General features: G+C 40.0%; 5 protein-coding genes across 9 annotated transcripts; 3 read left to right on the top strand and 2 right to left on the bottom strand.

Moving 5' to 3' along the window:
- Positions 1–998: 998 nt before the first annotated feature.
- On the bottom strand, positions 999–3,836 carry eif3g (eukaryotic translation initiation factor 3, subunit G; the record flags this gene model as incomplete). The annotated part of the gene is made up of 9 exons (XM_084370514.1): positions 3,751–3,836; positions 3,613–3,659; positions 2,815–2,903; positions 2,371–2,430; positions 2,163–2,267; positions 1,813–2,008; positions 1,607–1,717; positions 1,357–1,493; positions 999–1,109 (listed from the first exon to the last, which is right to left on the bottom strand). Exons 1-9 carry the CDS (start codon positions 3,771–3,773, stop codon positions 999–1,001), a joined length of 879 nt encoding a protein of 292 aa, XP_084226640.1. The 5' UTR covers positions 3,774–3,836.
- On the bottom strand, positions 3,782–13,331 carry LOC311268510 (uncharacterized protein; the record flags this gene model as incomplete). The annotated part of the gene is made up of 14 exons (XM_084372189.1): positions 13,132–13,331; positions 12,638–12,808; positions 12,261–12,362; positions 12,120–12,170; positions 11,764–11,934; positions 11,473–11,549; positions 10,711–10,818; positions 10,477–10,600; positions 9,545–9,623; positions 9,224–9,353; positions 8,972–9,129; positions 8,526–8,884; positions 5,105–6,057; positions 3,782–3,857 (listed from the first exon to the last, which is right to left on the bottom strand). The coding sequence occupies exons 1-14, from the start codon at positions 13,144–13,146 to the stop codon at positions 3,782–3,784; spliced, it is 2,574 nt and encodes an 857-aa protein (XP_084228315.1). The 5' UTR covers positions 13,147–13,331.
- A 3,860-nt stretch (positions 13,332–17,191) lies between these two features.
- On the top strand, positions 17,192–23,334 carry angptl6 (angiopoietin-like 6). Its single transcript, XM_084371221.1, has 7 exons — positions 17,192–17,501; positions 19,138–19,625; positions 19,714–19,851; positions 19,951–20,158; positions 21,524–21,717; positions 22,559–22,829; positions 22,911–23,334. Exons 2-7 carry the CDS (start codon positions 19,164–19,166, stop codon positions 23,093–23,095), a joined length of 1,458 nt encoding a protein of 485 aa, XP_084227347.1. The 5' UTR covers positions 17,192–17,501; positions 19,138–19,163; the 3' UTR covers positions 23,096–23,334.
- Positions 23,335–23,571: 237 nt separating this feature from the next.
- Positions 23,572–34,301, top strand: LOC311268780 (vascular cell adhesion protein 1). 2 transcript variants are annotated; one of them, XM_084372630.1, is made up of 14 exons: positions 23,572–23,757; positions 25,265–25,546; positions 26,228–26,548; positions 26,789–27,016; positions 27,732–28,022; positions 28,642–28,923; positions 29,779–30,099; positions 30,919–31,212; positions 31,300–31,557; positions 32,033–32,359; positions 32,463–32,699; positions 32,846–33,073; positions 33,184–33,453; positions 33,604–34,301. In XM_084372630.1, the coding sequence occupies exons 1-14, from the start codon at positions 23,706–23,708 to the stop codon at positions 33,780–33,782; spliced, it is 3,570 nt and encodes a 1,189-aa protein (XP_084228756.1). In that variant the 5' UTR covers positions 23,572–23,705; the 3' UTR covers positions 33,783–34,301. The 2 variants fall into 2 exon arrangements, with proteins under 2 accessions (XP_084228756.1, XP_084228757.1); XM_084372631.1 differs by lacking the exon at positions 23,572–23,757 and adding an exon at positions 24,880–24,940.
- A 216-nt stretch (positions 34,302–34,517) lies between these two features.
- On the top strand, positions 34,518–54,308 carry trip10a (thyroid hormone receptor interactor 10a). Of its 4 annotated transcripts, none has more exons than XM_084372632.1 (15): positions 34,518–34,868; positions 40,623–40,738; positions 41,260–41,316; positions 42,296–42,443; positions 43,556–43,618; positions 44,048–44,152; positions 44,274–44,402; positions 45,379–45,525; positions 45,642–45,830; positions 48,916–49,080; positions 50,722–50,831; positions 51,070–51,202; positions 51,439–51,527; positions 51,614–51,747; positions 52,803–54,308. In XM_084372632.1, the coding sequence occupies exons 1-15, from the start codon at positions 34,845–34,847 to the stop codon at positions 52,952–52,954; spliced, it is 1,761 nt and encodes a 586-aa protein (XP_084228758.1). In that variant the 5' UTR covers positions 34,518–34,844; the 3' UTR covers positions 52,955–54,308. The 4 variants fall into 4 exon arrangements, with proteins under 4 accessions (XP_084228758.1, XP_084228759.1, XP_084228760.1 ...); XM_084372633.1 differs by lacking the exon at positions 48,916–49,080 and adding an exon at positions 49,363–49,386; XM_084372634.1 differs by lacking the exon at positions 48,916–49,080 and adding an exon at positions 49,366–49,386.
- Positions 54,309–71,266: the final 16,958 nt, after the last annotated feature.

The raw sequence follows: 71,266 nt of genomic DNA on the forward strand, positions 1-71,266 counted from the left end.
ATTTTTATTTCACACTTTTGACTTTTCATTTCATTTTTATTTCACACTTTTGACTTTTCACCTCATTTAAAAATTTTTTATTTCACTTTGGATAATGCCAAGAAAATTACTAAATCAGACAAATCACATGAAACACAATATAAGATAATTAATAAACTGCAAGTGACTCCTGAAATACGTAGTACATCAATTCTTCCTGCCTTATGAACGATTATATAATGTACTGCAAGCAACCCTAGAGGATTTTGTTAAAGAGGGGTCCCCCCTTAGTATTTATTTTAGCTGAGAGGCCAGCAATAATAAGTATTGGAGTAAATAAAGATTAAGCATAAGCATTCACTGATATTATGAACTCCCCAACAATTTTTCTTTTCATTTATTTATTCAGTTTTTTGTTTGTTTTGTTTTTGATTGTGTGTATGGTCTTGTATTGTTATCATTTTGTGACAACAGAAAGCTGTGGTCATGTTGCTCTCCCGATATGTGTTTTGCCGTCTCAAAATAAAAATTAAAAAGAAAGTTTAAAAAAAAAAAAAAAAAGTAAAAACTCACCCACTGTACCGTTTTAGGTTTAATACATGGAAACAACACAGGTGACAGAGTGGTTCTTCAATGGAGTGAACAAATTTCATGGCATGTGCAACTGTATATGAAGCACTCTGCTTTTGATGCATACTAAGTTGGTTCTTAGATCTTGGACTTTACAAGCATCATAGCTTAAATAAAAGAACTGAAGGATCAGTCTGAATATAAGCTGCCAGGAAATGTAACCGCTGCACAAACGAGAATGAAAACCATGACAAAGAGATTGTGACAACGTGGATTTTCTTTATTTAGGCAACAGCCATATTTTACCACAATGATAAAATCTGGCATCATCCTCGAATATATTCTGATTAAATCCTCAGTTGTTTGACGGTCTGCAAAGAGTAAAATAAAGGTTAGGAGCAAGAACCAACAACACGCTTTAACACTTAATTGACAACACTGTTGATCACTTACTTGGCCCATTCAACATTGAGAATAAGATGATCATATCCAAATCCTGACACTCCTGCAATGGCTCTGGCTGCATCCTCACGACGGTGGAAACTGATGAAGGCAAATCCCTGCAGGAAACAAAGCAGTCGATTAATAAGCCAACTGGACCATTCTGTGCTTCTCATAATCATCAGTCTTAATGTGAATGTCATCAATGACCACGCCAGCTAATCACTTAAAAAGCTAAGGAAAGCAACAATAAAATAAAATAAAATAAAATCAATATCTACACCGTGTGCAAGAATTAGGTTTTGGAATTTCAATGCGTCAATATTAAAGGATGCATGTCTTTGTAATCTTAAGATGAGCACTGACCTTTGATTGCCCAGTGTTCTTGTCCTTGGCCAGGTAGATCCTTGAGATGGAGCCAAATGGTCTGAATAGCTCCTGCAAGTCGGTCTCACGGGTGTCCTCAGACAGATTGGTCACACGAATAGTGGCATTGTCATCAGCTGTAACATGAAAAACATATACTATTGGTGCCGAGCAATGCTCTTATAGCTGTACAAAAATTTATATCATGAAAGGATGTAGAGTAAAAAAAGATGAAACCACTTACACCCACCTCTGCGGTTGGGCTGCATGGACTCGCCCCGCCGCGTGCCTCCATCCCTCAGGCTCGGTGGCACATACTTCCCAGTCTTGCTCTGCGCAGGCGCTGCAGGCTCTGGTTCAGCTGGAGAAAGAGAGGAACAACAAACCATTAAATCTAACAGTGGATCATGAAAAACCAATCAAAATCTGATGATGTGATTGGAGTGCGGATGGTACCAGAGCCAGCAGGCTTTTCCTTGTCTGCGGTGGAAAGTCCAAGCTGTTCAGCCAGCTCCTTCTGCATGGGGCCCAGGGTGTCCTTGTACGGACAGCGGGTGGTCCAATGGTCGCCTTTGCAAATACGACACGACACAATCTTCTGTCCTTTCAGTTTGTTCATGGGATCCTCATCCTGGTCTTGGGCGTTCAAGTCCTGCAAGAGGTAAAATGAGGGGCTGAGTCACAAGCTAAACCGAGTAAATTACAAACCAATACCACAGTTAAAATGTGTTTTCATGCATCACTCGGACTACTTCACATAAATAAGCATCAGCACACACATCTCAAAGCCCACAATGGATGCTCACCTCTTTGCTGGAAATGAAAGTCATGAAGACATCGTCACTGACTGTGGTGGTGGCAACATTAGGACCTGGTGCATCGAACTCAGAGTTGCCAAATTTCTTCCAGTTCTGGAATGAAACAACAATATACGATATAAACACCTGACCTTACCCCAAATGTTGTTCATTCTAAAGCAAAGGCATCTTCAATACATTCAATTTAAATACAGACCTTTCTCCTGGCAACAGCTTTGGAGGCTTTTCTTGTCTCGATCTTGAAGGTCCGCACAATCTAGAGGACAAAAAATAAAGGCAGTTATTGCATAATTCACTTTTTTTTTTTAGAGAAGCATCTTACTTAACTGTAGTCAAATTTGTGGCACTTAGCAACTACTTTACTGCTACATTGTTATGCAGAAATGCAATGAAGCATGCAGTCTATTCAAAGGTCTAGAGAGTGTTGGTGCCACCACCTCATGAAATATCTTAGCTGTTAGGATTATCAATGAAGATTAATCTCAGAGGTGGCAGAAATACTCTGATTAAACAGAACATTACAACATCTATTGCTTTAGCGGTTTTACAAGCCAAATGGCAAAATGTTTGTAGTTTATCAGGATACTCATATTGAGTCCTGGTGTTTGAAATATGCATTAATAAATTAAACTTAAATTACCTTGAACTTCTTTCCATCATCATCTATTTTATATTCCGTGATAGTTTTTATATTTCCTTTGATGGTTTCCTTGGGGGATGGTAGTGTGCCTGACAAACACAATAAGACAATGTAAGGCAAACAAGTCACAAAGGAAAAGAAGCAACTCTAAGAGCTTTACATATGTTGGGCCGATATAAGATCAGCTATCAAGTGACCATTAAAAGATTGCCGGCTGAGTAAACACTGCAAAGAAACTTTTCCACTTGGGATATCAGTCAATCTGACCATCAACACTTCACTCTTCTATGCTGTCAATGTCAATGAAGCAGCCCCAGAACATCTCATCTCTGGGTTACATCTCCAGTTTTCAATTGTACAAACACTCAACTGACACCTAAATGAAAATGTATTACTGGTAAAGACAGAGGTATTTCAGTCTCCGACACAAAGCTTCCTTGCATCAATAGCCATATTTTACGTTTAGCCAGTATCATCTCTTGTGAACTTGCTAACGCTACGCTTGCTAACTTTTAGCCATCTTGCCGTTACCAGTGAACGACACTGCCTACGTCATGAGACTGGGGCCGCAGCATGTCGATATTTCGTCTGTAAACCGTCGATTTATGTCAGTCTCTCCTTAACATATGACCGTTTAAAGATTAGATATCCAAATTATCTAATATACATATGTTTTAAACTCCAGTATTACGCCCAACAACCACGTGGAAGTGGAAGCCGCCTAGCCGGCCTCCTGCTCGGGGTACCAGACTACCAGAGCCATGCTAGCGTTAGCTAACCCAAGCAGCTGCTATTTACCTTCATCTCCTTCTTCCTCGACTTGGTCTGCCCAGCTGGGCTTGGAGCTGGAAAGGGGAGAGATTCATAAGCGATATTAGATCGATACGAGACACAAAATACGAGCAGAAACTACGAAATATCAATAATATAACTCACTCGTCGTATTCAATCGACGGCATCCTCTCAGCTAGCTTAGCTTCAGGACAGCAAAGAGCGGTGCACCGCGAGCCGAGCCGCCACCACACACACTTCCGGGAGGAAAACTTCACAATAACAGCATCACGATTCATGAAAGTTTAGCTTCAAAATAAGAGTCATGCTGCATCGTATTTTTTTTTTCATGCTGAAGGGCAAAAATAATGTAAACATATATGCTGTTTCACTTTATACTGTGTTATATTGTGTTATTGTGTTATATTGTGTACGACATGCTGGAGTCTTTAATGTTTGACATAGGAAAATACTGAGGTTAAAGGCAAACTCAACTTTACACATTGAAGTGTGTTTACAGGTCATGGGGTGTATTTCCGCATCTGTGTATGTGAGAAAAAGCCTCCTCTGTGGCTCCAGAGCTGCATGTAATCTGATAAAGTGGCTGCAGAGATGAGGCTCAGTAGCTCAGTTGCATCGTGGGTATTTTGGGCACCAGGTTTTCAATACATCAGAAATGGAGATATTTCCCTTTTTATTCCACATTCATTTTCAAAACCTGGTGCCTACATTATCCACAATGCAGCTTAGCGATATGAGTGACATCACTGGAGGCAGTTTATCAGATTACATGCAGCTTCCTCCGGAGTCACAAAAGGCTTTATAGTTTATACTACTTTTTACATATGCAGGAGGGTTAGGGTAAGAGTTATTTACACTTTAATGTGTAAAATTGGTGGAGTTACCCTTTAAGTGACAGATAAGATAAGATAAGACAATTGCTAGAGCACTATTTCTGCTTCAAAAATGTGTTTTACTTTATTACCTTTCTCTAGGTTATGTTTTTTTCCCCCTTGATTATCAAAATACTTTTCAAATGTCCACACGTGACCTGAGATTAGGAAATCACTGATAAATATTGCTTCATGAATGAAGTTGTTAACCACTTCCTCAGACAAAACATGCCTGAATCTTTTGATTAAACTGATTTTTTTGGTGATGCCATTATGATTTTATTTGATTGTTTTAAAATATGATTATATTTGTGCTGTTACAGACAAAAATCTCCATTGTTACAACAGTGTAACAAAATGCCTGCGCTTATACACCAACTACTATGGTGTGTAACATAATCACAACTTGGTCAGACACGAAGTAAAAATAAGGCACATTACGACAGCAAATAAATGTTTATTACAGATGGTTAAAGTTAGCAGAGCAATAACTGTCAGCAATAACAACAATAAGAAATAAGGGCAAAATCACCTGTGTAAAAAAATACAGTATAAAATTTCCTTTTTTTTTTACAGCATGAAATAATAATGTACTTCACAGAAAAGTTGTCAAGGAGCATCTCTACCTTGTCATCTCTGTATTGTTTGTGTCCTCCAGGCTCTTCTCACAACAAGCCAGTCTTATACTGTCGAACACGGCCATGTAAAGGATTGGATGGATGCACATGTTCAGAGCTGCCAGTCCCTTGGACACCTGGTACATGTCGTAGATCCAACAAACATCTTGGTTGCCGTTAAGTTTCAGATACAGGTGATGAATCTGAAAGACGTGGTAAGGCACAAAGGAAATGGCATACAGCACAAGCACTGATGCAACCAACAGGGCTACCTTGCGTTTCTCCAGTGTGGTTATACTGACATTTTTCCACACCACCTGAATCACCACACAGTAGGAAGTGAAAGTAACCAGGAAGGGAACCAGACACCCAAACACAGCAAGAAACATTTTGTAGGTCAGATGCGGTCTCTCATCCCCCAGAGTCTTATCACAGAAGGACACACACTGCGTCTTGTTGTTGCGGTCACAAATGGTGGAAAATGTCAACACAGGGCAGGAAATGACTCCAACAATGATCCAGATGATGACACTGACGGCCTTGGCGTGGGCAGGCTTCACATGGGATCGGGTAAAGAAGGGCCACTTGAGGGCCACACATCGGTTCACACTTATCGCCATGATGAAGAAGATGCTCACGTATAAGTTGCAGGTGAAAAGGAACCTCTCGATTTTACACACACCGTTACCAAACATCCAGTGTTTCTTCTGGGAGTAGTAGACAATCAGCAAAGGCAGGGTCAGGACGTAAAGCAAGTCACTGATTGCCAGGTTACACGACAGGACGACACCGGTGTGCCAGTTCCTCCTCTCTCTGACCACCAGCAGCCACAGGGCGAAGATATTCCCCGCCAGGGCCAGAATGAACTCAATCCCATACACTGAGGGCAGCAGGGCCATTTGAAACTGCTCACATTTGGAGAAATTGTGCACCATCTTGATTTCTGTTATTTTGTCTTCGCGCTGCTTTCACACAATTTGTACAGTCCAAAATCTGCAAAAGAGAAGTACAAGTAGATTTCAGTTGACGTCCAATTCATTTTTGATCTAATCATAATTTGTTTTCTGTTACTCAGTATGGGAAGTTTGGAAACATTCATTACATTTACATAAGTGCATTTGTCACAAGAAAGAAACCACAACATATCACCGTCGATAAAGTAAGAATGAAAAAATAGAGACAATTTTCAAGCCCTCATCTGAGCATAGTAGCTGCTTTTTATCAAGGATAACTTACGTACATGAGTGCTATGATTGAAGTGCTAAGAACATACAAGAGCATGTTCGCTTTTGTTTTCCTTTTCAGAGAGAGCATCAATTAAACAAGAACAAAAGGCATTAATGTGCAATGTCAGAAAATGTTTTGTTTTTATATTTAATGTGGAAAGTAAGGAAACATCAGATAGAGCATTATTTTTAAGTAACCATTAAAATATACAATGATAAATGCAGAGAAAAGCAGAAGGTAAGTTAACTGCCACTTACCAGACCCCCAGTGTGGGATGAAGTTCATTTCCTGTGTGGTGGGTGAGAAGACGTGAGCAGTCATTCGACTGACTGTAATTTTCAAAGTGAGAAATGTTTGCGAGTCAAACATGACTTGTTAAACCTAAAAATGTCACTTCCTCTCTTAGGCTGCCCTCTGCATACATTGCACAATTTGAAGAAGCAAAACTGTGAAGAAAACCCACACTTTGGGGATTGGTGATAAATAGCCTGTAGGTCTTGTGTGAATCAGATGTTAACTTTCTACATGCGTCATCAGATGCCTTTTCATATTTCAAAGATCAGGGCAGTGTTGCAAAAACATAAAGTACGGTCAGTCATCTCAGAGCATGCAGGGCACCAGCGTGAACCTCTTTATCTGATTTGTTTAAGGAATGAGATCAGAATGAGTCTAATACCTTTGAGAAAGCTTTTTCAATCTAATCGTGTTACTGGAGCCTCGAGACAATAAAGAGCGGGTTGAAAAAAGAGTTAAATTAGAAATAACCCTTTATTATTCAGTAAATTTAATGTAATATTCTCAAAATGTGTTCAATCTGTTTTATAAGATTCAGGTAAGATCTAGATGAACACTCACTCTGCATCATGTTCAAGTACAGGGATAAAATGTAACTAAGTATATTTAGTACAGCGTTGTACTTCAATTATATTATTTATCTTACTTTTTACTCTACATTTCATAGCTTTAGTTACTAGTGACTTTGTTCAGTGACTGAATGCTGCAGCAGAGCCAGAGCAGCACACTTCTAATCAAATGTCTTTAATCAGCAATCAGATAAGAAAAAAAAGTTATCCCACGCTATACACACAAGGAACTATATGTACTTTACTTGTATTTTTTATACTGAGGTACATTTATTGCCAGAAAGTACTTTTGATATTATTTATTACATTTTTACACAATATCTTTACTTTTAGTTAAGTATGACTTTTGGGTACTTTTTACAACACTGTAAAGTAAAATCAACATAAAAACAGCCATTTTATTTGATCACACATTTACTTAGAAACTAAACTTTATCAGAGCATGTTAGGTTTGACACCAGGTCTCCATGTTGGCGGGCTATTAATCCAATTTGTCATATACAGTAGTAAGAAAAGAAAAAAAAATCAGATTTGAGTATTTTTTGCTACTTTCATCGCTGTTGTTCCTTAAAGATATCGGTGAGGAACTGTTCAGATGGGTAGTTTCAGTTAAATTCCTCTTTCGGGCTCAGGATGTCTCAGTAGTAACGGATAAAGTGAGAATCGTACCTGTGGGGCACATTCATGAGCCGGGGAAACGAACCATCGCAGGACATCCCATTAATTATCAATCACATGCATTTTAAAAACAGATTTTTTGTTTGTCAGTAACCTTGAATACAAAGTTTTAGAGCTGCATTTCAAAAGACATCACACCTATTTGTGCTCCTGTTCAGTTACAAACATTTGTATCAATGAATATTTCCTCTGACTTTGTAAATGGATGACATCTTTCCCCTGGCATGTCGTTTTGTTTTATCCTGTTCACCTACTGTGATCGACTGATGTCAATGTTCCCTTTATACTGTTTTTTTCTGTGAACTAAATGTGAAACAAGTTAATTTACAGTCTTGCAGAAAGAGAAGTTGCTCAAGAGGATCCAAGACCCTGAAACTATCCAACAAATGCCAAGAAACCTGGCTGCACTGATGAAAAAAAATCTTTCAATGAATTGACAATTTTTTAAACAATTTATTGAACAAGTACACATTAATATTAATTCAAACAGTTTGAAAAATATAGCACTTTTGTTCTCCTTTGTCCCTCTGCTGATTTTCAGCAATAATCAGTCTCTGCAGCAGCCATCACTCATTGATGGCAAATGGCTGCTTGCTGCCATCTGGTGCTCAGCATAATAACACATTCAATGTCCAAGTCCAGAGAGAGGAATTAAGAGTTCAGCCTTTTCCTTTCCTCTGTTTGAAGCCTTGCTTCGCTCCTGCACCTCTCTTCTTAAAGCCCGGCTTGGCTTTCTGACCTTTAGATCTGAACGACCCGTCCTTGTTTTTATTCCCACCGAATGTTTTGTTCCCTTCAAATCTCTTCTTTCCACCAAACTTATTGTCCCTATCACCAGCTTTCTTCCCTCCAAATGTCTTTCCTCCAGGCCTCGTTTTCTTTCCAAATGGTTTCTCCCCGTCCCTGGGCTGCTTCCATCCTTTCCCTCCTGGACCGTTTCTCCTTGGTGATCTGGTATCTCTGTCTTTTCTTGGAGGTTGACCAGAGGACATCTTCCTCCTCTTGGCAGTAGGGAACATGTCTGCACAAAAAAAAAGGTGTTTGTCAATAATTAAATTTAAAACAAGAACCAAGAGCTATTAGTTCATAACACATTAATTATATTCACCTTCATCTGGCTCCTGTCCTACAGCCTGTCTGTAGTACTCCACCTCATCGTCAGATTCAACAGCAGCTGGCTGATTGTTCTGGGTCCCCGGATCCTCCACCTCGCTGTCCTCTTCAGCCTCGGCAAGTTTCCTCTTAATGCCTTCCAGGCTCTTTTTCCTGTTATAAGTAAAGAAATGTTACTTTTTTACACTTCAACCAAATTAAAAATGTAGACGGCAGAGGGGTCGATGGATATACAAGGTCAAATTACTTGTTCTCTTCTTGTTTCTCTTTCTTCTTAGCAACGTTCTGCTCCTGCTTTTTCCGACGACCCTCTTTGTCTTTAAGCTGGGCCTCCTTTCTGTTCAGGATCTCCTGTATCTCCTCCTCCGTCTTGGAGACTGGAAAACATAGTACATAACAATCGGCGTTAAAAGACAATCTGTAACAGATCTAAATAAGCAGCTGTGTTATATTCTGATGTATCAGTAAGCGTTTACTTTTAGAGAGTATTCATAGAGTTCATACAGATTTTGTCATCATGTACACCAGAACACATCAAGCGGAGAGATAAATGAAGTAGTGGACTCACTCATGGCGTGATAAAGGATGCTCCCCTCTCCCATGCCTTCTTGTATCTTCGTCAGCTGCAGCGTCATGCGAGGACCAATCTGAGGTCAACACAGAAACAGTTCAGGCTTCACTCAAGCATCTTTGTCATATTGTTTTCAAAAGTTCAATATCAAAGTGCAACAGCGCCCTCTTCTGGCACTTTTTGGGATACCAGCTGAACATGTTGAGAATCCTCCAGGCCTGAAAATCTGCTCCACCATTTTATTTACTTTACCTCCGGGTGAAAAAATGTGGAGACGCACCCACTGCAAGCTTCGTAGCCAATTACGTTGTTTTAATTATTTATATTTTTAACATCGACTTTAAATGACTGAATGAATTTTCTCCGAGCTGAAATGAAATGAAATGACACTGAGCATATATTGGGTAAAAATGTAATATTTTCTGGCTTCAGTCATGCAGAAAATTGATTCTGGTCTCTGGCTGATCAACAGGTGCAGCTCTAAAAGATTTGTTGAGTCTTGGGAAAATTAAGACACTAAGAGGCTCTAACGAGCACTTAACCTTCAAATGGCAACCTTTTATTTCATATCTTAACGACTCGTCTGCGCTATCACCTGAATGACAAAACTATTTTTGCCCTTATATGCAGTGTCTTTGTTTGGCTTTTGTTTCTCTGTTTATTCCTGTCTGCTGACTGTTTGGATAGCAGATTGTATCCCCCTTGTTCTGTCTTTTTTAATTTTCTATCTGGATTATAAATTTGTACCATATATACTCACTACAAGCAAACGTAAAGGCCAACTGTGTTGACTTTGGGCAGATGGGTGTTTAGGACTTTTTCTGTTGCCACTTGTTTGTGGAAAAAGGACATTTTGAGTTGGACTGAGTATCTTAATTGTGTTGCGTTGCCACCAATAAAAAAGTTCAAATAAAAAGTTGCACACTCACCTCTGTCAGACGGACGGCGCTCTGCTGGGACGCCATGTTGCCTCGGCCAGAGTAGACCTGTGGCAGTTCAGTGATGTTGTGCTCCCCGTCTTGTTCTGCTTCACTTTCCGAAAGGTTCGCCCCCCTGAAGAAAGAGCACAAAACAGCTCATCAGATACTTCAGCTGCAGACTGCCTACAGACTCGGCGCCCTTTCACCTCAAGACCGACAAATACACCTTAACCAGAACCTTACTTCATCAGCAGCTCACTGATGTCCTCAAACTTGTTCATGTTGGGGAACCTCTCCTGCATCAGCTTCTTGACTCCTCGGCTCATTCCAACAGGGACGACCTTCAGGCTGCTGCGGGTTGTGAACACGATCACATCGGTCAGGGAGGCATTTAAATCAATAAACAGAAATCTGATCATTGTGTGGAGGCTCATCAGTGCGTTTACTTTGAACATACATCACTGAACAGTCATGTTACGCTATATGTCATCATCTGAGCCCAACCTTCACTGAAAATTAAATCTATGCGTGCATGGTGATAGTCTGAAAGGCAACCCTTTTTTTTGTTGTTTATTTTTATTTACAAACTAAGAAACATATTGACAGTTTGAAGGCAATAAATCAACAAGACTAAGTGATGTTTTCAGGGCTGCGTTGTAAGAAATCTTAGTTGTTCAACCTTCACATTTCAAACATCTGAATCTTAATTTTAATCCTCTTTGTTTAAACAAGCTTTTTAAAATTTTATTCTAGCTTATTAATCGTGAATATTAAGAAAACAGTTAGACATTTTACACCATTTTTAAGAACATTTTATAGGCCAAACAATCAATTGATAAAATAATCAACAATAAAAATAACCTTTGGTTGCAGCCCTGTCACCCAGCCATACACTATCATTTAAGTTCAACTTCAAACTGAAGCTATCTGCTAATTACCTAAAACATACTAGCAAAACTGAGAAAACAATAACTGACTGTTTACGACTAAATATGTTTTACTTACTAGTGTCGAAATTCAATTTCCTGGGACTCTGGGTCGTAATTTATCAGCACACATCTCTTGATATTGTTGAGGTTTACCTGGAAAACAAAAACACACTCATTTGTTTTTGCTAGAAGTCTGTGTTAAACTTCTATAATGCAAAATGACTCGAGGATTCAAAAATCAGAAAGCGTTTACTTTTCAGAAATCTTCAAAGGTAATCTCAGAAGACTATACTGTCATCATGCCAACAAGGCTTTAAATCCTGAGTCAAGGCAACAATAATACAGTAGTTTTGTTGAAAAAAAGTACCTTGTGCACATTAATGGAAGGAAACATGTTTTGAAACATGGAGGCCATGAGTTTGACATGCATGCCCTCAGATGAAAAGTTGTTGAGGATGAGCAGCGGATGGTGTGTGAACTGCTGCTCGTGCATCCTGTGCTTCTTCAGAGTGGAGACGACGTCTTTGATGAGACAGTACTGAAAGAAAAGGAAGTCTTTATAAAAATGGAGACAAATTCAGAGTTATAGATGACTTTTGCAGTTTGGGCACATCAGTGCGTTTACTTTGAAAACATCACTAACAGTCAAGTATTTAAAGCTGTCGTCATCTGAGCCCACTTGTTTACTGTTCTAGTGTTTTCTTTATGAGCTCATATATTTACCTTGAGCACTCTGAAGTGAAGCGTGGGACCTTTGGGAAGTCGAGCAAGTCTCTGAAAAGCACAAGAAATGTGTTGTTGGGTGGACGGTGTTACAGGACCAACATAGCAAAACTGTGCAGTCCCCCAGTACCAGTGGCTTACCATGTTGACACTGGTGGGCGTCTTGCTGAAGACGATGAAGTGAGTCACTCCCAGTGGTCCTGCGATGGCCACAAAGTCTTTCAGCACGTTCTTCTTCTTAATCTGGGACCAAGACAAACAGTTATAATACAACAGACATAATGAGTGTCACACAGCACAAGGGGGGGAAAAAAATCATCTTTAAAGAACTCAAGCAAACCTCAACATTTTACTTTAAAGTTAAAATAATGCCAATGTTGAGCACACATCTGCACCCATGATGCCATTTAAAGCAACCAAAGGAGTTGACATTTCACTTTTTATTTAAATTAAGCATTATGGCCCTGCTCCAGCAGCTACACAGGCGCATGTACAGTCACATATCTGCTGCTACAGACCTTCAGAGACTCTGCAGTGTACGGCTCCATGACTCTGCGCACGTCCAGGATGAGCTGACCCACGTTTTTCCCGATCTGACCCCGGTGAAACACGAAGGAGTGGGGGACGGCTGAGTAGACCTCCTCGGCCACATGGTTGGCCGTTGACCGGGCTTTCTTCTGGTTCTTGGTCTGAAATCACGAAGGCCACATATTTATTATCGTGAGAGGAATTTTAAAGTGACGTTTGACAGACAGCTTGCTTTGAAGAGGACGATTAAAGCTCACATTTAACATTTAGCTAGCACACCAGCTAACACTTAAACATCGTGTCATGTTTACTATACCATATCATCTTTGTTACACATTCAACCCCGACTGCAGCTAAACATTAGGTTTCTCATTCAATATAGGTAACATTAACAGAAAACGAAAAATGATGTGCCTCTCGTGCTAAGTTTTGATCATGCTAGCCATCAGTTGAGGCTAGTCTGTGAGCACAGGCCGTTACATACCTTGGATTTCCCCATTATTCAGCGAGATGTACAGCAGCTGAATGCAGTCCACAAAGTGACACTAACTGTTACTACACTGTATTTATGCTGTCAAGAAAAACTCCGCTCATTGTGCCTGAAAATTCAGCCTACAACCGCTGGAACAACTCAACTACGAAGTCGACACGACGCCTTCCACATGGTTCTACCGCGTGTCACACACTAATGTGTCCGTGTTGCTCACGTCTGATATAAGTTCCTAGCAAGAGTGAGCCGCGTGTACAGGAGGAGAGTTTTTCTGGAGATCTTATTGCTGAATTCACAGATATAGATATGTCTTGTACCTTTTGTAAACAAAGTATAGAAACAATCTTTTTTGACTTAAATATAAAAAAATAAATATATAAAAAATATAACCCACTAACTTTGCCTACTCGCTTAACCTAAAATAAATTGTTTGTTTCTTTAATAATCCAGATAACAGCAAGCTTGAGTATGTTATCAATAATGTAATTTTATAATTCAATTTATTGTTACAAAAAACAGTAACATTATTTGTTACAACTGTATTGATATCGATCTGAATAGGCCAGTCTGTGTGACAGTTGACCTGCATTTAGAAGTACGAGTGTTCACTGCCCTCCAGTGGCCATATTTTGAACTGCAACGCTAGCTATATAAATCCATGTTACCTGGAGCTAGCATGATTGCTGTCCACTAGCGGTCACGGTTGGAGCCTACGACTACATATTATTCTGTGAGAATAATAATAATAAGCTTATATGGATTATTGTATATATTCGTAGTGTCCTTGATACTTATGTGAACAGTGTACATTAATAAGCAGTAAAGGTTTAAATCGATTCGGTCACGGCAATACGTGTATTTATAATCACGAGTCGTTGCTGCCCTCTAGTGGTAACACCGAGAAACTGCAACGATAAATTCGTTAAGCCAGCGTCAATGCAGAAATAAGACTTCCGGCAAATGCCTTCAAAATAAGTGACCAAAGCGAAGCAATCAAAGGAAGTGATCCGAAAGAAACACATTCATAGATTTCTAGTGGCAGTTAGAGGCTACAACTCCACAATCTCCACTGGGGAAATTATTTATATTAATATTGATATAAACAGAGTAATTTATTGACCTCCTCTCAGGTTTCTTCACTTTGTTTGTCCTCCATTTCTTCACTTCATTATTAACCAGAAATGTGTGACTTAAGTCATTTGGTCCAAGTCTCAAGCAAGTCCCAAGTCATTTTTTAGGGCTTTGATTTTTGTATTATAGTTACTGACATTCATTTAAATAAATTTGGCCTGTAATCTTGGTGTCATGTAAGCTTATTTATCATTATTACTATTGCCTTAGTGTGTTGCATAGAACAAAAGTATATACAACACTGAATATAATTAAAAAAAAGACAACAGTAGTCTACATATTATTATATTATATAAAAAAAGAACAACAGGATCAGTGATAATGAACTTACCTTCCTGAACCTTAGTGATGTTTTAATAGCTGTAATTTTCCAACTGAAGAATGCGGAGCTGTAGATTTAAGCTGTCACCACCAGAGAACAATGAGCATTATCATTTGTTCATCTGCTCTCTGCAGCGATTGCTTCAGTGTGGCCCCTTTATTTTGAAATCACCTAGAGGGAGTGTTCTCAGGATTTTATGTTTGCATTGACGACGGCCACAAGAGGGCGCCAAACACACGGGATTGTATTTAATATTTACACCCTGGTGCATCCTCATCAACTAAATCCCACTGACACACACCGGCACTGACAGGTAAAACTTACTGATGGTCAAAAAATAGAATAATAGCAACCAGTAAACTGCTCTCATGTTTATTTCACAACGGGGAAAACAGAGATAAAACTGCACTGTTGCATCCTGTCACTGTTCCCCTTTGTGGTGAAACATCTGTTAGTCAGTGTTTAAGCTAACCAATTCACTCTTCAGTCATTTATTTAGCTATTTATTCTTTTATGGCCAAAAAACACATCTAAACGTGCTTATTGTTATTTTTGTGCGCAGTCATACATTTGTTATCGTCCACAGACCAACATAAAACAGGACCAAGAGCCTACCTAAAATGGAGATACTCATTTGAGATCCTACACAGTGAGAATCAGACAAAACAAAACATTATTCTACATAATAAACGCTAAGCTTAATGAAGTTTCAATGATTCAGTTTTTAAAAAAGCTGTCACGATTGCAATGTTCAGTTGATGAGAGGGAAAAGGGTTTTGTGAAGTGAATTGAAAAGTGGCAGCAGAAAGTAAGAGACCAAGAGGAAGTCTACAAGCTCCAGTGAAACCACAAAGAAGAACAGAAGTTAGGCTGTGGTATGAACACTTCCCTGAAGTTTGAACTTTATTGAAGAATGTAACACACTCACTGATGCTGTTTGGGAACTGTACCTTTCAAAAATCCCAACCCGAGCCCACAGTCCAGCAGCTAGTGGTTTGACCTGTTACACTGAACTCATTGACCTGTGTGACTCTGCCATGTTGGAGGGCCGGCTGTGAAAAAAATGGGTTGATATTTTAAGTATTAAGGCTCTGCAGAAGTGCAGAAGTGCAGAAGTGCAGGCGTCACTCCAGATCTACATGACATCACTCAACAGTTGTGAGATCATTTCACAGTTTTAAAAAAACTAGCGCTGATGAGTGTTTTTTTTTTCTTTTTTGCAATCTGACCACACAATCTGTCTCCACCTTAAACCTGATGCCTACTGATATCACAGAGTGGGTGTAACATCCGCGCAACAGAATTTAATCATCCAGCTCACAACTTTTGATGGTATCGTATTGATAAGATTTTTATGAAGACACATCTTTTTAAAAAAAAATAACACCTACAGAGCTTGTAGAAAGGTGCAGAATAAAAGTTCGTTTTCTTTAAAAACAGGAAACTGCACACAACAATCTTTAAAAATTTGTTTAATTGCAAAGATACTATGATTTCTAGAGCCTGACTGATACTGCATTTGTGGGGGCGATGGTGCAAAATGCAGAATATATGCATAAACACATATTTTTTTGCAATGATCCTTCAAATGTATTTATACAAAGATACATACATAATTGAGGAAGGATAATTTACCTTTTAACTTTATTCTTGATTTTCCAAAGTTACATCTCTGCACTGAAACAGTAAACTTAGCAAGCATTTGTTTCTGCAGAATGTCCTGTAAAATAATAAATCAATAAATATAGTACAAAATATAGGCTGATTCCGACATGTCTGTGATACACCAATATCTATAATAATGGCCGACATATTAGTCGGGCTGTTATCATATCCAGTAGAAAGTCACTGCAGTGCTGCTGCAGTCTACTCTGTGGGTGACAAGCTGCTCGCATGTAGAGCCGTGGATCTCTATACACCAGAACATTAGTCTGGAAAATGAAAGTTGAAACAGAATTTGTAACATTTTTCAGACTCGTCTGATCCTCCATTAAAGATAAAAGTGTCAAACTTGCTGGCTCCACTGAAGCTGCTGCATTTATGATGAAAACATTTAAATTCTAACCACCATAATATAATAGTGATTGTTATGGAGTCATAAAAAACAGCAAAATATAAAATAATCAAAAATACATCCACCAACCAGCAACATTCAAACGATGCTCATGAATGTGTTGTCCTGACAGAAGTCTAGTGTACTTTTGTTTAAGTTGCGTCTATTCTTTAAGAAAACGAGCTGTTGGTCCGAATCTTTCACAGAGCTGAACAACAGAAAACCAATCTTCAGCCGTCTTCTCTAGCCAGAAGAAGTTTGTTTTTATCTTCTCAAATGTGACTCTTCGATGGCTTGATGCACATGTATGCATTTTTCATTATTTTCTGACATTTTTTAGACAAAATGATTCATCGGTAAATATAAGAAGCAATCAACACATTCATGGATAATGAAAATAATCACTGGCTGCAGCCCTCGTGTAAAACTCTGCATTTGAATACCACACCAGCTCAGCTCCTGATGGGATAGTCTGTGGCAGGACAGCAGGTTGTCGGCCGAGGGAGGAGACATCCCAGGATTCCTGCACTGAGCTCCAGTTAAACAACAAGTGGGAGGCGGCGTCATTGGGATAGTTTGTAATTATTTGTCTCTTCCTCAGAGATCCTGAGGCAGATCCCCGGGAGAAGAAGAGGAGGTCGTCTAGCTGCTGACAGAACTTTTTCTGACTCAGGTTTTTTGTTGAGCCACATCCTCTGCCTTCATCTTCACCTCAACAGACACCTCTCAGTCTTAAAGATGTGACTTTTCAAAATGCGTTAGTCTTTATTTTACCTGTTTTACACTTTTGCTTCCTGGGAGCTGCAGCGACACTCTGGAACGGAACGAAGACATCCCCAACACTTTTCAGCTGCTACGGTGAGTTCCTGTCAGTATAATCCACTGAAATGCACCGGTTAAGGAATCTGAGGCTGCACTTGGACAAATAAACCATGAGCCGGTTAAAGACATGTTAATCAGCTCTGACTCTGTGGTTTCATTCAGAAAAAAAGATCTTTGTTTGAGGTGATGTGTCTCTATGCAGAGAGAGTTTAGTGTCAGATGGCAGTAATGACCTGTTTGTATTCATGTGTTTATGGTGTTGACTGTGGTTGTTGTGGTTGGATGTGGAGCTGACTCTTCTGTTGACACTGAGGTGGAGGTGTGTTGATTCTGGCTGGTTGATGTTGACTGTTGTCCCTTCAGTGTTGACCTGCTAATAAATTCCAGCTGGGGGGAAAAGTGTGTACTTTGCAAAGAAACATCTGGTCCTGCGACAAACAGTTTCACTGAATACTAAGTTGAGTTTGGATCGATCCGTTCTAGTTTAGATATCAGATTTATAGGCAAAGGGGGTGAGGTCACGATCCATAGTCTTGTTGATTGATCACATTGTCACTTTCCAACTGCGCTTTTCAAAATTCTCTTTACTTCTGAACTCACTTGTACAGATGTACTCATTAGTAGTTGATAATGTGTTGCTGTTCACTTGATTTGTTCAAGTTTTCCCAAAACATTAAAGGAGTTACCAGCAGTTTGCTCTCCTCCACCTGTTTAGAAATTAAGTCAACTTTTAAGCTGCAGTTTTTGACTCCTTTATTTACACATTGCCGTGTGTTTACAGGTCTTGGGGAGTGCTGCTGCAGTGAAAAAACAAGTAGTATGAAGCTTTTTTGTGGCTGCAGAGGAAGCTGCACGTTATCTGATAAATTGCCACCAGTGATGACGCTCAGTGGCTAAGTTGCATTGTGGGTAATGTAAGGAGGGCTGCAACAAATGATTCCTTTCATTGTCGATTTATTGAGTGGTCTATAAAAATGTCAGAAAATGATGAAAAATGTCCATCAGTGTTTCCAAAAAGTCCCAAGATGACATCCTCAAATGTCTCAGTTCTTCCACGACGTAGAGATATTCAGGAGAGAAATCAGAAAATATTCACATCAAGAAGCTGATGTGGAAGAAATGAGACTTTTATATATCTCTGTTCTGCTGTAACGAGTTTGATCATTTGTTTTCAAACTGTCTATAATGAGTCAAATAGTGTTGGAGGAGTGGAATTAAGTTTTGGTTTGAATAATTTGTTAAGGAACAGAATGCAAATTTCTCATTTACCAGCTTCTTAAATGTGAATATGTTCTGGTGTCTTTCCTCCTCTATGACAGTAAAGTGAATATCTTTGGGTTGTGGAGAGTTGACAACGTCATCTTGGACCTTTGGAAAACACTGATTTGACATTTTGACAGTTTTCTGACATTTTATAGACCAAACAATTCATCAACCAATCCAGAAAATAATAAACACATTCATCAAAAATGAAAAGAATGGTTAGCTGCAGCCCTCCCTACATAACCCAGAATGCAACACCAACAAGAACAATATAATAATAAACAGTGGATTGGTGCATCTCTAATACAAATCTTTTATCAGTGTGTTTCTGAATGATTCATGTTCAGTCAAAGATGACCAGGTGTTATATCTGAGGTAATTCTCCTCTTGTTCTCTCCTCCTCCTCCAGGGTGACCTCAGAAGCTGAACACCTTCATGGAGAAGACACTGACATTAGGTCTGACTCTTTTCTTGACTCTTTGTCTGGACGTGGCTGCAGCTGGAGGACGGAAGGATGGGGAGAACGGTCAGAAACGTTCATCACGATCTTCGGATACTAAAGGAGGCCGCTGCTCCTACACCTTCATTGTTCCGCAGCAAAAACTGACAGGAGCTCTGTGTCTGAACACGCAGCCTGCTGCCACCAACCACACGGAGGTGGCAGCGCTGCGGGTGGAGCTCGTACGGCAGCAGGAACAGCTGGAGAAGCTCCGTGGCCAGCTGGAGCAGGAGGGGTCCCTCGCCATGGAGGTCAGAGCCCTGCGCAAAGAGAGCAGCAGCATGAACTCTCGTATCGCCCAGCTCTACGCCCAGCTGCTGCATGAAGTCATACACAAGAAAGACCAGGCTGTGGAGCAGCGAAGGGTGGAGAACCTCCTGCTGAATGCCACGACACAGGTGAGCAGAAGCCACAGTGCTTGTTGATGTGTAAATCTGTTGATGTTTAAAGCTTCATCTAATCCTCAACTGTGGTGGAACATCTCAGGCACTGCAGGTGTCCAGTAACTACAGGGAGCTGGAGAAGAAATATGGAGCCCTCACCTCCATGATGAGCTCCCAGAACCAGTTTATTGCTCGTCTGGAGAAGCAGTGCCAGTGCAGGGACTCCACCCAGTCCACCCTGGTAGGAAATAATCTGCAGTCTGCATGTTGCAAATTTATGCAGAGTGATTTTTACACAGTAGCTGAGAATGATGTGTTGGTTTTGTGTTGGTCTGGACAGGTGACGACTGAACCTCCAAAGAGCCAGTCTAACGTGCATCCTAATTACAGCTCCGAAGCCAACGAAATGACCAATGACGTTCAAAGGGACCAAAGTGCTCCATCACCACCACAGCAGCAAGAAAAAACAGCTCATTCTCTCCCCACCACTACAGCCCACACCCCTACAGACCCTCCTTTCATTAGCTTCCCCGTCACAAAGACTCCAGGTACGTCAATGTCAAGCACATTCTCTAGTAAAAATACTTGACTAGACCTAAAAGTTCAGCCCAAAATCACAAAATATATTATTCCTCTTACCTGTAGTGCTATTTATTCATTCAAATTGTTTTGGTGTGAGTTATAACATTGTGCGGCTCATAGAGTGAGACTCCTGCCTGCAAATCAGCTAACTTTTCGTTGATATCCGACCAAATGGCTCAAATGCTGATAATAGAGCGAGTCATTTCGCAGGGATTGTGATGCTCAAATAGGTTTTATAGCTGCTTTTTCACAATGTAAGCTTATGGGAAAGTCTTTATGGGCCCCTGTGCATCATGTGATGTTGTAATTTCATGCTTTGGCCACAATGTCAAATTTAAATTTAAAGCCTGGCCTACTTGTTTTCTAGCCAACTACACCGTATCACTGTGCAGAAGGAAGTGTGAAACTGCTTACCGATGAGAGAGAGGTTTGTGGGTGTGGTTCAGTCAAAAAAAAAATAGTTCCTTTGAGAAACTGCTCACATCAAGATCTGCGGATTTGAACACTGTCTACTCCCATTATTTTGGAGATATCTCGACAGCCAATACCTCCAAAACTTTGTATCTAACACCAGAACAGTGTAGGTAGATAAATAGAGCTACAGGTGAGAAGAAATATACATATTTTTGATTTAGGGTCGAACTGTCCCTTTAAAGCTGTGTGTATAAGTGTGTCAATCTTCCGTCCGAGTTATTTAGCTGCTTAGATAAGCAGAAGCTGAAGGAGTCAGTGACCTGCTGGTAGGAGGCCTATCTCTCTGGGAATGCCTAAACATGTGAGACAGCTCGCAGCTCTTATCAGAACAGAGAGGATTTTATAATGAAGACACACTCATGGGCACACAAATGAAACCCAGCATTTGTCGGAGCTTTAAATTACACTGTGACTGTTCGCTTGCACAACAGGAATGCTTGAAATGACAAAGCAGAGGAGTCCTTTCAACATGTCAGCAGAACCAATAGTGACCACACCATCTAAGTGACTCACCACTTCCTAAAAGGCCTGATGACAGACCATGCATTGCCAAACTGTCTTGTTTTTGTGTCAGGGAAGACCATTAAACGTTATCGCTTTGTTTAGGAGACTTTCCTCCATGTGTGCATTTTCTCAGTGCAACTATGTTCGTCTTATCAGTGTGACATGAGACACTGAACATGTGTTGGGGAAAAATTCCTCAGCTCTAAACGGAGAAGCTGAAGTTGTTACGGTTACTTAACCTTAAAAAGTAAAGGATTTCAAAATGTTACATTACTACATAGATTTGCATACTGCCTTTCATATTACAGCTCCTCCACCCTCACTTGGTTGCACATACTTGTTTTCCATCTCAGGGCCGTGGCGGGACTGCCAGCATGTTCTGGAATCAGGTGAGACCACCAGCGGGATCTACCTGCTCCGCCCTCAGAGTGCCAACCGCCTCCTGCAGGCCTGGTGTGAGCAGAGTCGGGCTCAGGGAGGCTGGACGGTCATCCAGAGGAGGCAGGATGGGTCGGTCAACTTCTTCAGGACTTGGGAGCAGTACAAGGTGAATCCACAAACCTGCGAGTCTGCAAAACACACTGGGGTTAACAAGGCCAAGAGGCTGCAGACAGTCTAACAAGGTTTTGAGCTGAATCCTACCATCAGCGTGCTAACATGTGCACGATGACAATGCTAACATACTTGTGTTTAGCAGGTATAATTGTTACCATGTTCACCATCTTAGTTAATTTTTACCGTATATACGCGCATGGAGCATTATCTCGACACTTAACTGAATCATTAAACTTGACACATTTTACCCGGATTATAATGAATTATCGTCACTCATTACATGTTTCGATCAACCCTAATAAATGTGTTTTCTTGATTTCCATCCATCCATCCATCCATCCATCCATCCATCCATCCATCCAGTATTTGTTGAGTTGATCCTTATAGAGGCTAAATACAGAGAGGAAGAACCAGAGGATCACCAAAGTCAGGAGGATGCATCATCTGGAGAGCGTTAATGTATTTACAAATTACATGGCAATCCGTCTAATAGTTAAAATATTTCAGTTTGGACCCAAGTGGTGGGCCAAACAACAGACTGACATTGTTCCATGATGATTGTTCCATGCAGCTATCATGGCTCAAAGTAAAGGAATTCATCACAATGAACATTACAGAGTTACCGTTTAAGATTTAGGATTAAGTCTTCATCGTCGTTGTGTAAAAACTTGGAAACAGCAAAGCATTTTCCTGAGCTACACTGTGCAGAATATACATAAAAATAGTCGAGTCACTAAGAATAAAATAGCCATTTAAATTTCACACCATTAATCTGTAATGTTAAAAAATGAATACTTTTCCTCAGATTAAACCAGTGTGTTCGTGTGTTGCAGCAAGGCTTTGGGAACCTAGACGGAGAGTACTGGCTCGGCCTGGAACACCTCTACTGGATGACTAAACAGGCCACGTATAAGCTACGGGTGGCTCTGGAGGACTGGCAGGGCCGGCAGGTGTTCGCTGAGTATGACAGCTTCCTCCTGGAACCGGAGAGCGACTGGTACCGACTGCGGTTGGGACAGTACCACGGCAACGCAGGAGACTCCCTGTCGTGGCACAACAACAAGGCCTTCACCACTCTGGACCGAGACAAGGACAGCTACACAGGTCTGCTCTCCCTCTGCCACTGTTTGTCAGCTCTCTGTTTCACTTTCTCTATTAATATCCCCTCTTCTGTTGTGTCAACAGGAAACTGTGCTCATTTCCAAAAAGGAGGCTGGTGGTACCACATGTGTGCCCACTCCAATCTGAACGGGGTGTGGTATCGGGGTGGACACTATCGCAGCCGCTACCAGGACGGGGTCTACTGGGCAGAGTTCCACGGAGGGTCCTACTCCCTCAAACGAGTGACCATGATGATCAAACCCACATAACACAGTTGCATTATGGACATAAGTGAGAAATGTAAAGATGAACTGAGGTAGACATATGTCGAGGGCCTTATATAATATGTTAACCTCGTACAGTGTTGAGCCAGTCACATAAAAAATGTCACCACATGTTGATTAGAGGCCTGTCAATGACTTGTTAGTGAATCATTAAATAGAGTTGTCTTTCCTCTGTGATGCAATTTCCTGACAAAATTTGATATTTTCCAATTTGCAATGTACTTTTCAATAAAATTATGCCACAATAGCTCCTGAATGACATTTTTAAAATACTGGAGAAACAATACTATGAAAGATTGCACAAATATGGGAGGAGATGAGCATTTCATCTACACTCCAGAAACTAACTGTGGTTATGGTGTCATGTTTCCGTTTCTACAGGCAGTTTCCTGTAACCGGGGCGTTCAGTTTTCCGTTGTGTACTTTACTTTTTTTCTCCCTCAGTTCTTGTAACTGTCAGCAGCAGGGCATCATCATCAGGGCTCTGAGCCAGGACTCATCTTATTCAGGTACTGAAGCTGGACATCCGCTGGACAATCCTGAAACACACCTCATCTCCTCCATCCACCTCCCTCCTCCCGCATGCTGATCTAGCATGCTGCCTCTCAGGATGTTGGGCCTTCTCATGCTCATGATTTTACTGTGTGGTGAGTGATGATGATGCTGTACAGTAGCTGTATGTGGGTCTTAAATGTTATGCATTACTTTATGGGGCAGCCAGTGATTAAACATTAAAATAATGGCTCAATTACTTGCTTGACTCCAGTTTAAGTAGCTCCACGTGTTGCAAGTTTCTGAACTGACACAAACTGAAAAAGTATACTAGATCATTGTTTCTGTTTTAAACTAACTGATTTGTTTAGTAATAAAGATAGAGGAAGACAAGAAAGATGTATTTTATCGTGTATGTAGCCTCTGACTCTTTAATAGGATAAAGTGAAACAGTCAATTCTTGTGAATAAGACTTGAATAGATTTTGTGGGAGTGGTCGGTGTTAGAATTTTCTTTCCACCCTGCTATCTGTGACGGATGTGTAAACCGCGCTAACAGCATCAAGTGTGTTTGTGCAGCGAGAGGGTGTGGTGGATGCAGTTCATGATTTAAGATAAAAGTATTATTCAGCTATACTAACATATCATAACATGGTTTAGGTTGAAAACAGATTACATGATACAATTAGGGTTACATAATTAGATTACAAAACAGACTATAATCAACCCAAATTACACACATTTGTAAAAGTGTCTAATTAGATTATAGTTACATTGTCAAGGTACTTGATTTGATGTTTATGTTTTCAAAAAATGGCATATATCATTATAACCATCGTTCTATTAAACCATGCATAGTGCGCCGTGACATATTGTGACACACAAGGTCTCTTAGACAACAGCAAAGTCCTCCATGTAGCCTTTGATTACAAAACTGCTGCAACAAAAAACTAACACGAAAGAAACAGCATCCCACAGGTTGTAGAATACACGCAGTACAACTGTAGTTTGTGCATAAGGGTAGTTTTATTAGACCAACTGTAAATGTTGAATATAAGTTTTATTTGCATTGAAAATGTTCTGAGAAAAAATATTAGAACAGAAAACACAATTATTTGTTTGTTTGTATTTTTTTGTTTTTGAAGTAATCCAAAAGAATTCAGATTAGATTATGTTTTTTTTTGTAATTTAATGGATTAAGTTACTAATTACAAAAATTGCCATGTGAATTTTGTATATATATAAAAGGTTTAGTGTACTTGTAATTTTTGAGATCCTAAAATGAGTTGTCTTTTCGATTAATAAAAGAAATGTAAAAATTCTGATATGATCTGATGCAGTAAGTGGCCAGCCGATAATCAGGCAATTCATAGTATACAGTATGTACTGTACATACTTGTAAATATATATATATATCTTTTACTTGTATTTTTGATACTTAAGTACAATTAATATCATATATCTTAAGACTTGTACTGATGTACTATTCATATCGGTGACTTTCACTTTTGCCAAAGTAATATTTTAACACCATATCTTTACTCAAGTATGACTTTAGGGTTCTTTTTTAAAACTATAACTGCCATGCATTAAATATCTGCGTCAAGAGAGTGCAGTAACGTTCACTCCAACTCCAATAAAAATAAAATGTGTTTATCAACAGATGCAGACGCTTCGTGCCCCGATGCCATCAACCCTGTCATCCTGCATCCTCCTGAGGTTATCGGGGAATTTGGAGGCACAGTCTTTGTAAACTGCTCAAGCAAAGAAGAGTATCATGAGGGGATGGACTTGAAACTTGGAGACACAAACCACCATATTGACGATGGTGAGAGTTTTGTCTCTGGGTCATTGTCACTGTCAGACTGGGATGTAAGGGCTGAGTGCAGAGTAAAGCTGAATGAGACTCTGGAATGCAGCAAAGACCTTGGAATCACCATGTACAGTAAGTGTATCTTCAGATTAATAAAATGTCATGTAACAAAACACCTTAAACAAAACAAAGGCCATCATCTAATGTAGCTTTTTGCCACATCAAAAGCAAAGTAAATATGGGAGACATGAAAGTATAAAACAGCTTTGTTTGGAAATGAAATGGACTCGGATCAGACATGTGGACGTGAGTCACTGATGTTTGTTTTGGTGACTTGACAGAAAATGAATGACTTGCGACTCGACTTGGACTTGGAAGTTAAAGACTGTTGACCTGACTTGTGAGGACCATGATGACTCAAATGACTTCTCTGTTTATCTTAGTTCTTGTAGCTTGTTTGTCAGTATACACTCTTTAAAAGTGATTGGGAGGGAATCATTTTTATTGAGAAGAAAACAAGAGAGCTCGAGCTTCTGGCTCATTACATTTATTTTCCTAATCTCAGTCGGGAAAACCGGACTTGACTTGCCCAAAAAATAATATTTGGGACTGACTTGAGTCACATGTCTGGCTTTGGTATTTAGCAAAATTATAAAGCAAAATAAATAAATAAATAAATAAAATAAAATAAAAATAAAGCAAAAAATACTACATTTGTTTATGTATATTTTTTGTACAACTGTTACAGTTTTAGGAATATCATTACATTTGTTTTTATCCCCTACTAGTTATATTCCCTTGCTTTATTCACAGAAACTCCAGATAAGGTGTCACTCTCTGCCTTGGATGATGGCCCGTTGGTGGAGGGCACAGAGTGCATGCTGGGTTGTGACATCATCAATGTGGCTCCCGTGCAGAACCTCACAGTGATTTGGTACCGAGACAATGAAACAATTTACACAGAAAGGTTTACGAAAGCCAGTGTGACCCCGGTCAGTGTGATCTCTACTTTCAAAATCAATGTTGAGAGACATGACAGCGGAGCAGTTTTCAGATGCGAGGCTGAGCTGGATCTTGGACCAGAAGGCCCACAGCAAGTCTATAAGTCAGCACCTTATCCTGCTGATGTTCACTGTGAGTTTTTCCACTCATCTAATATTGCTCTAATATTTAAGTTGCTAAAACCCCCAGCACTAGTATAAATGTCTGATTAATGTACGGAATGTGAGTGCAGACTTGCTTGAGTTTATATTTCATTATGATATAAACATTTCCATGATTTCTACATGAACTGCACAAAGTGTTGATACATTTGTAGGTCTATTTCTTTTCCATTATTTATTCTGAAAAGTGCTTTTGATATAATGTTCACAGACATCCCTTCATTCGCCTGCAATGATCGCTATGAGGTTAAAGAGGGTGTTAACTCCCAAACTCTGTGTGAATCAGAGGGACTGCCACAACCTGTCATCACCTGGTTGAAAGATGGAAAAGAAATACCAACCCCACAGCACTGGACAAAGCATGATAGTGGAAATTACTCACTTAAAGCTACTAACGATCATGGAACAGCCACACACACATTATATCTGGATGTTATGTGTAAGTTTTATTGTTTAGAATTACAAAAATATTTTGTATGTTGCTTTGTTGAAAGTGAATATGAAGGTTATGTATAGTTGTACTTTTTCAGATCCTAAAACAAGATCTCAAGAGAATATCCCACCACATTTAATGTACTACAAGGAACTTTTAGCTGGTTATGAAACAGTCTCAGTTTAATAATTCTGCCTTTATATTAATTATTTAAGCTAATAAGACCATTAGTGAGAAGCCTGGCTATTTCTCAACAGTTATTAAAGTTTTTCTTTATGCCTGACACCAAGTCGGATTGAAACTTATGCAAGTTAGATAAGTCATAAGATCAAAACTATTTTTAATGGTGTAGTGCCCAGGATGAATTGAGGGGTCTCCCAGCCTTAGGAAAGAAGCTGCTCTATAGTCTGGTGGTACAGCACTGATACAAAGTTTACTTTGCTTCAACCTCGTCATCTTTTGTCCAAAGGGGCCCCGAGGAATCAACTAAAAGTCAAAGTTCCTTGTAGTCGCTTTATCTGAAGAATCTTGATGATAATTTGTAGCATGACTTTTCTACAGCAAAATTATATTTATTTTACTGAAAACATGACAGCATACCATGAACTACAAATCAGGCTTACACAGTTGAAACTCTAAGTGACATGCCTTAGTAATCTAAGTCACAAGAGTGCAGTAAAGTCTATAACCTCTATATAAAACCCCATATTTGCCTCATCAGATGCTCCCGAGTTCGTCCTCAAACCAGCTTTAGTCACCGTGGAACAGGGTGGAAATGTCACTCTGACCTGTGAAGCTAGTGGGAACCCTCCTCCTGTCTTTAACTGGACCAGTAATGGAGAGAATATCATGGCAAGTACGACAAATCTGACCCTCACTCAAGTAACGAACAGCGCAACCTACAGATGCACAGCTGCCAATCACTTGGGGAAAAAAACTAAGCAAATCTACGTTCGTGTGATACCGAGGACAAACCCACCCACGAAGAGCCCCGAGGCACCAGCAGAAAGAGGTATAGATCCTTTACATTAGTTTACAGAAAACAGAATTATTTGCAGAGCTCAAATTGTTGTGTCCATATTCAGTGCAATATTTTTCTGTTTTTAAAGTAATCCAAAAGAATTTAGATTAGATTATTTAGTTTTTTTGTAATTCAATGGATTACGATACTAATGACGAAAAAATTGCCATGTGAATTTTGTATATATAAAAGGTTCAGTACACTTGTAATTTTTGAGATCCTAAAATGAATTGTCTATTAGATTAATAAAAAAATATAAAAATGCTGATTATCTGATCCAGATCTGATCCAATAAGTGGCCAGGCCGATAATCAGGCAATTACAGTATGTACTGTACATACTTGTAAATATATATATAATTAACTTTTACTTGTGTTTTTGATACTTAAGTACAATTAATATCATATATCTTAAGACTTGTACTGATGTACTATTCATATGGATGACTTTCACTTTTGCCAAAGTAATATTTTAACACCATATCTTTACTCAAGTATGACTTTAGGGTTCTTTTTTAAAACTATAACTGCCATGCATTAAATATCTGCATCAAGAGAGTGCAGTAACGTTCACTCCAACTCCAATATAAATAAAATGTGTTTATCAACAGATGCAGACGGTTCGTGCCCCGATGCCATCAACCCTGTCATCCTGCATCCTGCTGAGGTTATAGGAGAATATGGAGGCACAGTCTTTGTAAACTGCTCAAGCAAAGAAGAGTATCATGAGGGGTTGGACTTGAAACTTGGAAACACAAACCAGAATATTAGCAATGGTGAGAGTTTTGTCTCTGGGTTATTGCCACTGTCAGACTGGGATGTAAGGGCTGAGTGCAGAGTAAAGCTGAATGAGACTCTGGAATGCAGCAAAGACCTTGGAATCACCATATACAGTAAGTGTATCTTCAGATTAATAAAATGTCATGTAACAAAACACCTTAAACAAAACAAAGGCCATCATCTAATGTAGCTTTTTGCCACATCAAAAGCAAAGTAAATATGGGAGATATGAAAGTATAAAACAGCTTTGTTTGGAAATGAAATGGACTCGGGTCAGACATGTGGACGTGAGTCACTGATGTTTGTTTTGATGACTTGACAGAAAATGAATGACTTGAGACTCGACTTGGACTTGGAAGTTAAAGACTGGTGACCTGACTTGTGAGGACCATGATGACTCAAATGACTTCTCTGTTTATTTTAGTTCTTGTAGCTTGTTTGTCAGTATACACTCTTTAAAAGTGATTTACAAGAGAGCTCGAGCTTCTGGCTCATTACATTTATTTTCCTAATCTCAATTAAAAAAATTAAATTTCTTTGTCATACTTTTTGAACAGGTGAAACAAATTTGACGATAATATCATTATTTGACAAGTACCAATACCTTACCTTTCTCTTTACAATAGACGGGATACTGCAGGTATGACTGAAGTTTCTTCGGTGTGGAAAACCGGACTTGACTTGCCCAAAAAATAATATTTGGGATTGACTTGAGTCACATGTCTGGCTTTGGTATTTAGCAAAATTTTAAAGCAAAAAAAATAAAATAAAGCAATAATAAATAGAATTAAAAAAAAATAAAGCAAAAAATACTACATTTGTTTACACACACACACACACACACACACACACACACACACACACACACACACACACACACACATATATTTACAAATGTTACAGTTTTAGGAATATCATTACATTTGTTTTTATCCCCTACTAGTTATATTCCCTTGCTTTATTCACAGAGACTCCAGATAACGTGTCACTCTCTGCCTTGGATGATGGCCCGATGGTGGAGGGCACAAAGCGCCTGCTGAGTTGTGACATCAACAATGTGGCTCCCGTGCAGAACCTCACAGTGATTTGGTACCGAGACAATGAAACAATTTACACAGAAAAGTTTACGAAAGCCAGTGTGACCCCGGTCAGTGTGATCTCTACTTTCACAATCAATGTTGAGAGACATGACAACGGAGCAGTTTTCAGATGCGAGGCTGAGCTGGATCTTGGACCAGAAGGCCCACAGCAAGTCTATAAGTCAGCACCTTATCCTGCTGATGTTCACTGTGAGTTTTTCCACTCATCTATTATTGCTCTAATATTTAAGTTGCTAAACCCCAGCACTAGTATAAATGTCTGATTAATGTATAGTATGTGAGTGCAGACTTGCTTGAGTTTATATTTCATTATGATATAATAAGTTTCATTGTTCAGAATTACAAAAATATTTTGTATGTTGCTTTGTTGAAAGTGAATATGAAGGTTATGTATAGTTGTACTTTTTCAGATCCTAAAACAAGATCTCAAGAGAATATCCCACCACATTTAATGTACTACAAGGAACTTTTAGCTGGTTATGAAACAGTCTCAGTTTAATAATTCTGCCTTTATATGAATTATTTAAGATAATGACACCATTAATGAGAAGCTTGGCTATTTCGCAACAGTTATTAAAGGTTTTCTTTGTGCCTGACACCAAGTCGGATTGAGACTTATGCAAGTTAGATAAATCATAAGATTAAAACTATTTTTAATGGCGTAGTGCCCAGGATGAATTGAGGGGTCTCACAGCCTTAGGAAAGAAGCTGCTCTGAAGTTTACTTTGCTTCAACCTCGTCATCTTTTGTCCAAAGGGGCCCCGAGGAATCAACTATAAGTCAAAGTTTCTTGTAGTAGCTTTAAATGAAGAATATTGATGATAATTTGTAGCATGACTTTTCTACAGCAAAATTATATTTATTTTACTGAAAACATGACAGCATACCATGAACTACAAATCAGGCTTACACGTTGAAACTCTAAGTGACATGCCTTTGTAATCTAAGTCACAAGAGTGCAGTAAAGTCTATAACCTCTTCTAAAAAACCCCATATTTGCTTCATCAGATGCTCCCGAGTTCGTCCTCAAACCAGCTTTAGTCACCGTGGAAGAGGGTGAAGATGTCACCCTGACCTGTGAAGCTAGTGGGAACCCTCCTCCTGTCTTTAACTGGACCATTACTGGAGAGAATATCTCGCCGAGCACGACAAATCTGACCCTCACTCAAGTAACAACCAACGCAACCTACAGATGCACAGCTGCCAATCACTTGGGCAAAATAACTAAGCAATTCCAGGTTCGCGTGATGTCAAGGAAAAACAGTGCACCCATGAATAGCCCTGAGGCACCAGCAGAAAGAGGTATACATCCTTCACATTAGTTTACAGTAATTTCAATCATGCACCAAAATGAAGCTCTGATTTAATACGCATGTTTTCACTCGACAGGTTGCCCCCTGATATTGACGCCTGCTGAAGTCGTGGTGAGATATGGAGATCCAGTTTCAGTTAACTGCAGCATAGCATCAAACACAGATTTTTTGGGAATGGGATGGGAGGCTGCAGTTGGAGGCACAGGGTATGAAAGACAGTCTTCTCTCACCTGGACAGTTGAGAAACTGGAAATGTGGGACATTAAGCCTCAGTGCTTCATGACTCCGAAGAATGGCGCGCAGTGCATTGTGGAACCAGACGTCACTGTTTATAGTGAGTACTACTAATGTGTTCATGTGAAGGGGATTATCCTATAAAATGTTTGACACGATGATGTAAAGAAATGTTTACCGATAACAGAAACACTTTATAGTTCTTTAACAGTGCCATATTACAAGCAAAGGAAATTATGGAAGATATGATAGTGTAAATCACTTTTTGTGGGCCATATGTGAGCGGATTGTAACGTAAAATGAGACTCTCTCGGTTGCCGATACAAGCCTGTGGATGATATGTTTAAGTTGTTTGATGCTGCTGCTAACAGAGAAGCAGTAGTTAACGTTAATCTTGAAATTAAGTCCTCTAACATAAACTAACAACCGTCTTCCAGCACAACACAGCAGTTCCACAGAGCCCCTTTAATGCTGCATTTGTGTATGCATGTTCCTTGTCCAATTGTGGTTACAGTTGCAGGGATATCGTTATATTTGTTTTATCCTACAATTATTTTCCCTTGCTTTATTCACAGAGACTCCAGACAAAGTATTACTCTCTGCCATGAATGATGGCCCGATGGAGGAGGGAAGAGAGTACTCGTTGGTTTGCGACATCATCAATGTGGCTCCCGTGCAGCACCTCAAAGTGATTTGGTCCCGAGACAATGAAACCATTCACACAGAAATGTTTACGGAAACCACTGTGACCCCGGTCATAAAGTCCTCTTCCTTGAGAGTCACTGTTGACAGACATCACCACAGAGCGGTTTTCAAATGTAAAGCTGAGCTGCATCTTGGACCACATGGACCAGAGCCCATCCCTACTACAACTTCACTGCCTTATACTGCTGATGTGTACTGTGAGTTTTCCACTTATCTATTTATAATTGTATTATTTTACTTGTTAAACACCCCATCACTAAGATACACTTTTGATTAATGTATGCTGATGTTTAATTGTAGATAAGCCACTGATCGAAGGTTGTTCAAGCACTCACACTGATGTGGAGGGTCAGTTCAGTCTGGACAAGTTGCCCTGTAAAGCTGATGGGAACCCTCAACCCACGACTCAGTGGTCCTATCAGGGAGAAAAGATCAAAGCAGATGAGCTGCTCAACAGGAAACACTCAGGAGAGTACACAGCTCTAGTAAAAAGTAGCTTTGGGAGCAGCAGCTTTTCTATCAACATCACAATCGAATGTGAGTGGAGACTTGCTTGAAGTTTCATTATGATATAAACATTTTCCATGATTTCGACATGAACTGCACCAAAGTGTTTATAAATTTTAGCCTATATAATTTTCCATTATTAATTCTGAAAAGTGCTTTTGATACAATGTTCACAGACAGCCCTTCATTCGCCTGCAATGATCGCTATGAGGTTAAAGAGGGTGTTAACTCCCAAACTCCGTGTGAACCAGAGGGACTGCCACGACCTGTCATCACCTGGTCGAAAGATGGAAAAGAAATGCCAACCCCACGGCGCTGGACAAAGCATGATAGTGGAAATTACTCACTTAGAGCAAAAAACAAACATGGAACAGCCACACACACATTATATCTGGATGTTTTGTGTAAGTTTTATTGTTTAGATTCACATTCTTTCTTGTTTTCATTATCATTTGCTGATGGTGAATACAGGTTTGCAGTTTCTTCATCTCAGATCTCGTCCTCTTCTTTTCAGACGCCCCTGTGTTCAAGGAGGGAGATAACCTTCAGGAGGTTAAGGAGGTGGTCAGGGGTGAGAATGTGACTTTACCCTGCAGTGCTGAGGGAAATCCTGCCCCTGATATCCAGTGGAACTACGCAGCTATGCCGAATGTGGAGACCACTGGGCGGCGCCAGAGGAACGTCATTATCACAAAAGCCACGTCTACCAATGCTCGTGTTTACAACTGTGTTGCCACGAATGATGTTGGGAGAGTGACAAGAGAGGTCACACTGGTAGTGAAAGGTATCAGCATTGACTATGTGCAGAGCACTTTTTGAAGTAGTAATGGCTGTTGATGTTTATATAGGTTGCAGAAATAAACAAACATTTATGGCATCAATAAGTGAGAGGTACACTTTAATTTTCTGTTGTTTTATCTTGTTTTTCTCACAGATAAATCCAGAGGAATCCCCTCAGTGGTCATTTGGGTGTTGATAATTCTCCTGATCATCAGCATCATCGTCATCATCATCCTTGTTGCTCGCTCCCGCCAGAAAAAACATGGACAATATAATTTTGTTCCCAGATCAGATATCCCTTTGACTTCTAAGTCTAATGGGGTGACAGCGTAGGACTGTTATTTCATGCTGAATAGATTGAACCAGCCTGGGGACTGAAAACATCAAATATGCCATTTTTGTTGCATAGCAAGAATGGCCTGTATAAATTGTATGTATCCTGGTATGACCTAAAAAATGCCTCATTTTTTGTTCTTTTTAAAAATTGTTATGAAGGGGAGGCAATTTTAGCACTTGTCTGATGAAGCATGTATATTTTTTTTATGTTGTCACCTAGCTTTTATCTTTAAAGAAAAAAAAAAGTTTTAAAGTTGCACAATAGCTTGTTTTAATAAGTCACGTTCATCACTCACTGTATGATTATCTTTTCAAGGCTTCACATTTTTTACTTAAAATACTCTTTTGCATTGTAATCCTCTTGAAATAAGGCAAAAAATCAAAGAAATATTAAATGGGTTAGGCCTTTTATGACATTATTGTACAGATACATAAGACACTGGAAAAACACAGGACAGGGGTGACTGCCATGTCTGATTACTAATTGGATACTTTCAAATAAATAATCCAGGATTAAAGAAATCACTTAAAATTACTTGTCAGTAAACTCTTTATTGAATCACTGTGTTTGCGTCCCAGCATCAGTCAGCGTGTCACAGCATCAGTTTGTAAAGTGTGATAATTGATGGTGAAGTGCATTAAAAGACCTTACTCACGCATGGACACTTGAAAGAAGAGCTACCATCTGACAGAGCTCTGGCTGTGAGGATGCAGCTCGGTCCTGTGGTCAGTCCTCGGCGGTTCAGTGCACGGCCCCTTTAAGATTTAGGATTTGGGAGTGACGCGGATATGAAAGCTAGTTTATCCCTCTTTCCTTCGCTATGAAAAATATTTGGACAAACTAGCGACTGCCAGCCCGAGTTAATTAGCCAATTATGATACTAGTTTACATTATTTGTTGAAGGAACCAAACCCCGGAGTGCGTCGTGGTTACGACTGATTTATCACCTCGGGATTAGAGCTGCTTGCTGGGGCCGTCCTCCCTCCGAGCCGCTGGGATAACTTTGGAGAAGTTCTTTGTATTCGGGATAGTCACACAGCTTGGCCGACAAGCTGAACATGGACTGGGGCACGGAGCTTTGGGTGAGTCCTCCACAGCAGCGACAGCTTAAGAAATCAGGATGGCTGTAATGCGATTTTCTTAGATAGCGTTGAGACAAGTCGGGTAACGCTGATTACATGTCTGAAGACGAAGAAGCGGCGGTGAAGCGTTGCCGCTGTAGCTGCAGCCTTGTGTGGTGCATTCAGGAACGTGTTTCCATTTTCGGACGGTGCTCTTTTTGCGTTAATTAGTTGGAGCAAAAAGTGGGCTAGCTGGAGCTCACTGCCAACATGTTGCTCTTGTTGTTAAGTGAAGCGCAGATACAGTTAATTTTCGACGATTTGACGTTTGGCTTTTGTTGTGATCGTATATATAACGTTGTGTAGTGAAGCATCTACAATACACGAGGCTGTAAAATACATCAGAATTAGTTCCCCTGGTTTCAGACAGAAATCACACACTTAGATAATAATCTAATCAATCATATTAAAAAGTGCTCGACAACTTGGATGACTGGAAAAGCTTAATACCACCTTCTCTTAGCAATAACATTTGATTTCAGGCTGTGAATAGTGTCAGATTATAATTTATTCTGCATAAACAGAGGTGTTGTAAGTGTGCTGAGGTGGGTTGTGCCCAGTGGGATGTATCACTGTTTACAGTCTGGCACTCCTTGCTTCCATAGAGATGAAATAAAATGCTGTCATCCGCCTTGACAACAAGCTTCATCACTGATGAGCAAACAGTGCACTGATTTCAAGAGATCTTGATTTTCCAATTACATTTGGCAGGTTTAACTGTTGGATTGATTGCTTGCTTGCTTGTATAAATTGAAATAACTGCAGTCGATCATTTCCTTGATTAATCAGTTAGTTATTTGGTCTATCAAATGTCAGAAAAAGTTGAAGACGTTCGATCACTTTCGTTTCAAGGTTACTCGTTTTGTCCACAGCTCAAAGATATTCAGTTTGCTGTCCTAGAGGAGAAGAGAAACCAGAAAATATTCACACTTAAGAAGCTAGAATCAGAGAATTTTGACTTTTAGTTCTTAAAAATTACTCAAACTGATTAATTGATTATCTCTTCAGACATTTTTTTTTTTTTTATTAGACTCAGTTGACCAATGTAGTCTTTAAAATGAGCTGTTTTCTAGGTCACAACAAAGAAAGATGCTACAGCCTTTTAACTGTAAGCTACTTCCTGGAGGTAATGTTAACAGTGGTGACACAATCCAGACTCTAAACAAACCCTATTGAAAAAAATCCCACCATGTAACAACAACATGTTACCTTGGTGACTGCCACAGTTTCAGGCCACACATTTGCAAACACCCACTCCTGCACATTCTCGGGGAACCTGAATATGTAAAATGGAGCACCGCAAGGATGAGGATAGGGAGGTTGTGACCTCATTACAGAGTCTCCCCCTGGGCCTCTTCCCCGGTCCCTTTTCCATCCTACGTGCTGGTGCAACAGCCTAATTAGTTTTGCCCTACTTTGATTGAGTCAGAGAAACATCCGCACCCCAGTATTAATCAGAGGCTCTATTGCTGCAGAGGAGTCTTTCCTGAAGTTGATTCACTGGTTGTAGAGGAAACTCTCCACACAAAGCCCGTATTCTTTCTTTTGTCAACATGAAATACCAATCATTTCATTCAAAGTTAAAAAAGTTTTTGAACAGTGTTTATTTGGCCTCACCTGTCTGACTAAACAAAGCCCTGCAGGCATAATTGGTTGTGTTAATGTTTGGTTGGAGAGTCATCCCCTGGGCCAAGTCAGCTCTATGGCATCTGTCCCCTGATTGTCGTTAATCCAATGGCTATTTTAAGGCACAAGTTTGCAGTGTGCAAGATCAGTGTGTCTAGGCATTAGCAGTGATAGTGAGTGCTACCAGGCCAACCCCTTAGAACTACAGTGTGGCAGGTCTGGCTGTGCCAGGGCACTAATTTTCTACAAGACAGGCTGACTCAAGGCTGAAACATCCACCCAAGCCTTGTAGGTTGGTGACTCTCAGTGTGACTCCTTTTAGAAATTATGTGGTATTCGCCTATTGCCAGTTTTCTCTGTGGTATTACTGGAAGTATTGGAAGATGAAGTGTAACAAACACACAAAGGATGCTCGCTAGGGTTAGATAAGACCCTTTTTAGACTTCAGTTTTGAAACATGACGCAGCCTGTCAGTGTTTTATTGCACCTCCTAGCCTAAATCTGTGCCGTTAAAATGGGTTATGGCTGTCCTTGTTTGGAAGTTCTATAATTACCAGGGCAGATCTACAATATCTAGTTTACCAATCAAAATAGTGAAATGAGCGGAGAAGAGAGAGATGCCACTGAATGTTCCTCAGGAATGTGTTACAATACATAAAAGTGGCTCAAAATATCTAAATTATATATGTGAAGGCGTAGAAGGAGGGCCGGAGACGTAATAATAGTCAGGATTCGATCCAGAAACATTTGCCGATCAATTAGATGCACAACTATATAAAGGTTGTCAGGAGCTGTTTCACATCCAAACACTTTATGATTTATGAAAATCAGTTCAGAACAAACCCAGTCTACAGGGGCCTATAAAGATAATTTTCACTGTGGCTGTGGATGGTTATAAATTGCAGTAGCTTGACAGTCGCTGGTGTTTGACGAGACAATGATTATGGCCTTGCAGGCTAGTTTGATGCATTTTAAGACAGTTTTAATGAGTTTAGCTTTTCATCTAATCGCGGCACTTATGTTTTGAATCAAGCAGTCACAGTTAATTAACAGAGATGATCAGATGCTATTTTTCTGCCATTTGTAAAATGACACATAGTTTAGAGTGCATTCAAGGCTCATTTACAGCAATGCTACACTCACTGAACCTGATGATCATGTTAGGAAAATGTCAACATACGACCAACATGTAAGAAAACGCTCAGAAAACAGTAAAAGTTGATGACAATTTAATCTATTGTCCAAAATATTAAATTAAAATTAAAAGTATTTGTGTCTCACTTTTCACTGTGCATTATGAACTCTGCACATTATCATACAAACATGACAACAACTCACTAACCAATTATTCGAAACAAAATTCAATGTAACAAAAAATTCTGATTATTATTTGGTGAACACAAATGCATAGCAAGTCTGTGAAAACCGCTTTGACGCAACAGTTAACCAGCGCTAGCAATGGATGTTGTTTTTTATAAAACAACCATTGATGAGAAAGACGTGGCATTTCAGTGCAAAATATGTCAATATGTAATTTAAACGTGGACATCTAAAAGATAATACAATAAGTTTAACCAACTAGTTGACTAATCATGCACGTCATCATGCAAGTGTTTGTTTTCACACACAGTGAGTGAAGAGCTGGGCTGAAGTCCCTTCAGCTGTGTCGTTAGTTGCTGCTCAGGTCAGTTTCTCAAAACAAACTGATTGTTTTGAAGTTAGTGTTCCCTTTTCCCCGAGACTACTGTAGGAGTGATGCATTTGATAAGTGACAGATACACCATGTGTAGCCTGATAACATTCTTGTAAAGTCAATAATACTCCCAACAGTTTCACAATTTGTCATCAAACCGCAAACAAAACAAAATATATTATTCTGGGGAAAATAGTCAGGCTCCATTCACTTGGCTAATTCAGTCTTTCATAATCCTGGGAAAGGTTTTTAAAAATGTTATTATGCGATTAGAGCAAGAAGCTGCGGGACAACAGTTCAGTAAATGTGTTCTCTTTTCCCTGCTGTGACGCTGTAGACTCAACAACGGGTGAAAAACAGTTGCTTTGCCACCACACTGGGGCACAACATTGCTGACAGCATAAGTGCTTGGACATGGTATAAATATAAAGACTTAAATCATGCTTTTATAGATATGACTCTTACAATTTTTAGAGAAAAGGTGACAGGACATTGACTGACAGTCCCAAAAACATCTGTTTATTATAGCTATGATGATTTGACTTTGACACGAAGGACAGCTGTGATGCAGTGCATTTCTTACATTAATGCAGAAGTGTTCAATTGTCTTGCATATCTTACCTGACTAAGTCTAGTTGACATCATTAGTTATGCATTACGTGGGTGTCTTGTATATGGAAGTGTCAGTATCGGTTGAATTTTCCTGCGATCACTTAGTGTGGCAGTCAAAATACCAGTTTGGGGACGTCCCCAATATCTAACCTACAAAGATGCTACACCCACAACAGCTTGCCCAACAGTTTTGTGATCCTGCAATTAATCTTCACAGTAGTTGTTGACCTATTTTTCATACACTGCCTCAGAGTGATCAGCGGTCCAGAAAGTGAATATGCAAATAATAGACTCATCTATGCAAAACACCTGTATCAATAGATGTGTGTGATGTAAAACTTTCCCTTTCTGCTATCAAAACCTTTCCATAATATAATGCATAAACTCATCTCAGTCATGCAATTGGCAATCTATAATTAAGACCTTAAAAATCAGAGGTTTCAGCCTCCCCAGGTACCCTGATGCAAAGTTTGACCATTAATCTGTAACTGCACTTCCACATGGTATAACTTTACTCTCCAGTTGTTCAGGCTTGGCCGCTACATTATAGAACATTTCAGGCTTAGCCTTCTGTTGATGTGGTGATGTTTTACTGGATGCAGACAACTACTGCTCATCTGTAAATGATTCATAAATGAATAAACTCACTTTTCACACTTTGAGAAGGCTACATTCAAGCCACTTGGTTGTGTTACTACTATTACACTATACGATCCTCTATGATTTCCACTTGTAAGTCAAACACAGGGCAATTATTTTCCACGACTAAGAAGAAAATCCGTTGTTAACACAAGCAACTTAGGAAATTGGAAAATCTGTAGTTGCAATTTGTCTGTATTGACCATCATTACTTTTGCTCCTGTAATTAATGATGCTCAATTAAACCCCTAACACCGCCTATTGGCTAGATGTTGTTGCGGTGATGGATTGCAGGCCTCCGTCTTTAACCTCGTTCTGTGATTAGGCTTAACGTGGTCTCATTCATTTGGGGGTCTGTCTCTTTTGTTTTACCTGAGGGGCAGGAAGGGTACAGAAGAACGTGGCCCAACTCGTCAGGAATCCTCTTTCAACGCGCCCCCTCCTCAATACCAAAGTCAGCAGTAGAGAAAAAGCTTGGGGGAATTGTTTTGATTGTAGAGTGAGAGAGGAGAAGATTGGCTTGGATATCATCTCTCTTTTAACAGACTTGTCTGAGCTTGAAGGTGTCAAGAAGTGTTCTGCCAAATAAGGCACAAAAGAGGAACATGATACACCTCCTTCATACTCTAGAATATCAAAAGGAAAAGTCAGCAAATTTAGTTGTGCTGTGCCAGGGGATTTCAACTTTGAAACTAGGAATGAAATGGGTCAAAGAGCTACATTAATAAGGACTCTGTGAAGCTCATTTAATAGAATTCACTGCTCTCAAGATTACTATTCTGAAACATTTCACTCCACACAGGATATGCATCAGAAGAGCACCTCCTTTTCCTGCCTGCGACCCCTGTTATGACCCTGTGTCCTTTAAACAACATGGGTGCCCTGTGATTTAAAGCTAGCCGGAAGTTTAGAGACCATTGCCAGGATTTCGCACACATGTGGAGAGCATTCGTGGAATCCAACGTGCAGGAACAAAAGTCGATGTGCTTAGATTATTACCCTCAGTTCAAGATTAATTCAGATGACCTCCGATTCAACCAGAGGAGAATCCGAGTTATTACCCAGGAGTTAACACGTGTTCCATTTCCTGCAGAGTGTTGGCTTAATATCTTTTCCTTATTTGTCTCTCATGCTCCTTTCTCCAGGACCAGTATGACACAATTGAGAAGCATACACAGTCTGGCCTGGAGCTGGTGGAGAAGTATGTGAAATTTGTGAAGGAGAGGACAGAGATTGAGCAAAACTATGCCAAACAACTGAGGTAGGCCTCGCTTTTTTGTCATTGTTCTCCAGCACTGTCTGCCTGAAATGCCCAACACAGCTTGTGTCAGCTTGTGTGTGTGTGTGTTTGCATGTTGAAAGAGTGTTTGTGGGGTCTTATGACTACTTTGGGACAGAATCTAACTTGTTTCTGAAACACTGGCCTCATTCTCCAGCTGCAGTGTGCTCGCTCTCTCCCTCTTTCTCTCTTCATCCATGGTGCTCCCTCTCCCAGTTGTGTCCCACTCGGCAGGCCCCACATCTGGTGGAGTGCTGAGCTTTGCTACAGAGGAGAGGAAGTGGGAGCAGACTGGCACATGATAGACAGGATGTGGTCAGAAGGAGAGTAAAAGGAGGAAGAATGGCTATTTACATAAGTTCATAGTGGACTGATGTTTTTAATCCAATTGAATAAAACAGTCAGTGGTTGCATAAGAATAGTTTTTAATTTAGCAAGCTTTCTTTAACTCCATTTTTTTCTTTGTCTAACCATTTGTTTTGATGCACTTTCACTGTCCACAGGAACCTTTCCAAGAAATATAACCTAAAACGAAGCAGCAAAGATGAACCAGAGTGCAGGTGAGCTATTGTGGGTTTTGTTGCAAAGCCTTTCTTCAAAGAGAACTTGTAGGTTATTGAATTTTCCATCTGAATTCAGTCTTTTACTGAACTAAGACAAGCTTAATTGCCTCATTAACTCATCGTAAAAACACCCTTCACTTAAACTCGACGTAAACAAAATAAAGTCACAAAAACAGTCTTGTTTTGTCTTTCAACGATTGCCTCTGGTTTGATCAAAATAAATCCTCAATTCACTGAGTAAAATGTGAAAACATTACGGCTTTACATGCCGTTTTCGCCCACTGCTGTTGCCTGACTCCCTCTTGCTCCTCTCCCACCCTGTCCTCCCATGCCCGAGTTCATAGTCCTTGTTAGGGTCTACTGAATCCCTAACATCAAACCAACATCTGCTGGTCTCAGATGCCATGTCTGGTCCCAGTAAGCTGCGTTTACTGGGAGGCAGCAGTTACACTGAGCCCCATTGGCTGTGGTGACTTCCCCCCGTGATTCGAGGTTGTGGTCTAGGCAGACTCCTGTTAGTGATTGGGGCCAGTTAGCTGCACAGCTAATAGAGCTACTTGCTAATGGCAGCTAGCCACAGCAATGAGTATAGTGGTCAGCAGTTAGAGGTTATGAAGCCCCTTATATTTCTTTTAAATTACAGCTTTTAAAGAATGACATTTTAGCTGCAATACAGTGTCAGCTAAAATTGTGCTTACTGGGTCACAAATAAAACTGCCCTTTGAATAATATCCTGTTTCAAACTAACAGGAATTATTTGTCATTAGTGTCAGTGGTGTTGCAGTGTGGGGCCGCGGTTGGAACCATGTAAATGCCCCAAGAAGGAAGCAGGAATAAGGAAGTCATGAGCTTCTCATTATGACTTGGCCCACTGCTGCCTGCTCTTTGAGCCTGTGTATGTATCATCTTATCAGTGGGTCCCATCACTGTGTTCTCATCTCTCCACCCTTTCCTTTCTCCACCTCTTAAATGGTAGGTTTTCCAGCTACCAGTCTTTTTTGGAAATCCTAAATGAGATGAACGACTACGCTGGGCAGAGGGAGCTAATTGCAGAGAACATGATGATGAGCATTTGCATCGACCTCACCAAGTACCTGCAAGAACTCAAGCAGGAACGAAAGACGGTGAGCTTGACATGGAACGGATCAGTGGTGCATTGTGTCATACTGGTTGTAGTCCATCTTTGGACCAAAATATATTGAAATTGGCATGTTTCCACAGGTAAAATGGTATGTTTGAGACAAGTCGTTTTGCTTCAAACACAGCGTTCAGGCTCCTTAAAAGGCAACTTGTTAAAGTTTTCCCACAGCCTACTTGTCTGCCCTTTAATACACCTTCATCTGTAGCTTGTTAACTATGTTGTAATGGGGTTTTGGGCCATTTCTGCTTTAATTTGCTACAGTGTAAGTAGTTTAACTGTTTACTTGATCCCACTTCAAGCTCCCTAAAACGTAGAACATTGGAAAACAGTGAGAAAGAATGACAATCCCAATATCCTTTTGCCTAAAGTGACTTCATCAAATCCGATTAAGAATCAGCTTTATTGGAAAGGTATGTAGAGACATACAAGGAATTTGACTCTGGTTTAAACATAACAGCCAAGAACAAGAAATAAAGGTAAAGAAAAGGGAGAACTTTTATGTAGATAAATGCAAGGTTTTCTCCTATTAACTGTTCAAAATCCAATAATAATCCATGTATTATAATGTAAAACCGAGAAAAGCAACATTCTCTCGGTTTTAGAACCTGGATCCTTCAAATGTCTTGCATTTACTTGATAGTTGACTTAAATGATTGGTCACCTATCATAGTCCAGTAATCAACTAACTGTTGCAACTCTAGCATGTATATACTCGTATTTGCCTGCAAGGTGGGAGGAGAACAGAGGGAGATTTAAAGGAGGAGTGGAGATCTCACTGTTTGGGCAGGAAGGAAGCCTTACTTAGTGTCTCCAGGGGGAGGTACGGTCTGAGCGGTGGTGTGCTATTTCTCAATGAGGAATGCATTGGCTATGTCCCACTGGATTGCAGAACACTGCAGCCGTGTACAGGCTCTCACTGCAGACGTGATGTCTCATGCAAGACACACTGGTATTTGTTTTCTTGTCTGTTATGTTTTGTGGCTTTTGGAGGTCATTGTTTATTCTGTGTCTGCCCCTGCACATGGCTGTCTCTGTCTGTGTCATCTGACCCGCCTGCCCTCCTCTCACTCCGTCTATTTTTATGAATGTCTGCAGTATCTGATGGAGGCCAAGAAGGCCCAGCAGAGTTTGGAGAGCACCTACAAGCAGCTCGACAGTGTAAGTCTAAAGGAGGTGTCTGTCATTCTTGATGTTTTAGGATTACATTATGTATTGTGCTAGTCAAAGCTGTTAGATGTTTTGTGTTGGGTTCGTTATGAGAGAAGGGCGATAAATTCCCTGTAAGGAAATGGCTGCACATTGAGTGTGGTTGGTCAGGTGTATATATTTGTTTAAAAACAGATTGAGTTGAATTGAGTTCCCCATTTTAGACTCCCATCATCAATCCAAGATCTTTTTAGTTATGATAGGAGATGATTTGGTCCCAATGCCCCCAGCCTCCTGTATCCATCTTTTTCAGAAAGACATTGAAAAATGCTCTGCTCAAAATAGTAGAACCTCCTCATATTTCGTTCAGGCAATGGCCTCACTGAGCTGAACTGAAAACAGTCTTTATCTCTTCATCTTTCTTTTCGTTTTGCACACCAGAGTAAAAAGCGCTTTGAGAGGGAATGGAGAGAAGCGGAGCGTGCAGCACAGTATGCAGAGAAGACTGATCAAGACATCAATGCCACAAAGGCGGACGTTGAAAAAGTAACAAAGGGGGGAAAAAAAAATCTACATTTTAAGGACCATTGACCATGATCCATGATACATTATGAAAAGTAGAATCGGATGCACTTGGTTAACCTGTTTGCACTGTGTGTGGTTTTAGGCCAAACAGCAAGCTCATATGAGAGCGCACGTAGCGGAGGAGTGTAAGAACGACTACGCTGCTCAGCTTCAGAAGTACAACAAGGAGCAGAACCAGTTCTATTTTAATGATATGCCGCTCATTTTCAATGTAAGTGAAGTACCTATAGCAACATGACATCAGTGTGTATTTGAGCTTTTGACATATAGTATGGTACAGAGGTAGCTGCTATTAGTTTGACAAAATATTGTATTATTGATAGACTGTTGTAAGACTTTTAAAATAATAGATGATTTTTGTGGTATATTGTAATGCTAAATAATCATGTTAGTTAGTTAGAGATTAAACTTCAGGTCATATGTAGCCCTTTTATCTTACATGCACCATGGAACATTTGCATGTAGCTAATCAACACTGACATTTTTGATTTTTACAAAACAAAAATCACACTCCTATTGAGTCAAAAGCTGGGGATGAACTCTTCAAGTCCACCTGTTCACGTTTGAAACTTTCATCAGAGCATTAAAGAGCCCCTTCACACACATTAAGCCATACATGACATGGTTGTTGCGGCAAAAAATTCCCTCTCCCTCATTAACATTTCCAAATAATATGAATATGTGAATATTTTTCATTAAACAAGTTTAACTGCTGGACACAAGACGTCTCCTACTTCACTGTAAATTCTATTCTTAGCGTATGTGCCGTGGAGGTTTCAGGTTTCCACATCTCACTTACTGTACGTGTGCTGAATATTTGACCAGGATCAGCTTCCAAACTATTTGTGACAAATCATGCTCGTAGGGCCGTCTCTTAAAATCAGATTATCAGTGAGCACATTGAAAATTTACACTTTGACCAATCAATGTGAAAACAGCCTTCCAGTGTCAAACTCTGCACGTACATCATTCTACACAGTGAAGCTCCAAACAATCAACTGTAGGAACGAGAACATGTTTGTGACTGGAGGGGGACTTTAATAGCCTATACTTTAAAATCATAAATAACTAAATGTCTTGCTTGATCCAGAGATACAAACTATATTTTGGGCTATGTATTAGAATGTATCTCTGAGCAGATGTACTTATTTATTTTGTGTTTGTGTTAACTGTTGTATGTTTATTAGAAATTGCAGGACCTGGATGAGAGGCGAGTACAGAAGTTGGCGCAAGGATACATCTTGTTCTCAGACACAGAGAAGCATGTGATGCCTATCATTGGCAAGTGCCTGGAAGGCATTACTAAAGCCGGCACTAATGTTAATGAGAGGAATGTGAGTTGGTCGCAGAAATGCTAAATGGATTTTGATATGCAGCTCGCTTGATTTAACTGTACATCTGTTTGAAAACAACTATTGATTGCTCTTATCTATAATTTTATCTAATGTAGGACTCCATGGTTGTAATAGAGCAGAGCAAATCAGGCTTTGAGCGACCCGGGGATTTGGAGTTTGAGGACTACAGTCAGGGCATCAACAGAGCCTCATCCGACAGCAGCCTGGGCACGCCTAAAGGCCCCATGGACCTGCTGGGAAAGAACAGGAGCAAAAACTTTTGGCTTTTCAGCAAAAGGAGTAAGGTAGGACATGCCACACTCGCAGAGCAAGTTAGGCTAATTTAGCCTGATAACATGACCTCACACTAAAAGAGAAACGAACACACTAGCACCACCTCCATGATCAACCGCAGCAGAGATGAAAATACGCAGGTGGGCAGTGTGTGGTTCCTTGTGCAGAAATGTTAGTGTTAGAGCCGCAGAGCCAGCAGTCAGAGCCAGGAAATCCCCTCTACAGAGAGCACTCATGACGGATCTGTGGTTGTTGCTACATACACACACTCACACACACGTATACACATCCTTCTCATCTATGGTAACGCATGAACCTCTTTCGTTGTATTATACATGAACTCACACACACCCCAACACTTCTAGAACAGGTCCTTTGCATGAATCTGTCCCTGGCTGTGAGTGAATAAACCTTGCCCCCTCCCATCCTCCTGCCCACACCACCTCCCTCTCTCAGCAGCGTGGTTTCCAATAGGTCAACTGGCAGTCAGCATTCTGCTGTGCTTGTGCTTTCATCAGCACGGGGCCCAAACAACATTGAATTTTCCTCTACAGGCATCCACAAACACACTGCTTCCATTATACTGGCCAGAACATAGCATTATGTCTCTCATCACAATAAAATCTTTGTGCAAACAATCGGGATGACACCAGGTTTGCCAGGTCAGAAAAATTGGGTCACGTCCAACCTCATATTTATGCTTTGGATGTTAACATTATTGTATTTGGTCTTGAGAATCTCATGGATCTCAAAGGAACACTCTTTGCTGAGGTCCAAAATTGAACTGGTGATGTGAGTAGCTGACCACTAACCAGCTAACGGTCCCCCTCCTCCTGTCTCAGCACTAAATGGTCCCTTCTCTCCTCCTTGCAGTGTTTGCTTGTTCAGCGCCTCTCTTCTCTCTGCATGTCTTACTGGCTGTGCTCTGCTGTGCACTCCTCCTGCTCTGTGTATGTGTGTGGCACACTGCTCTGTGTCATCAGTCATGCTCTCCCAATTACAACTGTAGCAGTATGAATAGGAGGCTGACTATACTGGCCTGACTGAGCTTTTGGTTTATGTCTGGCCCTGTAGCATTCCCATTCTTAACTGCTCTCCTGTACTTAGACTCCCATAACTCTCGAGAAAAGTAGCACCTACCCAGTAGATGTTCACATAATAACAGTGCTGTACTTCCAGCTCTCAGTATTCACACCAGGGACCTTGTTGTAGGGCTTTTTAGACTGTTGAAGACTAGAAGACATCCTCCTCCTGTGTAATTTAGCTAATAGATCCCACCCCTGCCTTCCCACAGTTACTGCAGTTCACTTCAGGCATGTTTTCAAGATACCCTCTTTCCAAGAGGTCAGACAGGGCATTCATGAAGCCTCCACACATCTAGGCTATATGCACAACTGTGGTAATGAAGCAGGCTATTTATAACAACTGCACTGATGTATGAATTGGTATTTTATCTATGTAGGTCAGACACAGATAGCACAGGTTGAACTGTGAACATGAGTTTTCACACAGAATCCTAACGATTGGGTTGGCATATTTGTCTCAAGCAAAGTCTTTTTTTCATAGTTTGTCATTTATGAACTGACCATGTTCACTGTAGACACCAGCCATCAATTATATTGTTGAATTGTGATGTTAGTGGCTGGTCTACCAACAGTAGCTCTTCAATACAGTCAAGTTTTACAGCAAACAATTTGGGTAATAAGTTCAACATTTATCATTTCCATTTCCAAGTAAGTAATTTAGATAAGTGGGTCGTGATTGGATGCCCCATTGAATTAGCTGTTTACTTGTGCATTTGCAGTGTCATGGTATCTCAACAATGAGGCTGAAGTAAAATATCAAAAAGAAGGGGTGGGCAACCTGACAATTTTAGATCTAGGTCAATCTGGAAGGTGTTTACAATCTACTTTTCAGGTGAATCATAGAGATTGTAGTATATAAGTGTCACACAATGAGTTTTTAAGTGGTTATAAAACACCGTGTGACCTGCATAAGCAAATGAGACCAACATTGAGAAGATTGGCTATTTCAGTTGAGTTATTCGTAATGGTTGTCACTGGGCTGGATTCTTAAAATGAAAAACTGGTTTTATGATGGAGTGCTGAGGATTAATTTATGGCACAACAATAAATACTTCTATAATGCTAGAAGACAGCAGAACAGATGGCTTGTAATGTGATTTTTTTAATGTTGACCTTGCTACCGACCTATATTTTGCTGTTTGTTTATTATTATGAAGACACAACTTTAGCTTTACTCAACAAAATTAGTTCTATAGAACAGCTAAATCTGTTAGCTGTAGTATTACATAATATATAACGTAATATATTACATAGGTGTATGAAAGGTAATGTTACCCAAAGAAAGTTGAGTTTGTTTCAGCACAGTCATATTACAGTTATTAATCTTACTTTATTCTGCAGCCTTTCTTTCACTTGCTTCCAAAACAAATGGAGACACCAGCCAGATCAATATCTTAGGCGGTGATGGTGCTCTTGTCCACAGGGGCCACAAAATGTAATGTTCATTGTAGCTGCTTTAAAGATTAAGGCGATTAAGATTGTGGAATGCGATTGTGATTAAATAGGCCAGGATATTATTTATGATTTATTTACTAGATCGCCCACCCCTTTTCATAACCAATGATGGGTAAATAGAAAAAAGAGCCAGGGTATTAAAAAATAAAAATAATCTTCAGACTTGGTTTAGTCCCTCTGGTCTGCCCCAGTTCCACACTGAGGCGCACTCAACCCTTCAACATGGCTTGAGTTTGTCAGCAGGTGTTGTGCTGCTGTGGCACTGGTGTGGGAACGAGTTTCTCGCTGTCTTATTTTTGTATCTTTATTTTTAATGTTTGTGTTGATGCGAGCCAAAAAGTCCGATGTGTGTTTGTGCTTTCATGCTGTCTGGGCTCGTGTGCTGGGTTTGCTCCAGTGTTGTCTTCCTGGCTTTGTGGTGTGCTGATGGTGTCTTTTTCTTTCCCTTTTCACCTTGTTGTTTTTGTCTTCCCTCCTCTCCCCCCATCCTGTACACCATACTCTGCCTGCATACCTCATGCTCGGGTGCTGGTACTTTGGTCTCGCCCCACCCCAGCTCTCTCCCTCCACGCTCCCACCTTTCTCCACACCCCCTGCCCCCTCGCCCGCTAACGGACCCCCTTCCCCCAAGTTTGGCCGGGACCCTCTGTCGTACTGTTTGAAGGAGATCAATAAGACAGTCAAACCCAGAATATCTTCCTTCCGGACGCTCAGGAGATCGGTGAGTCACCAGAGGAAAAGGTTTGGGTGGCAGGAGACCTCCTCTCATCAGGGCTTGCACATCATCCTGTCCCTGCTTCAGAAAGACGGACTGAATTCCTCAGATAAATAACATTTTTCAGTACTTAAACATGTAGCATAGATCTTACTGCTCACAGTGGCTTTCTTGCTATTTTTAATATTTATACATGTAAGAAACATCTTTTTAAGTGTTAAAAGCAAGAACCACTTTTCAGGATATTATGAGATGTGTCTGCAAACGCGCTGTTTCTTCTTCCCTCAGAAGTTTACTCCAGAGAGGATCACGGTAATATGGACAACAAAGCTGGTGTGGGGTCTCATTTGTGTGACACAAAAGTGGCCACCTCTCCATTACAAAATCTCATTATAATAATAATTTTCCCTTCACATAACTCTGCTGGAGTTTCCGTGCTCAGCCAACTGAACACAGATCATATTATGTGGCAAAAGCTTTGTCCTCTTGAGTTTGTATTAGAGAGGTGGCCACCTGGTGGTGGAACAGGGGAGAAATGCTTGGTAGCACAAGAGCAATCTGAGCAAGTCCGAGCCCAATTTTGAAATGGCTTTAATCATCTCGGCACTTTCCTGGGTCACCTTTTCCATCCAAGATTTTATTTATTGAACTTGTAGTTCAAGAAAACTGTACTCAATATAAAGTAATTATATAACATTTTATTTGTTGGTCCGTGGGTGGTGGCTTTGGGTTCAGCTCACTGTGTTACATTAGCTGGCATTACATTACTTTCAGCCCAATAAATGTTTATTTACAATGTTTAAGTTTGTCCAATCTTCATTACCAACACGTCGGAGCTGTCTACATCCTCTCATCCAATTAGATGACTGCAGAGATTAATTAGACTAATGATCACCTTAAATGTATATCGGTCAAAAAATAGTTTTAAGGAGATTATAAAGATACAAAAAGACTGACTATGATAATAGCAATACATCTTAAGTAACATCAATGTCATCTTACGGCTCTCCAACAGTCAAACAGTAGAAAAAAGTAGAAGACATACATTCCTCAGTAAAAAGATGACTTGGTACTTGCTTGAGGCTTGGACCAAATGACTTGAATCACATGTCTGTCTCACAGTGTTATCATCCATTCAATGAAAAATTCAACACAGATGCTAAATTGGGACCAATTTGTCAAAGAGCATACATTAAATCAATCTACCCCCAAATGGCACTAAATAGTGACAGGTGAAGGATGTGTATTGCATAAATAAACAGAATAATTAATAATCCATCAGTTGATTTCTTCAGTGACATCCATGTAATTAAAGTAGTCAAGAAAAAATCTATAGGCTAGAAATTAAATGGTGTATAAGACCAATAGACTTAATCAATGCATACATTCTAATCAAACCAACACTGTAAGGGATATAAGAAAAAGTGAATCGATGAACATATTAATACAAGCAACAGGTAAACTAGGAGTAACAGAAGATTTAAAAGTAATGTTTTGTCAGTTAAAAATGGTCACTTCAGCTGAACTCAACCACAGGTTTGGTGTTCCTCCTGAGGCGTTTCTCTCACCAAGGTTACTGTGGTTATGAAACTGTTCAGTGTGAGACAAAGTTCAGTGTTAACCCGCCCTTCCTCTAAAATCCTGCAGCCTGCGGTGACGGAGGACTTCGCTCATCTTCCACCAGAGCAGCGCAGGAAGAGGTTACAACAGAAACTAGAGGAAATTTGCAAAGAATTGCAAAAAGAAGTGGATCAGAGGTGTGTGTTTGTGTGTCTATCTGGGTATCGTTCTGCGTATTAATAACTTACTCTGTCAGAAGTGGGTGTGCTGATATAATATTCATGCAGTGCACATGAGTGTGTAGAGCTCTGCGGTGTCTGTGTAAGTGTTTGTATTGTTTACTCAGCCCTGAGCTCTGCAGGGAACCAATTTCTACTGAAAGTCACTTTCCCCTTTCCTCCCTTGTTCCTCTCCCGCTCTCTCTTCTCTCCTCAGCGAGGCCCTGGGGAAGATGAAAGATGTTTATGAGAAAAATCCTCAAATGGGAGACCCTGCTAGTCTCGCATCCCAAATCAGCCAGACAACCCAGAATATAGAGCGGCTCAGAGGAGAGCTCAACAAGTATGAGGTAATCCCGACCCCCTGTTGTTTATATGAGGTTACCATTGAACATTATAAGGTGTTCCAGACCCTCAGAAGTTAATTCAAACATACTATGAAGTAAGACAATCCTCTAACGATACACCGCGATGTCTGTCTAACTGAAGAATACAAATACTCCAAAGTGTGTCTGCCTTACATGCATCATCTCATCGTAAACTCTAACCTGTTTTCTCTCCTTTTCTTTTTGACCCTCTTATGTAGACTTGGCTGGCTGAGGCAGGAGGTCGAGGGGACACATTGCGCTACAAAACTCACACGTTTAACAACAATGGAGCTCATGATGTACACAGGTAAATCCTAGCAATAGACGGTGTGTTTTTGTGCGCAGTGATGTGTTGTCTGCTCTGCTCAGGAAACCTTTGTTTTTCTCTCGCAGCCCCGACGGAGCTCACTCCGATGAAAGCACTCCCGATCCCTCCCAGGCCATCTACGCTGAGTTTGATGATGACTTTGAGGACGAGGAACTAACTGCTCCTATTGGGAAATGCACAGCCATGTACAACTTCCCTGGTATGTCACAGGCTGTTTCAGCTGCCTGCATTACTCCCCATTCCTGAAGAGCACAGTGTGTATAATGAGGCGTGTAGCGAGTCAGTCTGTTGGCTAGGACGTGTGAAGAATTGTCCTTGATCAAATGTCATGATGAAAGGGGATCAGTTTTCTCTCAACTTCAGCGATCCCCCTGGAAATCAGTGACCTTCCTATAATGTGACTTGTGAAGTATCTCTAGTACTGCTGGTATATTGATGATGTTATCAAGGTCAGGAACTTATGGCTGGAGGAGTGTTTTTCTTTTTTTTTTTCTTCACAACTTCTGTGAAAGCTAGTGGTTATTGGGTGACATTCAGCAGTAACAGATGCAGGGAGTGTATTTTTAAGTTTATGTCAATTTGTGGATGAACATATTTTTCAAATTTCAAGTAGCTTGCCTTTTAATCAGCAATTACTACATGTAGCGTCTGGCAATATAACTTTGTAGAAACTATTCGGCAGTGTCTGAGTGATGCTTAAGGAAGAAAATATTTCTCCGACATGTAAAAGGAGCAGGGCACAGATGCTTTGTGGCTTTACTTGAATATAACAACCTTTTTTTGCTCCAAACTTTCTCTGTAATGACTCATTTTAAACATCACTACAGCTGTTAAGCGTATTATGAGCCATCATCAAATTTCATCCAAGTTTCATGGAAATCCATTCAGTGTTTTTTGTGTAATCCTGCTGACAAACCAACAGACAATCAGTCAAACAGGCACAGGTAAACATAACCTCCTTGGCAGAGGTAATTATGGACAAGGCAGATTTGCATGGGATTAAGATCACAGACAAGCTCTGTAATTACTCAAAATTAATAGAGGTCCCCAGGGAACACTAGTCCAGTGCAAATGTGGCTATAAAGGAGTAAAGAAACCAGAAAGTATTCACATGTAAGAAGCTGGAATCAGCTTTTTCCTCCCCTTAAAGCAACTAATCAGTTAATTGTCAGAGCTCTATGTTCTGACTCAATGTCAAAGTAGTCTCGCATGCATCTTCCGAAGTGATGCTCTCTAACATTGTGTCTCTTTCAGGTGCTAGTGAAGGTACCATCGCTATGCAGGAGGGGGAGGTGCTGGCCGTGGTAGAGGAGGACAAAGGTGACGGCTGGACCCGTGTCCGTAGGAGCAACGGGGATGAAGGATACATACCTACATCTTATGTCACCATCTCCTTAAACGAATGACAGACGAGAGAAAAAAGAGAAGAAGAAATGATCACTTCGCCAAACTGTATAGAGTTCTTCCAATGGGACCAATCAAAAAGGAGCCACAGCACTATCGGCAGGACAACTGGTGTATCCGAAGGGGATCCAAATAAGTTGCTTTGATTTCTTGAGAGAGGTGCCTGAAATGGGCAGAGGAATGGTGCTAACAGTATGTTCCTCATGGCTTACATTACATTATTGTAATCCCAGTAACCCAAGCCACCTGAACCACAAGGTTGTTCTACTTCTTGATATCATGTTAAGATGATTTTTTGGTTTCGGTTAAAAAGTGTTGCATGGGTCATCATGGTACGAGTGCTTGCCTTGTTCCACTGCCTAATAAGGAATTACCTTCTGAATGTGAGAGGAAGAAGAAGAGACGGCGAGGAAGATGAGTGCTGCTGCCAATGATTACACTGAGTGTTAATACCAGTAATTCTTGTTTACCTTTTTTTGAAAACTGACCCACGACAGTCCACTCCACTGCTCAACCTACAACATATGACCTATTGCAGTTCTCATTTACTAGCACTTGTGAAGATGTATGGCACCGTCACTTTGCTCATGGTTGGACTTGATGTCTTGAATGTCCCCAGGGGATGAGTGAGGTTTGGGGGAGATTGCTTCACTTTCAGCTCTCTCGTCATGCACACGACCGTACAAACACTTCAGTGTTCAGACAATCACATCCATATCACCATTTCTTTCAGACTATAAGCAATAACAAGGATATAGCTGTTGTTTTCTAATAGTTACAACCTGAGAATTGTACTAAAAATAATTTATTACGAACGTGTATGTTCTATAAATAAACTTTTCAAGTTTGACAGAAGTTGTACGTTGTATTCAGGATGTTCTCACGTTGTTCTTTTCCCCTTGCACACTAGTGGACAGTCTGTAGCCACAAAAGGGAGTAAATAATGCACACAGAGCGTGCTACATTAAGACTATTGTATTTATGTAATAAATAATATATATTTTAGCTATCACAACACCACTATTGTCTTATTGGCTTTTTAACCATTCAAATAAAGATTGTAAGAGAGAACTAAAGTCTCTAATTATGTTGCTAATAATGTTTGGATTTACTTCACATTTTCTCAAGTTGATCCACATTGTGTGATTTTTTTTTTTTTTTTTAAGTTGTCATGGAGCCAGCAGGAAGCAGTAACTGCTCATGTGTCTTTGGTGCCTTTCTGGTTAAAAGCATTGTGTATATACCATTTTTTTTTTGCATGTAAGACATTTGTTTTTTTCCAAGACTTAATAAATGTAAAACACATTTCAAAGTTAGAAGTGGTTTTGTCATTTCTGGACAAATAAATATTTTAAACAAAAATGGTGTCTGTTGGTCCAGTAAAACTTCTCGATGTATTTTGTGGATTTGAGGCCTTTAAAGTTATTCAAGTTAGACGTTCGAGAGCTTTGACAGCCATCAAGAGATTTGTCCCAATAATGACCCAATAAATCTTCTGCTCCCCATGACAGATTTGTAAATACTTGTCAGTCTCTCAGCTGAAGCTGGAAACTGGGGAACTCTAATCTTTGGTTTCACTGGGATAGAAATGGGACAGTGGGTAGATGGAAGATTATAGGTTTTGAAGATAAAGACAGTTTACATTCTAATGAAGTATGACTCGTATTTAAAATCTTCCAAATCCTCTATCTCACATGTGAAGGATTTCTAGTTTCACAAATGCTGACTGAGCTGTTGTGTGCACACAAATAACATGGATTCTGAAGGGCATTTCCGACATTTAGCAGACAAAATCAACTATTGTATCTTTAAAACATCCTCTCAAAAACGTGAATGTTGCTTTAGAATCCATAATGAGACTTTGTAAACAGAAAACTCTTGTATTTTCATTAATCAGTGTGCTGCATTGTTTCAGGGGAGAAAGTTTCTAATAATTTTGCGTCTGAAGACAAAATTTCAGTCTACATTTATTTAATAAAAAGAGGAACAGAGCACAATTCCTCCATGGGGCCCAGAATGTATTGAGCACATGCAGCTCATTCTCAGTAGGTGGCACTGTTGCATCATTTCTTAGGCGAGTGGCACAAATCTGCCAAATACCCTCTCTGCATAATTATGTTTTCAATATAGGCCAGGCATTTGCATACGTGATTAAATTGCACTGGCTTCAAAACCATACTGTTTATAATGACTAATTAAATAACCCCAAATTAGCATCCGCCCCACTTTCATAGTCACCTTATTCACAGCAGCAGACAAGTGAAGAGGAAGACAATGAAAGAGAACTTGGTCAAACACAAGGTTGAAACTGAATTATTCCGTCACATTTCTCATGAAAATTAAAAACCACAAGGGAGAAATGGTGGAGCTCTGCACAGCTACGGGAGCATCCAACGGGGGCGTGCTGTGGCACTGACTGACTGTTCAGATGACTGAGGAAATAGATCATCATTTGTATGCAAAGCCTTTAGTCTCAAGATGCGTTAAAGGTCAGCTTTTCAATAAGGCTGCTGGACCCGTCCAATCCTGCGCCTGGGAGACAAGACTGCATCCTGGCACCTTAGCTCAGCCATTTAAAGGGAAATCCACACTGAAAATCATACAACAGAGGCTACAGTACTGGCCACACTCCAATCAGCTGCGACAACACCTGTTGTAACATCATGACTGGGTTGTAGACAGAAAAGCAACATGTTTGGTGGTTTAAACCCACACAGAGAGGCACCAAAGCTATTTGTCAATCATGGAAGATTGGAAGAGATGGGGTAATTTCACTTTGGCTGTCACAGTCTACCTGTTATCAACATGTTTTTTTCTCAACTGATGGCAGGGATTAGACTGGAGATGCAGTGGTTTGGAGCTACTGAAGTATAGGTACCATTTTTGTACAAGACAGAATTTACAAGATCACACCTTTATCTTTTCTCCAGCGCTTACATGGGATTAAGATGTTTCATATGGTCAGAGTGTCACTCTAAATTACCTTTGCTTCACTAAACTATTTGAGTAGTCCATCAAGCTAAAATAGAATAATAATGACTTTCTCCTCGTGTGAGAAAAAGATAAAGAACACACATTAACTTAGGCACTTATGGCTTTTTGTGAATTAGCATGAATACTCATTATGAGAACAGTGGGATGAAATAAGCCACTTTTCCTTTTAGTCAAAGAGCGCAAATGAAAGCATATTTCAAACAGTAATGGATATGCTTAGTTTTTCTATGCAAATAAAAACACGTTCTGTAACCTTGAATATAAAGTTACGTTACGCACCACTTTAGGGTCAGAGGATGAGCTTGGTTTAACTGTAGAAATGTGAGGCTGGAATTAGTGACTCTTCCATGAAAGCATGCGATGATTCATCGCTTGTGGATTAACTGTGACTGACACGTCTCCAACAACAGATATAAACCTGGATGTTGGACATCAGGGGGTGTTGATGTCGAGTAGCGTAAAACTTTAATGTCCCAGATGGGCAATTTGCTTACAGACTGTCCAACACAAATACAATACATCATTCACAAACGCAGCAGAGGACCCATCGATCATAGAAGTTTATGGTTTGTTTAAAAGCCAATAACAAATAGAACAATGGACCATCTATATCTATTAGTGCTGCGTTTGGGGAGACTAAAACTCAGCCCTGATGAAAGCATCTTAAACTCTGTTGTTGTGTTGTTGAAGGTCCAGACCTGAAGTCTCACCTCATTCAGGTACTGCAGGTCATTAAGGGTCGCACCAGTAATTTTACTTGATGAATCTTGATGATTTTTACCTTTTCCTATTTTTCAGACTAAGACTGCCAACCAGATAATCATATAATAGAAAAGGACAGACTCAATAATAGAAGAATAAAATATTTTCATCACATACATTGGCACTGAGGCTCTTAAATGCCCCTGTGGAGGAGGTGACATTGAACTGTTTCGGATCCATTCACAGGGTACTCTTGCACCAAGAGGTCTGGATGAGGACTTTTAATATCAGACCAACAAAAATGACGATGTATGCTGATCATCTGTGGTCATTATGGTGCTGTTGGTGGATTTTGACGCTGTCCATAATGTTCTGGGCTGCTCTTTGTGATTTATATTCCTTCGTCTGTCCATGACATTTTTGCCATTTATTTTTTAAGTTCCTCATGAACTGTATATGCATGTTGCTCCTCTCTCTAATGAATATTTGACGGCTGGATATTTTCAATTCTTTTTCCCCTTAATTTTTTTTTAGGGACATCCTATTTAGAATTAAGAAGGGCCCATACTGAAGTTATGACGACTACTAGCCTGCTGTTATTCTTGTGAGCTGTGAGGAGCTTATATATATTCTTGTATATTATGTTTATATTACAACTACATTTCAAGAAGAGTATTAGCTCGCTAAGAAAATGCCTTTAAGGGAGCCATTGTGTGCAGACCAAAACTTCCAACAACAAAATCCTTATAAAGAACAACTGTGGGTTTGCCTATCTGCATATAGCATCTGTATTTGCTCCCCTAATCAAACACGGTGCAGGGGCAGAGAGAAGGGTCCTCCTCTGAAAATCAATAAACATTTCTTTGGTCTCAGCCATGTTTATTTGGAGTAAACACTCAAGGACTGGGCCATGATCTTGCTTCTAACTCAAGACTCACACTTACCCAAGAACAAATCTTGATCCATGATTGCCCCTTGCACTCACTTGTATATAAAATGACGAAATGAGGTGAAAACACATGAGCACAAATGTGCATGGTGCCACAGTTTCAGAAAATCGCATTAATGGTGCTCACCTTCTCTGACCTAATTTCAAGGCTCTTCGAATTGTCACTATGGCTGATCTGCTAATGAGCAACAACCAGATGATCATTAGCAATCCTTCTAGGTCAGTTGAATATTATGATAATCTTGACATAAAAACTGTTCTGTAAACAACCATCCTCTGGCAAGGATTCTGTGTCTTTATCTGTAAGTGATGTATCATGCCCGTTTTACCATGGCGGCTGCTGCTATTACAAAATAAGCAATTATTTCTCTGCCTACTGCACCACAGGTGATTAAAGATTTAAGAACTTGATCTTTCAGCAGTTGCTGCGGGAAAAAGACAGAGATGGAGGGAAACCTTTAAGCTTTTCATCAGCTCTGTGTGGTCTAACAGCATACAAGATCACTTTGCCATTAAACCACTCGAAAAGACAATTCACAAGATTATTAGGACAATCACTGAATAATTAATAATTCAGGTGCAGAGCTTGTGTAACACAAAGGCTGTGTGAATTCATGAATAAACAACTAACTTTTGCAACTGCTTTGGAAAGTCTTTTCATGCAACTTTATTGTAGATTTATAAATAAAAGTCCCTCAGATTAATCACTGCCTCATGTTCATTCCTGCAGCACAGCTTGAGGCCAGTTTTATGTCTGTTAGTACTTCTGTCTTCTCACTGCCATTCTGCTGCAGCCTGTTCCCGCCACATTGGTGGCATTCTGCAAATGTGAATCCAAAGAGCCCGTTATCAGCTTCACCAATCAAAAGTATTTTTATTACCACCCCCAAACCTGCAACAGTAATGCAACGCTACCACAGGCTGTAACATCATCACTCAGACATGAATGATTAAAATGAGAGATAATCCCTTAAATAATGATCAGTGTAATATTGAGTCGTCTAATTATCTGACTGAGACTACACAAAATCCCAAATTGATTTAAATGTTCACATTATAGTCAAATTTAACAAATCCCAACAGAGGCGATTAGCTCCGTCTTTTTAAGCATTAAATTTGCATCAGTGTGCTGTGGTCCTTCACAGAAACAATCCCCAGTCTCTCGGTTGATATTTGGCTTCACATGCAAGACAAGCAGATGTAAAATTGAAAAATGCCCCATTCATTTCCAACCCAATTGCCATAATAATTGTTGGCATTGTATGTTTGTGCAAACCATGGAAACTTGCTTCTCCTGGGTACCAGCGAGACTATCGCAGCCCTGCTTACCATCATTCCGTTCTACTTGTAAGTATAAAACAGACATTCACAGTGTCCTTGGTTTACAGAAACATGTGCCAACATTTCATCCAGGCGACTGGGCTGTAATTTCACCTTTCTCCTTGGCGAAAATGGCAAGAACACAGAGGGAAAGGCATCTGTTTTTGTTTTCACATCACTGTTTTTGACAAGTACTGAACACAGGAAGGTTGGACTCAAGCGCACAACACAGACATAGGCCAGTAAATTAAAAAAATCAGGTGGGTACACAGAGAGGCAGGCAGTCAGGCAAACAATTCAAAAGGGCCAGGCAAAGGCAGGCTCAAAAAACATGTGCAAGGATTTAAAAACCAGGATCACTAACACCAGGAAAAAGCTGACACAAGGAACAAAGGCAGACTGGCACAGAGGACTGGGAGCGCACAGACTAAATACACAGGGGAGGCAGGGATAATTGGACACAGGTGAAACACATCAGGATGGGGCAGACGATCACACAGGTGGGAAACATCTAGGGGCAGGAAGTGTGTATCTGAAACAAGACGAGAGAAATACAAAATACAACAGGAAGTAAAGCAAAAAAACAAAAAAAACAAACAACACATGCAGGACGAGACATGACAGTTTTCATTTGTCATTTTTATTTATTGAGTTAAAATTGTGAAGGTTAAGGTAAGTGGTCGGGGTAGGGTTAGGGTTTTTGTGATTAAGGTTAAGGAAAGAATCTCCGAAATTTCTTTCCATGAGAATCATTTTGTGGGTTTGTGGGTTCTTGATGCAGAAAATAGACCAAATCATAGAACATTTTGTTATTTAAAAGACTGCAGATTATATTGTTATCTTGCTTGATAAAAAGGAATATCGCACTGCTCTCCTTGTTAATCTGTTTGGAAACTTTTTTTTCATGTGAATTTATTTGTCTGGTTTAACTAATGTCTTTATCTAAATAAATCCCCTAAAATATGCAGTTACTCAAGATCACAATTTAATTATTGTGTCATCTCGAGGTAACAAAGCTTGTTTTCTTGTGAAGTTCATTTATCTCATTATCTCAGTTTAACAGGTTTTGTTATCTTGAGATTAACTTGTGATCTTGAGCTAATGACATTAAAAAACAATGGCACCTGCAGCCATTCTTGGCTTCCTTACTTAAAGCAACATTATGTAACATTTTTACCTTAAAATACGAGCTTCAAAAACATTTTGGTGGTACAGTGTCTTGTAATAGGGTAAGTGGTGTCTCTGGGGCTAGTCTCAGGCACTTGGCCCCCCTATCACTTGTTATGTGGTATGTTACTTCAGTGAGAGGGCAGGATCACAGTGTTACATACATGTTTACTTCAACATACAAGTTTTCAAGACATAATGTTGTTATGAAGTAATGAGTTTTGTATGTCTGACAAATTGTTACGGACCTGGGATTTGTATGCACGGCAGCGGTGTTGCATTCAATATTCCAAAGCACATCTTTTTTCACTCTCTAACTCAGGAGATAGCTTTTAAAATCACCAGTGAGATGAAAAATGTAAAAGTCAGATGATAATTTCGAAGATCAGAAGGCACCAGCATACCAGTGTTTTCATTTAACTATTTGCTATTCACTGCAATAATATTTAACATCTTTGTTAAATTCAAAACTAGTAACTGTAGCAACAGATCACAGCCTGCATTAAAAAGTGATTTATCTCAAGTGAAGATTTCTGAGAAAATAGATTTGAACAGATGTTATCCAAATATTAAAGCTTTTGAAAGAGCGTTGAGGTTATGCCCTTTTGAGGTTATGCACTTCATATTATTCTGAGAACATTTCATTTAAACTTAAATAGAAAACCTGAATTGCAAACAACTAAATAAATTTTAGCTTTTCAAAATCCATATTTGCACTCCAACAGTAATTTACATGTTTCACCACATTACAAATTCAAATCATACTTTGAATTCAGCTGTTTGTTGGAAAACAAGGCCTTGCTCATTTTAGAGCACTCTTTTAAAAGAATCAAAGTGCCTGTCCTCCTCAGAAAAACATCCATATAGGTCAAAAAAATGAAAGCAGCGTATTACAACTCATATTAACATTTGTTGTAAGGGTGATCCCTTTCAGCTCGAGTAGTAATATGGCTCCAAAGATGAGGAGGAGTGAGGAGAAGTAGTCTGTATACGGAGGAGGCAAGCACTTTTATTTAGGAGACCACTGTTGGTCTCCAGTGTGAAACCAGAAGTCATTAGTGAGTTGTTTTAACTTAACACAGGGAAGTAATGCCATGTACATAAAATAGCATACAGTAAGTGACTTACATAGGTATCTTTGTAACGGAAGTAACGGAAGTAATGTAATGATTAAAACCCAAACCGTGATCTATTTCTGACCCTAACCAAGTAGTTTTCTTGCCCAAACCTAAACAAACTGCAACCGTACGATGAAGGTCTGGTATTTGTGACAATCGACCTATTCAGTCGTTTAGGTATGAGGATGTGTTGGAGTAAAGAATAAACCTGTGTTGAAGATAGACCCTACCAGACTCACATGCATTTCATAAAAAAAAACGTTAAACATCTCTGTCAATATTTTCCAATTATTTGGCAATGGTAGAATCTGATGGGACTCAAATTAAAGGAAAAACCTGAATTAATTAATGGAGAAACATAATTAATGCAAATGCTTCCACACAGGTGCACTGCATAGCACAATTAAGCTATTAAAATCCAATCATGCTCTGTGGTATAAAAATGCTGAGCAGGCCCAGTTGGTTCTGACTTTGTGTCAAGGTGGCAAGAAGAAAAGATGTAAGTGACTTTGACTTTGAAAGAGTGTTCATACTTGGGGCACAATGAAACAAGACTGCGCAACTGGCTTGTTTGAATAGAAACAGTGACTAAAGTGACTCCTGTGTGATCTATGAGAAAGACGTCATTAAATAGGGTTGGAAACTGATGAGTGTGAAGCGCTTGCATTAATGCGATATGTAGCCTAAGGAAAAACAGAGGAGCAGCTCTTCCTTAGGTGACTGAGAATGTCAATGCAGGACATGATCACACTGTGTCAGCAAGAACGGTCCGTCGACAATTACACAGAGAGGGATATTATAATAGGGCCGCAGTGCATAAACCCCTCATTACAAAGATGAATGCACATTTAGAGTTCAGTGGTGCAAAAAACCATAGGGATCCACAGAGATGTGGAAAAAGGTGATGCTTTCAAATGAGTCATCCTTCGCCTTATTCTCCACAAGTGGGCGAGAGCACGAGTGGTGTACACGCAAGAGAATGGTACAAGCCTGAATGCTTGACCCCTACAGTGAGGGGATCCACCGGCTTTGTTATGCTGTGAGGAGCATGTAACTGGCATGGTTTGGATACATTTTCCCACTGCAGATCAATATGAAGTTGTTCTGAGCTATCACCTCTCTGCTGTGATGAAACATTTCTATCTGGATGGGAGTGCTCTCTCTGACAATGCCCCCATCCATAGAGCACAAGGGGTCACTGAATGGGTTGATGATTATGAGAACGATGTGAATCATATGCCATGGCCTTCACAGCCACCCAGGGCCCCCAGTTTAGGATGACATTTAGGATTTTTGGTATTACTGGTATTATTTCCCCCCAAGAAACAGGTGTCTTAACCGAAAACTGAAAGAATTTTGGAAACCTAAGATAGCAGACGCGTGATCTGGTATCGCTGTGTTGGTGTTGCCCCTGGAACATCATAATCAATGTTGCTCCAGGACCATCATTACAGCTCACCAAGTGTGCTTTTGTAATGGCATGGCTTTGCAACCTGGGAAAAAAACAACCAGAAAAATGCACACATGGGAGAAGTCATCCCTTCAAACATGTATTTAATGTTGAAAAAGCGTATATTTTAACCAAAACCGTGTTTAAACCTAACCTAACCTGCCGCAAGCTAAGGACAGCAAAACACACCCAACGCTGATGTTAGCCTGTTGAGAATGTAACACTGACGTTACCCTGATATGCTTATGCTTGTAGTTTGGATTTCATTGAATTAAAATTAAGGTAGTCCTAAGGTACTAGGGTCTGAGATCAGATAGGACACAGCCAAGAGTTTAGGAACTGATTCTGTATAGAAGGTTAGGATTTTTTTTTGTCTTGAAACTTAATACTGAATTTTTTTCTGTAATGAGGCCCCACATCTTCAGCCTGTTGAAGACATATGTCAGATTTTGGAATGATGTGCAAAACACCAAATGAGGGAATATCTTTTGGAAGAAGGCTGTTTCATCGCACCACTAGACTTCAGAGACCTGTACAATTATAGCTAACCTGCATTACAGCTGTTCTGATGGCATGTGGTTGCCTCACACCTTACTGAGATACTTTGTGTTGGTTTTACTTTTGATACGCCTCTCATCTGAATAAAGGCAAGAGGCAAAGCAAGACTCCACGGTCCTCAATCTAAAAGTATATTCCAAAGTGTGTCTGAGGTTAACATGAGGTTTCAGCAGCCTAGCATAGCCAAATCAAGTGGATATTTAACAATGTTCTGTATCTGAATTTTTAGAACAAAATGTCTGTCTCTCCACTGCAGCTGAGCAAGGAAACCCAGAGTGATACCACATAGAGGGAATTTTACACTAAAAAGAACATAACCCTGGACTATATCCACTTGATTTCACTGAGACAGCTGCAGCCTTATATAAGCTTCAGATAAACTTTTAAATGGATTTTTGCACAGAGCGAGGACTGTGGATTTTGCCTCCCATCATTTACATTGAAAGCACATCAGGAAAGGATCTCTTAATGCAGTTTGAAGAGCAAGCAAGCAAAACCTATTTCAATGTACATCTGTGCACTTTGGACTATAGTTTTAAGAGTTTTAAGAGAACTTATCCTATAAATGGGGTCTTGTGGTGACGGCACGGGTTACAGTTGTTTGTTTAAAGATATAAAATGTAACATTTCTGCATTTAAATGAATAAATACTACCAAAATGTTTTGTATATTTTGTTGAATTGGGTGTTCATGTTATCCTAACCATTTCTAACAATGTTTAAACCAGGAAATCCTAAAATTAATAATTTCGTTCAAAGTACCAGTGAGTTTCATTTGGTCACCTACTGCTTTAACTTTTCGGAGAGATTCAGAGAGTGTCGACAGAATTGCTGGAGGAGACTAAATGTAACATGATTAAAACTTTAAAACTCTACCTCGTCTGTGAACATTTCTGCCTGTGTCGCAAAGCTACGGTAGTTTTCTACAATTGTGTTTATTTAATAATGAAGACAACATCTCCCATGATCCCACATTAATTACATCTCTTGTTTCGTTTTGACTGAGAGACGCTTCGTTAAGGTTTGCAAAATGGTGAGGACCCAAATGCAGACACAGAGGCGGACTGAAAGATGTAACAAAATGCAAGCTTTAATGAACTAAAGCTGTATTCAAAATAATGAAGGTAGGAAAAGAAAGAGCTGGGAACAAACAGTGAGAACAAAACTAAACAAAGTACACAGGCAATATGCAGGTAAAATATGAGGAGAACACAGGACCGGGGAACTGAAGTGGAAACACAGGGATGAAGGAAAAACAAAGGCTTAAATAAACAAGGGCTAATGAACAAGTGACACACAGGTGTATGAAGAAAAAAGGTTGGGAAAAAGACAAAGACAGGAAGAGGAAAGTCACAACGAGCCACATATGGATATAATTTAAAAAATAAAACAGGAAATGACTAACTGAAAACCTAAACCATGACACCCTTTGGGCAGAAATGACATTCTGTGCATTTAAAAAAGGAATATGAATCTGCTTCAACATGAGTTGTTAGAAATGATCTGCTCTTGTGGTAATCACCCATGGTAAAAAGATGCTCTCTTGCTGACTTTGTACAAAGGAGCACTGAACAATGAACAAATTTAATTATTTGCTGATAAGCACTGCTTGGTACCTACTTACTATGGTACTTGACATCAGAAAATGAAGGTCCTTTAGTTGTTGCTGCTACGATTTCTTAAAAAATGGAGTTGAGCATCTCTTCAGATTCAAGAAGCTCTCAAGTTGTATACATGCCAAGTCGTGTTCGCTTGCTGTTGTTTCTTAATTGAGTTACAGGACACACAAAAGCGGTCATCCCAACTCACATATTTGTGTAATGGAGGAGATTCAGTTTAATAGCTCCTCAGTCAAATTGCCAGGTACTTAATGGATGAGAGTGTACAGAGTTCAGATTTTACATGCAAATAGGAACGATTAACTGAGAGAGGCACTTTGGCTGCCAAGACATTCGTATAAAGACGAGAGAGATTTGTACTTCCTTTAGAACTGAATGGACCAACTCTAGAAAAGTGAAGGGCCAGATGAGTTTAAAAGCATAATTTCGGTCATTTTCAATTTGGTCTTGTTTACCTATGTTTTTTCACGATAAAAACAGGCCGTTCTCTGAGTGGTCTGTAAAATGTCAGACCAATTCAACTTTAATACACCAAAATTCAGTGTAAGCAATAACACTATAGTGGGTTACCCCTAAAACCTTTCTCTGAGCTTCCCTGAGCTTGCCTCTTGTTTTTTGTAAGCAGACTATATCGAAGTCTGGAGCGGCAGGACCTTTGTGATATTGTACTGAATATGTTTGGATGATATCAAGCTTTTTACCCCAAGATAAAGAAAAGAACATTTTCATTTAGAGACAATGTTTCTGTTCTGAAATGGTCTGCTCAGGTAGCATCCCTCCCGGCCATGCAGGGACCCCCAAAAGCTCAACTACTGTAATTAAGTGGTTTTATTTGATTCAGGTTTGAGATGGTCAGGGTTGTGGCCATGCTTAGTGTTTGGGTGTCCCAATCCTGGTGAAGGAGATGGGATTTGGATTCAGCATTGAGAGGAAGCTCTGTCTTGGAAACTCAACTGAGGGCAAGAGAAGCTAATGAGCTCTTTTCACAGAAAGAAAATGCAGGCTGCCAAAATGTTTTCCCTCCCTCTTCATTCCAGAAGGCTTGGAATGTGATAAAATGCTTTTGAGGGCTCAGGGAAATTCTGACATATACAGAACAGTATTTTACTTGACACCAGCCAGTTCTGTATGTGTTGGGGTCATCACATCTTGGGATCTCTTCTCAGTTGTTGGTTATTTTATCTTCTTCCTTCCCTTCATTCACCACTTCATAAGCATATACTGCACGTGCTGAAACAACTTTTTCTTGTCAGGAGAGTCTTGAAATTGATGAAAAAGCACATGAGACATGACCTAACAAGTAAACAATATGGAAGTATAGGAATTTTGAGTTGGGAATTCATAAACAGTATTAACAAATGAATAAGAAAGTGCGAATTTGCAATAGCTAGGCATCCAACACTTGACCTCCAAGGAAAATTTCAGCCTCTTAGACAGAAAGTTGCAGTTGCAAGTTGAGACATGGGAAAATGGTGTGTGCGTCTGTGTGTGTGTTTGTGTGTGTTCGTGTGTGTGTGTCTTCCTACAAAGTTTGATCATGCTACATGAAATCTCTATAGATTAGTTATGCCTCTTTCTGTTATAGTCCACTCCCACTTCCTCCTCTATGTTAAATTTCAGTCTCCTGAATGGAAAACTGTTGCACCCAAAAGATGGTGAAATTTTTGTTTTTCTTGCGCCCCCTGTGGACAAAAGCGTTATAAAGACCACACCTCCTGTGGTAAAGATCTTAATCTGGCTAGCACCTGCATTTGTTTTGGTAAAGAGCAAAACAAGTATTCTTTATAAATACAGCTGTCAGCAGGATGCATAGCAACCAGGTAATGTATTCATTTGTGCCGTGAGATTAATAACTGTATCATGACGATGGTGAAACTAGGAAAACACATTCAGTTGCTTGGTAGTTGCAATTTTGTTGAGCTAAAGTTATCAAAATCCCCCAGTAAAGTTACGCCTTCATAATAAGCCAACAGCAAGATATAGCTTGGAAGCAAGTAAGCAACATAAAATGTAATGTTATTAGCCAGTTGTTCTGCTGCCATCTGGCAAATACGTACTGTAAGTATCCCCTGCCTACAGACTGAAGAGCAGCTTCTGTCCTCAGGCTGTGAGACTCGTCAATTCATCCTTAGCGTAATACTAATCCTCTAACATAGCTAAAATAGCTTTGATTTTTGGAATCTGATGCAGTGACAGGCACTGCAAACAGATATTTTATTTGCTGATGGTCTTATTTGCTTATGTAGGTCATATTCAGGCTTCAGTAATAAACTGAAACTGTTACATAACCACTTGAAAGTTCCTTGTAGTACATTTAAGTTAGTCAACAGTATATGTCAGAGACACAACATAAATAATTTACTTTAGTTGCATTGTTTGATATTAATGTGAAGGCTAGGCAAGCTCTTCTACGAACATATCCATTATTTGTGTCATGAAGCATGAGTCCATAATGACTGTGTGTGTGTCATCTATAAGAAAAAATAAATATAAGAATACATCATATACGTATTCTTTGTCAGTCTGATGCAGTTATTCTTTATGTTATAACTGTGACAGCTGCAGAACATAGTCGTGGAATGAAAGCAGCAATGCCAAAGGGCAGCCTAGAGAAAAGGTAAATCAGAGCAAAGATGTGCAGTTTATCCTTTCTCTCGTCAGCGTGCTTCCCGCCATCGGGGATGAATGGGCTTCTTTAAATAGCTCTGATTAATTAGAGGTTTTAATTGGAAGGGTGGTGGTGGCAGCCGCTCTCTCCCGCCTCTCAACCAGTCATTAAGGGGAGTGGTGCCCATGTCAAAAGGACACCTGGCACTGGCTGACTCAACTCCACCAGCCACCGTGATCAGCCTCTGCTACATCGACATGACAAAAGCCTTAACCACCACTGTGTCCTCTTTGTGTAGGTGTCAGTGACATGCAACACCGTTTGCTGTAGGTGCCTGCCCCCATCTCTCGAACACTAGCTTCGCTTTTCTTCCCCTTTCTCCCCTTTTTCTTTGCTCTTTCTACTCCGTTGCATCACTTTTTTCCTCTGTAGTGTGAGTGATCAACGCCCCCTATACTCTCAACTCTCTTGGGTCTCTCTCATTGTTCCTTGCATTGTTTTGCGTCACCGTGGGTCCTGCTTACAGTACCTCCATTCACAAAAGTTATCAACAATTTCCACCTTAAAAATATCATCGAGTTCACAAACTACTTGTATATTTGAATGACTTCCTAGTGAACTCTAAGAGATGACAATTTGCCTTTGGGAGAGCAAACTATTGTTTCAGCCAAGACTCAGAGAAAAACAAACAACTGTGCATCACTACCTGAACCAACACACACTTCATCACAACCCGTCTGTGAGTCATGATTGCTCTCTTGCTGCTCCTGCTCATTACTGATACAAAAGACCAAGATTAAACATGAACATTTCATCATTAACCATGGTTTGTTTCTGAACACACTTGAGAAGACACTACAAAATCTCTGTGAATTTTCCACTAATTCAAGTGTTCTGGCTGAGTCCCATAGAACAAATGACAATGTTTTTTTCCCCCAAAGCTTAGAAAGAGGGTAGAAAATCCCTGCGTCACGTAGCTCACATACAATTATATTTTCCTTTTTTCATAATTTTATTTCACAGTATATACATCTAAATGATCTAAAATGGATGTTTGATGCTTTTATATAATAACAGCACTTTTACTAATGTCAGGTTAGGCCACAGAATAAAGAAAATTACAGCTATTTACCCAAAAATAGCAGTTTGTCTATAATGTTAATGCATAACACGTCCAAGGTTGACATCTGTACTGAACATGGCATATCATGTTCACATACACCTTTCACACGAGGAGGTAGAGGGGACGACGGTGTTGTATTACAAGGCAACAATTCTGCCATATGGCTGAATCATCCGAGTCACACCACAGGATATTTTTAAGGACACCTGGGGACATTTCCAGCCCTTTTATGTGACAACTAAAACTGGCTTTTTTTCACGGAAAGTCAGACCTTCTCCATCCGTGATTGTTGTGGCCAAAACATGTATTTTAATCCAATTTAATTATATTTTTCCTCACTCTAACCAAGAGTTAGGAAAAATATATTTGTGTGTGTAAACCTAAGCAGAGCATAAGCACAGCATTGCGACAACAGAAATAGAAAATTCAACCGAAACAAAAGTAAAGTTGTAACATAAAGAAATGTTCAGTTTTAACTCATCAGTGTTTTTTTACAGAAATGTGCTGAAATAACATTCATTCTAGAGATGGGGATAAGATGTGGTTTATGGAAGATGCAAGTAAAGCAAGACACTACATGAAATAAGCACAGCAGAAATGTCAGATCAGAGCACTGTGTTAAACAAAATACATATATCTTTAAAGGTAAAAGTTACCTCTAAAAAAATAACAACAGAAATAAACAAGTTTGCTGATTTCACGTATCTCAACAATGAAAAATCAACCACCAGTTGTCTTCCCATGTCATTTCCATGACTTATTTAAAGTACATGTAGACATTCTTTTCATTTTAACCATTCTGCAAGTGCTACTTGGCCTCGTGAGTGACACTGCTTGGCCTTTCCCACCTTCTGCAGCCTGCTTGGGTATGCACAGAAGCCCCCCCGGTGATTGATGAGTGGGCAAGGGGAGTAGAAATCTATCCCCTGGTTACAGCGTGGCCCCGGTGATGGATGGCCCCTTAGAGGTCTTAGCAGAACTGATGGGTCATGGGCCTCTGAGAGCCCAGAGCTGGGAGTAAGAAGACAGGTCAGGGAGAGAAGGATAATGGCACTGAGACAGAGGTGGGAGACTGGGAAAAACAAAATATGTATTACATATGGATGTATATATCTGTTTATTTTTGTCCGTGGAATACAGTGACAAAAAATGCTTTCTCCTTGTATGAGTATCACCGTGAACTTATCAGGTTTATGGTTTGCTCCACATACAGCTCATGCCAGAAATAGCTGTTTCTTATGCTCAGGTAACTCAATTTCACAGAGTTCTTCTTGTCTTCCTGGCAATACTTCTTCTCAAGCTACAAATATTCCACTTTTACAAGCATTAGCTGAAGTGAAGCCTGAACCAAAGCCCTAACTTTAACCATCTATATCCTTGATTGATGGAGATTAGTGGGCACAGTGCACAGATTGAGACGAGAGATACCCGGGAGGCTACAGTCAGGGCTCAAATATTATGTGAAATACTGTATGTAACATAAAAATATTGCAACAGAACTTGACGTTCTCTCCCACACAGGGTGAAGAGGGAATTCTGCTCAATTGCCGGTCGTCTTCTCATTGTTTTGCATTCTCTTCAGGTATCCTCACGTCATTGAAAACAAAGTCACTGTGCCTTTTCAGTGCAGTGACAGCTTGAGTGTCGACATCATGCCAAACAAGGTTTTGTATGGGAGACAGACTGCAGCTCTTGTAATCTGTCGGTGTACCACCTTTCGACGACACATATTTGATCATCCTTCTGCAGTGAATTAACTGAAAATCAATCACGGTGATGCACAGGGAGCGTGGAGAAACTGACTGAAAATAATATAATCTGTGTTTTTATTATCACAGGAGGTGCAGGAGACGCTCCTGAGGGCTGCCGCTGATTTTGGGAAAATATCACGTTGACAGGTTTAGCCCTGTGAACATAGACAAGTCCTATTAGGCTCAGCTCCTTGATGTGAGCGTCTTTCATAAACAAGTAATGAATACCTCTACATTGGCCTTACACACTTAAAGCTAAAGTGATCATCAACTATTCTCTCAATGCAGCAGATATGGTAATGAATCTCTGAAGAAACTTTGTAATGCTCCCCTCCTCCCTAGGCTATTGAAAAGATTCATGACTAGATCTCTGCACAACAGCAAACTTGGCCTGTTTTCAGCCACATGCAGCCATAAAAGGTGCAAACAATGGCTATCTTTATGACCATCCTCTATTTTTTATTCAAATATGAATAAAAAATAAACACCTCACATCTCATATCCCTATGCAACACATGCAGTCCCCCATGCAGACGCACAAAAAGAAATAAAAGGAAGAACACCTGTCGTTTATTTTATGCCTAAAGTCCACTCTGAGGCAATATACCACCCAGTAGTATCCACTGGGTGGGCTGCTGCAGTGATAAATTGGCATGGATTTAATGTCAACCCTGGAGCAGATCCACCCTCACTGAAGCTACAGTGAATCTTTTCATATGAGAGCAGGTCAGATAAATTAGTGCAAGCTCCATCCTCAGCACATAATCTTTAGATCTGGGAAAGACAATTAAACAGACAGGCACAAGTCAGTCAGATAAGAAGGTAAATGCTGTTTAGACCATGCCTGCTGTTGAGGTTTTCCCACCTTCTCATGCAGCCTCGGTGGGACCTGAGATCTGACTGTCTAATGAGATCCTTAAAATAGAGGCATCGCTATCTTTAAGGTGGTGCTAAAC

The sequence above is a fragment of the Pagrus pagrus genome, assembly GCF_965226575.1.
Source record: "Pagrus pagrus genome assembly, chromosome: 13".
NCBI lineage: Eukaryota > Metazoa > Chordata > Actinopteri > Spariformes > Sparidae > Pagrus > Pagrus pagrus.

Bases quoted from the DNA above. Each gene is read 5' to 3' on its own strand.
- LOC311268780 (XM_084372630.1), top strand. From the start codon at position 23,706: ATGCTGCCTCTCAGGATGTTGGGCCTTCTCATGCTCATGATTTTACTG. The intron at 32,360-32,462 runs GTGAGTTTTCCA...GTTTAATTGTAG, and splicing joins TTATACTGCTGATGTGTACT to ATAAGCCACTGATCGAAGGT. The intron at 33,454-33,603 runs GTATCAGCATTG...TTTTTCTCACAG, and splicing joins GGTCACACTGGTAGTGAAAG to ATAAATCCAGAGGAATCCCC.
- trip10a (XM_084372632.1), top strand. From the start codon at position 34,845: ATGGACTGGGGCACGGAGCTTTGG. The intron at 44,153-44,273 runs GTAACAAAGGGG...GTGTGGTTTTAG, and splicing joins CAAAGGCGGACGTTGAAAAA to GCCAAACAGCAAGCTCATAT. The intron at 51,528-51,613 runs GTAAATCCTAGC...TTTCTCTCGCAG, and splicing joins GGAGCTCATGATGTACACAG to CCCCGACGGAGCTCACTCCG.
- angptl6 (XM_084371221.1), top strand. From the start codon at position 19,164: ATGGAGAAGACACTGACATTAGGTCTGACTCTTTTCTTGACTCTTTGT. The intron at 19,626-19,713 runs GTGAGCAGAAGC...GGAACATCTCAG, and splicing joins TGCTGAATGCCACGACACAG to GCACTGCAGGTGTCCAGTAA. The intron at 19,852-19,950 runs GTAGGAAATAAT...TGGTCTGGACAG, and splicing joins ACTCCACCCAGTCCACCCTG to GTGACGACTGAACCTCCAAA.